The sequence below is a fragment of the Amborella trichopoda genome, chromosome 9 (genome assembly GCF_054954075.1).
Source record: "Amborella trichopoda isolate Santa Cruz 75 chromosome 9, AtrichopodaSantaCruz75HAP2 v2.0, whole genome shotgun sequence".
Lineage (NCBI taxonomy): Eukaryota > Viridiplantae > Streptophyta > Magnoliopsida > Amborellales > Amborellaceae > Amborella > Amborella trichopoda.
In genome coordinates this window covers 43,685,615-43,757,703 of record NC_142344.1, presented here as the reverse complement: position 1 = coordinate 43,757,703, position 72,089 = coordinate 43,685,615, and the positions used below count along the sequence as shown (strand labels likewise).

Here is a 72,089-nt window from a genome sequence, read left to right as displayed (position 1 = left end):
TTCCAAATTAGAGAACCAACGGGGCCTAGGCTCTAAACAAATCGCACCTTAAGAGCAATACCCTTAATTGCCCTTCTCCAAAACTTGATTATTCATGAAGAGATTGATTACGGATTGAAATTTCCGAAAAATAGTTTTCATCTAATAATAAAAAGAAGGTAAAAATAACATTCTAACGAAAATGATTCTCTCTTTCCATTTATATCATTAATCTCATGAGATTACTCTAAACACCAAACTAATACCTCATAGTTAAAAAAACTTAATAGAAACTAACAAAGTGTCAACTATGATCCTTTGGATATTGGCAAATTCCCACCAAATTATGTAATAAAAGTTCAAATTTAAGATTCAAATAAATTATAATCATCATGATTAACTATGTTGGACTCTTTCACTACTTTCCAATATAAACATCTCGTTCTAAATTCTTTGAAAAGTTTATACACTTGAAACCTATAGGTCACTGGTTTTCATCTTATATTCCTCACCGGTCAAAAGTTTTCTCATACACTACAGGGTTTTACCAGAATACCCTCATAAACCCTAAAACTTAGTCAAAACTATACCCCAGTCAAAATTTCACCCAAAATACCTGCAACTCATCTGATAGTTCTAAGTCCTGCACGAATTGTATTTGAAAATTATGACCAATTTATTTGTGCAAAAATTCTGAGGAATCTTCTAAAAGCTATGTCCATTGTCACAATATGGTAAATTTGATCATGAAATCATGGGTGTTCATTCCCACTTTCTTGACCTCAACCTAAAAATAACCCCTAGGACCCAAATTGAGGAGGCAGAACCTTTTTTTTAGTTCCAAAACTAAAATTTTTAAAAAAAACTATATCAAATTTTAGAAAAAGAAAGTATGTGAAAATTTTTAAAATGAGACACTATCTCGAATTTTAAGTTTTAAAGAGAGAAAGTATCTCAAATTTTAGAGGGGTCAGAGCCCTTGTTTTTAGTTCCAAAAGCTTTGACATGAAACCAAAGCCTTTCATTGTTCTTCCAGTATTTCTCATGAATATTTCATAGGCCTCTCCCACACATCAATGCATATGAGCCCTATGCCTCACATATAATGCCTATGTTTCACTTAAATTTAATCTACCCTAGATCCATTCAATCCCATCCAAATAGCCCATGATCAGATTCAATTTCATATCATATCATCATCTGCCCATTGTTTCTCTACCCTCCCCCTTCCAACTTTGTTTTGACCCCATGTTGCTGTCGAGAGCTACCTGTTCACCCCTTTCCCCATGATCCCATGTGTGGCTGGTGTGTCCACTCAAACAAACAAAAGGCAAAATTAGATAAAGCACCAGAAAAGAATTATACAGTTTTCAATTTTATCATTGTTATAGTATAGAAGTACTTTTAGATGGGGTGGCTTCGTGTGTTCCTTGAAACGAGTATAGTAGAATCCTCTTAGATCTCCCAGTTTATGCCGTCAATCCGAATGAGGATTGAACACTATCCCCTGCGAGGAATATAGCCTTGACTTGTTCATTTTAAGTAAGGAGAGATGGTGCACCTCAATGCTGTTGTTGGATAAACGAGTTCAATCTGCTTTAAGATGTCTTTTTTGAAGTTTCAATCTCTTTCACTTGCATCAATCTCCTTACATAAAGTTTTGGGGTATAGGGGTGTGCTAAGGTTAACCTAGGTAATTCATTTTTGGGGGGATTTTTGGGTATTTTTGGCTTTTTTTTGGGGGAATTTGGATATTTTTCTATTTTATGGGGGATAAGCTCAAAATTTCGAATTTTAGGTAGGGGCAATTTGGGTAGGAAGTTTTGATTCTCACTCTAGGTTTGGATTCCTAGGCAAGGTTTTCATTCTATAATCTATCACTAAAACTTCAAACTCCTTGAAAATGGGGTTCTTCCACAATTTGCAGAGCATCTTGCCCTGAACATTTTTCCATAAATTTGAATTAAAAAATCTCCAATGTTTGAAGCAGTTATTACCACTTTTGTTGATTTAGCATCAAAACTTGAAGAACTTCCATGCTCCTCTCAAATTCCTTCGAATTTCATGCCAAATTGGCTGTTATTCGACAGTTCGTCACCACAAAAGTGTGACGAATCATTCTTGTATATTTGAGAGGAAATTTAAATAACAAACACAATCAAGGAGCTATGATCGTTTTAATTGACTTTTGTTTAGAGAATTCATCATTCCCCATATTTCGAGCAACATCTCTCTATGATCCACAATTCAATGTAAAACCCCACATCAATTACATGGATGTTTAAAGGGTTGAGTGAAGATTATACATGTAAAATATCCACTTTTGTTGATTTAGCATCAAAACTTGAAGAACTTCCATGCTCCTCTCAAATTCCTTCGAATTTCATGCCATATTGGCTGTTATTCGACAGGTCATCACCACAAAAGTGTGACGAATCATTCTTGTATATTTGAGAGGAAATTTGAATAACAAACTACACAATCAAGGAGCTATGATCGTTTTAATTGACTTTTTTTTAGAGAATTCATCATTCTCCATATTTCGAGCAACATCTCTCTATGATCCACAATTCAATGTAAAACCCCACATCAAATTACATGGATGTTGAAAGGGATGAGTGAAGATCATACATGTAAAAATATCACCATTTTTGTTGATTTAGCATCAAAACATGAAGAACTTCCATGCTACTCTCAAATTCCTTTGAATTTCATGCCATATTGGCTGTTATTCGTCAGTTCATCACCACAAAAGTGTGACGAATCATTCTTATATATTTGAGAGGAAATTTGAATAACAAACTACACAATCAAGGAGCTATGATCGTTTTAATTGACTTTTTTTTAGAGAATTCATCATTTTCCATATTTTGAGCAACATCTCTCTATGATCCACAATTCAATTTAAAACCCCACATCAAATTACATGGATGTTTAGAGGGGTTGAGTGAAGATCATATATGTAAAATTTCAGCTTATTGTGAGATATGAGGCAAAAAGTGGATCAAGGTCATGGGGATTGCCACATATGACACCACTTTCAATCCCATAGTTATTTCTTTGATATGCTATGATCGGTGTTATTAAGGGTTGAGTGAAGATCTTATATGCAAATGGTAAGATATGAGGCAAAAAGTGGATCAAGGTCATGAGAACTGCTACACCACTTTCAATCCTATACTTATTTTTTTTTATCTACTATGATCTGTGTTATTAACCCCTTTGATATTTGTATGGATAGAAAGCGCTTATGACAAGGAGCACCATATCAAAATTTGAGCTCATTTGGTTTTGGGAATCAAGATATATGACCAAATCTTTAGGACTACTAAGGGACGCCCATAGTGTAGTCTTTTCTTCTAAAAACCTGGTTCGTTGATGGTTCTCTAAGGATCTCTTCAAAAATGGAACTTCCCAAAATCATAATGGGTTCAAATTTGAAAATTAAGCTTTTTAAAATAGTGTCTATCTTCTATAAAAATTCACGATCATTTGGCCACGGATTTCACAGGGTTCCTTTGTGAATTAGGGGCTGACATGGGCCCGAAATGCACTCCCTCTATGATCTTCAACTTTGTGGGCTTATATATCATTCGATTTCGGATTGACCTAATCTTTGGAGGACAGCGGCATCTTATATTAAGGTTTTGAACCCTTGGATGGTCATTAGAGTTTAGTTTGACCAGGCAGCTTCATTACAAATGACGCATTCAATAGTTCAGCCAAGCAACTAGCTCAAATTTTTGGAGTTTGATTTCCTCATCTTGTTGGGGTACATAAATTTTGAGCTCAATCTAAAACTGCTTTCACTCACTATATCTAGCTCCAGTAATTCCTAACCATATTCTGGTAGTTATCATGCCAATAGCTTGTTCGTTTGGTCGGAAATCTAGAGTTTCATCTCCCTAGGATCATAGTCTGGCTCTGTGCTCCACAGCAGCATGACTCCACCTTCATAATGTTGATTTGCATCAAAACACCCCCAAACAACAATGTGCCCCCCCACCCAAAAAACCAAAAAAATTAAAGCACCCATCAAATGGTGCACAATCGACAACCACGAACAGCAGTACATTCGGCATCAAATTGGGGTGTTTCTTTCGGCTTACCTAGAGGGTCAGGTACCTTACCGATTTGCTTCTGCTCACAACTTTATAATGTCTCAGGTATTTTATTGCAGTTTGCTTCTGCTCAACTTTATAATGTCTCAGGTATTTTATTGCAGTTTGCTTCTGCTCAAGATCCTAGGTGCATCAGGTGTCTTTTGTGTCTTGTTTTAGTGTCGTTGGACTTGGGGTATGTCGTGTTTCTCATTGAGACTTGGTCCCGGTATACCGAATTTGGTGTTTGCCCATTGTCTCATTGAGACATGCACTTAGATCATCGAGTGTCGAGTGTCTTCATGACTTGCTCCCGATTACTAGACTAAGGTACTCCAAGTCTCATTGATACTTACTCCTTAGGTGCTAATATTTGATATGCTACGTGTCTTCGTGACTTGCTCCCGATGACTGGACTAAAGTACTCTAGTGTCTTAATGTTAATCTAGGTAGCAATCTAAGGTGGTTGCTCATAGTCTTTCTGCCACTTACTCGAGTTTAGCTTCAGAGCGTTCACATAAACTTCAGAAGCCCTTCTTTTATATTTTATTTTTCTTTCAATTTGTTATTTATACTCAGCTTTAGGCAGATCAGGGGTTCAACCCTAATCGTTGATCGATTAGGCTCGTTCCCCTCAAACTCGGATCATGGTTTGCTCAGGGACTTCTAACACTGAATCAGGAGCCCTTTCATTTTCTTCCAAAATGACCTGATACAAGGAAGATGTTGCCAATATCTCATAGGCTCTTCCCTTATTGCGCCGGCCATGTGGTATCTTCAGTGTGGGTTCTGAAAGAATGCACACACGTTGTGCACTTAGCATGAGTGAAGGGTCTAGGTTCGTGCACCCATGCTATGGCCTTCAGCATGGGTAGGATCTGTTAGCATAGGCATCCGCACTAAGAGGGAGATTTCCTGCCTTTTTTAATATAGCTGCTATTATTGTGATTCACCTGCTATTTTTCATATCAGCCTGGTATTTTTCTGCTTACACACTTTAGTATATTTATTTGACATATCTAGTATCGTGTAATATTTGCTTGTAATATTTTTAGTCGCTTAATATATTTGATTGCCTTACCTATTGTGTGCTTGCCACTTTGCACTTCACTGAGTGTAATTTTCCACACCTCTTCCATACATCTAGCACGATATCAAGAAAACCATTTCAAAATTTTTGAAAACCCTAAACTAGCGTTAAAATCCCGAGGCACACTTAACTCCTAGGAGTCAGGATGGTTGACAGTAGCAGCAGCCTTAAGGTAAACATCCCTCTATAATTCTTGGCCTATGAACACCCACGACATAAGCTCTCTAATTAAGCGGTAAGCAGGGACTCATGGAGGTGCACTATGAAGTAGGCACATTTTAGTGAGTGTTTTCTTAGCAAGGAACCCTACCTGCAAACCCTCCACCTGTAGAAATTAGGTCAAATTTGTTCAAACTTTTTTATGTGGTGTTTTCTTTGCTAGTCTAGTCTAGGTTAGGTCTGACTAAGCCTTATGTCCCATGACCAAACCCAGGTGTTGATCGAACTCATAGACTTGAGTATATGGCTTCAATCCTGTCAAGGTCTAGGACACCAAGGCATCAATCCAGGGAGCATCGTGACCATTGGACCCACAACAGCATACTGGGTGAGTTAGACCTCCGCCCACATGGGATTAGACACCATGGTCTCCAAGTCGGGACTACCCTATGATACCACTTGAGAACCTTGGACCACCTTATTAACATGGTCTAAGATACTCTAAATAGTTAAGGAATGAGACTAGGAGCAATCCTTGGGGAGTTAGTAGAAACCCAACCCGAGGTCACACCCTCGAACAATATCCAACCAGCTGGTCACATCTGAGTTAACTCTGGCAGTCAAGCACAGTCATGTCACTCGAATCATAGGTCGCCTGCTAGGAGTGGAGCACCCAGTTGGCCACGTACTTCAAAGCACTAGCTTTCAAGCCAAATCAACCTGGACCCATCCAACCAAGATCCAATTTAAAGGTCTAGGTCCTCAAACTGAACCTTCGACCTACATGGTAGACATGGGAGCCAATCTCGTCGAACTCCTAGCCATCATAGTAGCCATGTGAATCAATATCGAACATCTAGTGAGTAACCTACCTCGAATGCCTTTCTCAATAGCCAATTACTCCAACCTAATAACTTCATTAGCGAACAACTATCATGACCAGTCCAGTCAGTTCCCCGAGACCAACCGATAAGGCAACTTTGCCAGCCGAGCTTTCAAGTATCATAAATAAGTTGCACACCTCAAGTTCAGCCACACCAAGCCCTTGTATGCCACCAGTCAGATCACTTCAATACTTGCAGACTAGTTAGTTAAGATGGATGAAAATAAGAAGGCCCTTCAGGGCGTATTAAAAAGAATGGGGATCCAAGACTTTCAAACCTCAAGGACTTTATAGAAGAAACCTTAAAAACTCACGAAGATCTATCAATAAGTTTTGTAGTACCAGAATTCAGGAACAAATTCTCCACAAAAGGAGATTGAGACGCACATGTCCATGCCTACCTGTTCTTATTGTTGGCACTATAGTACAAGCCTAACCACCTTAAGGTGATGTTTTGATACATCCTCTCATGTGGACCTCTTATGTGTATGGACAGATCATGAGCACTCACTCGAACTTGACCCCTGGTGAGATGTTTTAATGGTTCATTAAATACTATCACGAGAAGGACCAAGGCCAATGTCTCTTAATGAATTAATGGTCATAAACCGAACAAGTCCTTTACCAAATATGTTGTGGGAAAGAAGACGCTTTATGATTCACTTCGTGTCCGCTCTTTGATCCTATAAAGATTAATCTCTCCATTGAGATTGATGTACCATAATGCATCACCCTTTTCCAGCCAAGGTACATGCCCTCCTAGTTCAACTCTATGTTGGAAAGAATGATGTGCTATGAACGGGCAAAGAAGCATGCAACTAGAAACTAACCAGATGGAATCCAAAACTAGCTATGCTACAATTCGACAATGAAGAAGCCTCGCCTAACGAGGTGGTTAATCAGCTTGGAACTAATGATCCAACCCAAGCTCACTCATATACATGGCACGAACAAAGTAGAATTCTTAGAAAATTTATACCCCATTGATGAGCGTATAAGTAGCATTCTTAAGAAACTGCTAGAGCGTAACATTACAACCTAGATCCTTCTAATTCCCTTCGAGAATATCTCCAAATGGGGTTAATGGAATCAAAGTCATGCCTACAACACTGAGGAATACCTCGCTCTTAAGCATAAGGTTCATTGACAGGCCAACAAAAAAACCGACCATGTTAATAAGGAAATCAACGTGATGGGACTCAAGCAGCAGCCAAGGATTATCCAAAATTACCTCTATGGCTAGGTATCCTCAAGGCTACCATGAGGAGGATTGCATTAGTCCAGAGTCTCTTACATCATAAGAAGTTGGAGAACCAATCATCCCATGGGGAGTTCCAGTGGCACAGGCCAACAAGAAGAAAGCAATGTCAGAGAAGAGAAGGAAGAAGATGTAGAGGAGTCGAGTTCAATAGCCTCATGAAATCAACTCTTACATCCTCCCAAGAGCCGGAGACGAATCTCGTTTGACATCTTAAGAGGACAATTGGGACCACCATCCCCAGATTTTCTAGCAAACCCACCTAATTGGGACGAAGAAACGAAACCTAGAGAGACCCAAACCCACCTAATTGAGAAGAAGAAACGAAACATAGATTGACCTCTTAAGCTACCCTCCCAGTTCAACTCAGGGCATAACTCACTTAAGAAAAATGAATAATCAAAGTAAGAAGACCTCAACAAGTCATCTTCTCAATGGGATGACCCATCAAATGAAGAACCGAACCCAATGGGACTTCATGACGTCCATTCTTTAGCCGACTCAATGGACAACCCACTTGGAAAGGATAACCGAAATAAGATGAGCATCTAGAATATAATAAAGCCAAGGGCATGCCTCCATCAATAGAGCACCCCAAGACTGAGAAAGTCCACTTGGTGGGACACGAATTCCCATTCATGAAGAAAAACTAACTAGGGCAAACGAACTACTGGGGTCGCCCCTAAATCAAGTAAGGATATTCACAGTGTTCCCATATAATAACCTTCTAGAGCATCCCACGATCAAGAAAGTCGGCCCAAAGGAACTCAAGTCCCAATAATTGAAGAAACCCAACAATAGGCAACTCCTTCTAACCAATTGATGGGGACACACATAAACCAAGAAGAAACATTTGAAGGGACAACATGCCCCACCATTTATGAACACCTAACATGAATAAACACATCTAGCCATTTGATAGGTAGTTCCATCTATGGACAATGAGACAACATGGGTGTTAAATGAGATTGTCACCTCATCTGATTCACCCCAGCATGCCTAAAGTAATTAGATTGTATTCATTGTGCTCTCCTTGCCCAAAAGTACTGTCCGGGCTCGACGCAAATCAATTCCGAAATAACAACTAGAACCCTCGGTTCTTTCTTAAAAGGGCCATCAAAAGGGAGTAGGATGATCACTCATCCCTTTTAGTAGCCACATGAGTCATATCAATTAGGCTCAATGCTCCCACATCATTAAAGGCCATGAAAGCATTAAATCCACATGTTTTCCAAAATCCAATGTTTTAAAAGCATCTTGAGTATACTAGGACTGAATATCTCCTTCTAGTCCCTTGTCTATAGAGTCATTAGTCCAAAGTACCAATAGCTGCCATTTTCTCTGCCTAAACCTGGGTGAGAGAAGCACGAACTCTCGACCTCACGTTGTCTTGGAGGCCTTCAAATCGAGGCTGAACTCGTTCCGAGCAAATCAGGCCAGGATCTGAGACTTGCCCACAGCTGAGTCACTAAAAAGCACCATCTTGAACACGTAGTCGATCTTCTAGCTTGAATCCCTCACCATAGTTACACACCATCGAGATTCTCTCTCACTAGCTTCCCTCTCTCTAGAAAGAAGCCTGTAAATTCCTTGCTACTTGTATTCCATTAACACAATTTCGTTAAATTTTCCTATTCGTTGCTATTGTCATTGACAACCAAATACCTCCTCTTTCTGAAGACTTCACCAATGTCATCCCTAATGGAAACACTATGACCAATGGTAATAGCTTTTCTTCCTCTGTTATTGATTTCACTAGCCATTTTCATTTGACCAACAATGACAATCCTGACACTATTCTTGTCTCTCACATCCTTGAAGGTAAGCATTATCCACAATGGAGTCGAGCTATGACCACTGCTTTGAGTGCCAAAAACAAGCTCTCCTTTGTGAATGGTTCTTTAATCATACTTCCCATCTCTTCTTCTAATCATCTTCTATGGAAAAGATGCAATGGCATGGCCCGATCCTGGATCCAAAATTATGTCAATAAAGATATTGCTGATAGTATTTCCTATGAAACTACTGCTCAAGGCATGTGGGATGATTTGAAAGATAGTTTTTCTCAAAGCAATGCACCTCATCTCTTCAAGTTACGACAGGATCTTGCACTTTTTTTCAGGGTTCTTTGACGATATCATCTTATTAAACCAAACTTAAATCTCTTTAGAAAGAACATGCTTCTTATACCCCTCTTCCACCCTATTCTTGTGGGTCTTCTAAGGCCTTGCATTACTATCCATAACATGACAGATTAATTCAATTTCTCATAGGGATGCATGAGTCTTATCACCTAATTTGAGGCCAGGTCCTTCTCATGGACCCTCTTCGTAATGTCAATAGAGCTTATTCCCTTCTTCTTTTAGAAGAAAAGCTGCGGCAGGTGGCTATAAAAACTACTGCCTTTGTAGTCAACACTGCTATACCTACTACAAACGGCCAGCCCGGCGTCCTTTCAACAATATAGACAAAGCAAAAGGTCCTCGCAAGCAGCGACCAAATGTTATCATTGTGGCTGTGTAGGCCATACCATTGACACCTATTATGTTCTTCATGGTTATCGACCGGACCATCGATTGCACCAATTGAGCAAAAGGGCATCTTCTAATCCTACAATAAATGAGAAAAACATCATTGCTGCAAATTCAAGTCAAAGTAGCCAACAATTTACATAGGATTAATATCGTCACTTGCTTTCTATGCTTACTGAAGGTAATGCACAACCAATGGTCAACTTTGCAGGTTACTCCACATCCTCTCCATCTTCCATTCCTCTCCATACTTGGATTGTAGACACAGGTGCTTTAGATCACATGATTTTTGACACATCTTTGTTTCATTCATCTACACATGTTTCTCACATATCACCTCTCAAATTTCCAAATGTCTTCTTTGCTTCGGTAACTCATATTGGTTTTATATTTTTAACACCTACATTTTGCTTACATCAAGTATTATGTGTTCCTTCTTTTGGATTCAATTTACTTTTCAGCAACAAACTTACTGCATCTTATCCATGTTCAATGACAGTTTCTCGTGATATATGCATTTTTCAGGACCTGTACTAGAAGACGATGATTGGAATAGCTAAGCAGCTTGGTGGCCTCTACTATTTTGAAGCCCCTCCACTAACTTGTACTGTTCTTTCGTCCATTTCAATTGGTTTTGATTTATGGGATAGACGTTTAGGACATTTTTCTTCTACTCATTTGAATTTGTTAGCTAAGTCTATTGATGGGATCTCTGTTTTCAATCTTAGCCATTGTGATGTTTATCCTTTAACTAAACAAACAAGATTAACTTTCGTTTCGAGTTCTATTTCATCTATTGCGCCTCTTAATTTGATTCATTATGATATTTGTGAAAGAAATACCTATGTGATCTTTTACAGGGGAACACATTATTATTTTATTCTTTTTTTTTTTTTTTTTTACCCTTTTCTTTTGGCAAAATATCACTTACAGGAGGTCTTTATTATAATAAGATAAATTTCAAAATAAAATCAACACAAAAATAAAACCAAGATCTTAACAACTTGATGCCAATGAAACAATTATGCACTATGCTTGAGAATAAAAAATGAGATTGCAATAAACAAAAGAAAGAGTGTCGGATATTATCTCAACCGGGCTTATTATACCCCACACCGAGTCACCACCATCCGATGGCGTGGGATCAACGGTCTAGCTTCAATCTCGAACCGAGAAAGAAAATTTCGGCCAAGCCACACCAATGTAATATGAACCCCTTTGATCACAAACTCAAACCCTAGGTGAATTCTCTTAACAACTTAGTTTGAGAGATATGGATTCTCTTTTTGCTAAACTCTAAAACCCTTAGCCATAAATGCATATTTGAGAGATAGGAGAGAAAAACTTCATAACCTAGACCCTTAGGTTCTTTCATAATGTAGGAGTGAGAGAGATCAAACATGAGAGAGATAAACTTTTCTAAGAGAGAGAGATAGAAAGATAAGGTGTATAGAAATTTTTTGGTAGAGACAATCCCGTTTTATAAGCTTTGAATAAGATTAGGGTTTTCTTTGGCTTGCCTCTTCTTGTGAGATTGAACATAGACTGTCAATCAAGGGTGACTTGTGGGGTGAGAGATCTGGCCCATCCATTCCATAGATGGGTCATCAACATTATGGAAGGTGCATGAACCATTATCCCTTTTTTTTAAACCATTTTCTCATCAATAAAAATTAAATAAATTAAATCTAATCAAAATATTGTGCAAACTATAAAATAACACAAGTCCACTTAATCTTTCCACAAAATCTTTCAAAGATATATCAAGTCAATATTTAGTCAATATCTTCCAACCATATGGCCACATGTCATATCACTAAAAAATAGGAAAGAGAATAAGCATGGGGCGTGCCACCCAAGGGAGGCACTCATGGGCCCCACCTTCTAAAAATATGGCGGGCCCATGTGCATAATGGGCCCCATGATATTTTTATATATTTAAAATTAATAAAAGGATTTTAGAATATTATTTGAATATTTAAACAATTGTAAAATCAATATCTTTAGTTTTATAAATCCAAAAATTATAAATAAGATATTCAGGGGTCCATAAAAATTCAAATAATAATCTTAAAATAATTTTCATCATAAAAAAAATACACAATTAAATTAATTTGATGGGAAAAGAACCCATATTGTTTAGGAATCAACAATTATGGTGCACTCCACCTTCAACTGTAGACTACAGACCACACTAGCTTTATCAGACCAGCCATACAACCAGCACTAAACATTTGGGTTCCATTGGTGAACAACATCATAGTCTGTTGTTCCATTTGGCATGTCAAATACTAGCAGGTACTCCCACTGGAATATTTAATTTATCTGAATCTCGATCTTTCTCAATCTCACATCATTCCTCAAGTGATAAAAACATGGTTTTATATGCTTGGAGTTCTTATCGAATCGTGGCTCCTTTGACACACATATCGTCACCGTACTATCGCAGAAAATTCTGACTGCCTCACAATGCATGAGGTGAAAGTCAAGTCAATTAAGAAATTTCTTAATCCATACGGTCTCCTCGATCACCAAACAACACGCCACGGACTCTGTCTTCATGGTGGACAATTTTGTCATATCTTGTTTATTTGATTTTCAAGAAACTGCACCCCATCCAAGTATGAGCACATATCCAGATGTAGACCTCGCATCATCTGGATCTATGAGATAACTTGCACCTGTATATCTAAAATATTCAAACAGCTAAAAAAAGTGGGATTGTAGCAGCTCACACTCAATTATTACACATACAACATATACATTCTCAACATTCTTATGCATATATCATGAGGTAGTATATCAAGTCTCATGCAATATGTAATTCAATACCCGTTGGTTTCACAATATGCAAAAACCTTCATGAACAACAAAGGTTCAACCATACTAGACATCTTGGTAGTAAATTCATACAAACTAAGTTATCTAATCAACACAACATGTTTTAGGGAAGCCCATGATGATGGCATTCCTACAACATTTCATATGGTTCAAAGTCTTAGGTAATCGAAGATTCGAAACATCTAGAAACATGGGTCAAAGCATATAGGTATTTAAAAAAAATAGTGCATTATAGTTTTTCTCTCACTTTTATAAATACCTTTAAGATATAATGTTTTTCTTTTTAATAAAAAAAAAATGACTTGGTATATATATACATGTATTCACAAGCAATAGTTATATAATAAAATGATAGCTTAAAATGATTTTCATAAAGACTTAATGGACCTTGCAAGACTATGTGGTTTTCTCAAAACCATATTCATAAACTTAGGCTTTTCTCAAATCATCCAATTTAATTATAAAATACATGTTTAGCCTTCATAAATCATTTTACCACATTCACCTTTAATTTCCTACCAAGTCAAGTTCATGGCCATAAAAACAAATCATATATATTATCTTACAATTTTATCCAAAATAAAGCACGACTAAATAATTTCTATTAAAGCCTTGAAAAAATACTTCTTTTTTGATAATTATCGAGAATTTATCAAGAGATCATCATCAAATGCAACACAGCATATTATAGACATTATTGAGAGGATGGTCACCAAGACCAAGTTCCTTCAAAACACTTCCTTTGTGCTTACATATTTGAATGAGCAATACTCATCTCTCGTGTTTCATCATTTAGGGTTCAAAGCCATTGATCAAAACACATATCCATGTGTATCACTACCTTAAGTAGTTCATACTCAAGCATAAGGAGACACAAAAACACAAGGTATTCAAAACCGATACTTTCAAATTTGTTAGCAATTATCACTTAATGTCCATACACTTCACACATATTCATAAAACAATTAGCCAAAATATAACCAAAGCACATTAAACAAAGTTATAGAATCCTCTTTCCCTATATGACATTTCCCTATATGATCTTACCATATAATGTGGAATAGATTTCATACATCAAAATCATGTAGTGTGATACCTAAGCTTTCTTGATTCATCGCTTTTACTTGTTTGGCAAGCTTTTGTGATCTTGGAAGTGTACGCAACTGATGGAGAATATATTGGCCATTGGTTTCACATGTCACGAAGTGTCCATCTCTTCGACACTTGGATTCTCTTGTCTTATACCGTGAAGAAAATATCTTCTTCATCTCATTATTTCAAATATCACAATTTCGATTCTCCCATTGATCTTTAGCATTTCTATGCAACCATCAAGTCTCTCTATATATCTTTTTATTTTGAAGAAGCCAAGATATTTTTATAGGTATTGTGTTTCTTCTTCTTTCTGCTATATCCAGATCGAATACTCTTCACATAGAGTCTCTTATATTGCTAATTCTGTATTACATCTCTCTGAAGTTGTACTATAATAAACCATATTCATGCTACACTATAAAGCCTTTTAAAATGAGTCTTAAAGGTCTCCATAATTGGTAATTCAAGGATGTGCCTTAACATGCCACATCTTTTAATTTACTACAGCATAGAACATGAGCATCTCATGATAAAAATATGATATCTATCAACTCATAAAAAGTTTATCTCCGATTCCTTATAAGTATTCAAATAGACTCAAAAATATAAAATAATGTTCAATTCCACTCCTAAATCATATCCCACTCCTAAATCATATCATATAGTGAGTCTTCGTTTCAGTGACATTTAGGTCACAATGCAATTTTCTTAGCAGAAAATCAGATTGAGCACCTCCCAATAAAAAATTTATTTCTCTCAATCCTCAAAGAATTTCATCTTGAAATATTTTGTGTTGAAAATTAGACTCAAAACAAATCATAACATCATAGCTTGAATCCCAAATAATATTTTTCTTCAGAGAAATAAATAAGTGACATTCACGTTACAAAATAAATCATACTACAGAATTCCAGAATGACCCATATCTAGAAAAATTGTCTTTTTTCTCTACCATCATGGAGTTTCTCTTTCAAACTAATTTTTTTTAAATTAGACACATAATAGTAACACATATAATTTTACAAGCCTTATATCACTATGTTAAGTAAGCTTGATAAATATAGCTATTCATATCTTCAATGAAGAACATACCAAATTGTAGAAAATTCAGGATGACCTCTTTTCAATCTCAAATTTTTATTCCTCTCTTTCCGTAAATATTTCTCTTTAAAATAAATTTTATTAGAAAATACACTCAGAATGGAAGTTTAAAAATTTAGTGTGGACCATAAAACATTCTGTTAAGTATAGAAATAAAATCATGACTTCTAAGTTAGAAAATAGTTTTCGTTACAAAAAACAGCACTTGCGCAGCCTCAATAAATTGATCATATATTTAAAACCACAAGGAATTTCTTGATGAAACATTTTTTTCTTGAAAGTAGACTCAATTTTGTCAGTTACAGTAAAATTTTAGTACAAAATAAAATCATATGATTGATGGGAAAAATCACAGAACTCAATTGATAGTTCCTGAATTTTTCAGGGTCAAAACTAACACCCTTTATTGATGATTCCATAACTCTCAATTCCTTAAGGATCTCCCATTGGAATTTTACAGGTAAATCCTACTCTTCATAAAATATCACTGAAGTATGTAATAGAAAAATACCTCATTATATTCTTCATATCTTTACTCCAAAATAGCCTAGAATACTCATTATGCAGAGTGCCTTTTCGATGTTAGAATATTTCAATAATTCTTAACCGTAGGTATATTTCTTGGTCATAAAGGTTATTAGCTTTCTTATATCTCATTCCCAAGCTTGATCTCAACTTCAATAAAAAGAAAATATAACTAATAACATCAAGTATCAATAGCTCTGATTCCAATGAAAGAACGACCTATGTGATCATTTACAGGGGAATATATATATATATATATATATATATATATATATATATATATATATATATATATATATATATATATATATATATATATATATTACCCCTTTCTTTTAACAAAAGATCACTTACAGGTGGTCTTTATTATAATAAGATAAATTTCAAAATCAACATAACAATAAAACCAAGATCTTAACAACTTCATACCATTGAAACAATTATGCACTGTACTTGAGAATAAAATATAAGGTCGTAATAAACAAAAGGAAAAGTATCGGAGATTACCTCAACCGGGCTTATTATACCCCACACCTAGTAACCACCATCCGATGGCGTGGGATCAACGGTCTAACTTCAATCTCGAACCGGAAAAGTAAATTTCGGCCAAGCCACACCAATGGAACATGAACTTCTTTGATCACAAACTCAAACCCTAGGTGAATTCTCTTAGCAACCTAGTTTGCGAGAGATGAATTCTCTTTCTGCTAAGCCTTAAAACCCTTAGCCATAAATCCATATTTGAGAGATATGAGAGAAGAACTCCATAACCTAAACCTTTATATTCTTTCATAATATAAGAGAGAGAGAGATCAAACATGAGAGAGATAAACTTTTTTAAGAGAGAGATAGAAAGATAAGGTATGTAGAGATTTTTTGGTAGAGATAATCCCTTTTTATAAGCTTTGAATAAGATTGAACATAAATAGTCGACTAAAGGTGACTTGTGGGGTGAGAGATCATAGCCATCCATTCCATAGATGGGTCATCAACATTATGGAATGTGCATGAACCATTATCCCCCTTTCCTAAACCATTTTCTCATCAATAGAAGTTAAATATAATTAAAATATTGTGCATACCATAAAATAGCACAAGTCTACTCAATCTTTTCACAAAATCTTTCAAAGATATATCAAGTCAATATTTAGTTAATATCTTCCAACCATATGGCCACATGTCATATCACCAAAAAACATGAAAGATATTAAGGATGGGGTGTGCCACCCAAGGCAGGCTCTAATGGGCCCAACCTTCTAAAAATATGGAGGGCCGGCCCATGTGCACAATGAGCCCCCATGATATTTTTATATATTTAAAATTAATAAAAATATTTTATAACATTATTTGAATATTTAAACAATTGTAAAATCAATATCTTTAATTTTATAAATCCAAAAATTATAAATAAAATATTCAGGGGTTCATAAAAATTCTAATAATAATCTTAAAATAGTTTTCATCATAAAATAAATACAATTAAATTAATTTGATGGGAAAAAGATCCATATGGTATAGAAATCAACAATCATGGGGCACTCCACTTTCAACAGTGGATTACATACCACACTTACTTTATCAGATCGATCCAATATTTTTCATGACCCACAGTTTAAGCAAAGACTCATTAGCGGGTCACCAAAGTCCGGTCGATGAGCCAAGGGATCGCAATCCTAGTTTGTGGATTTCAGGTCCTCCCCTAGAGATAAGTCAAGGTCACCAAGACCTTATGCGACTACAGCTTTGTGGCGCATAGTGGTGTCTCTCGCATATGCATAAGCTTCACCCTAAAAGGTGGATTTTTAGCTTTTTCGAATAATCTATCAATATGCATGCCGTATAATGGTACATGGATGAGGTTTTGGCCCCTGTCTCTGTAGGCCACCATCACACACAAAGGTCATGGCTAACTCATCCGGGCATGTTCTCTAACCTCATCAAAGGCTAACCCATAAACCTTCATCGGTTTGTTCTTCATGCCCAGGTAAATGGGTTTTCCCCAACCGACTAGCCTATATCGTTAAGCACAGATCGGTATCAGCAAATCATCGTTTGCTTAGTATGGTCCACGAGGGACCACACTCCCACTGAGTTCATGTTCCACTATATCATTTCATTTTACAAGCACTCATAAAGGCCTTTAAAGGCCACATGAACCCAACAATTTGGGGAGGTTATTCTACTTCTTCCCATTGTGGAGCTTGTTATTTTTTAACTCTTGTTGATGATTTTTCTTGTTTCACGTGGGTATTTCTTATGCAAAACAAATTTTAGACTTCATCCTTATTAAAATATTTTTTTGCATTTGTAAATATTCATTTTCAATGCACTATTAAACACATAAGGACAAATAATGGATCCGAGTTCTTTTCTTGTACTATTCAACATTTTTGAAAAAAACATGGGGTCACCTATCAACATAGTTGCGTTTAGACACCACAACAAAACGGTGTTGCTGAACACAAACATCGCCACATACATGAAATGCCACGTGCTTTGCGTTTTCAAAGTAATTATCCTCTTACCTTTTAGGGAGATTGCATTCTTACTGCCACAGATTTAATAAACCGATTACCAACACCTTTATTATAGAATAAATATTCGTTTGAATTATTATTTAACAAACAGTCATCTTACTTCCATTTACAAGTTTTTGGTTGCCTTTGTTACGCTTCTACCATTGTTTCGAATCAGGATATGTTCAAGCCTCGCTCTCGCAAATGTATTTTCTTTTGTTATCCCCATGCTCAAAAAGGCTACCGTCTTTCCACCAATTCTATTTTCACTCCTCGTGATATAGTATTTCAGGAAGACATTTTCCCTTATCAAAATCTCCCTTCCATTGATTCCTCTGTCATTTTACCCTTACTTATACTTAATGACTCCCCACCCCTTGATTCACATGATGCCCCAAACACAATTGATCTCATCACTTCCCTACTCAATTCTCCTATTTCTCCTCATCAAGACCAATCCCATGACACCCCATCCACTTCTGTCTCAACACCAATCTCTATACCACCCATTTGACGTTCTCAACGAGCTTCTCAACCACCTTCCTATTTGAAAGACTTTCACCGCTCTCACGTAACGCTTGAAGCTGCTTCCACATCTTCTTCTAACATTGGTTCCACCAAAAGTACACATTATCCCCTGTCCCATTTCATTTCTTAACAAAACTTGTCTCCCTCTCATCAAAGTTTTGTTTTAGCCGTTTCTTTTATTCAAGAACCTATCTCCTATTCTCAAGATGTGCAAAACCCCAAATGGCAAGAGGCAATGCAATGTGAGCTTCAGACACTTGGGAAGAATCATACTTAGACCCTTACGACTTTACCGCCTAGAAAAAGTCTCATTGGATGCAAGTGGATATATGAAGTCAAGTCCCAATCTGATGGTATCGTTGAACGCTACAAGACCTGCCTTGTTGGCAAGGGCCAACGTGAAGAATTGGACTACTATGAGACCTTTGCACAAGTTGCAAAGTTGGTCACTGTTCGTTGTTTATTAGCCATTGCTTCAGTTCGTAACTGAACTTTGCACCAATTAGATGTGCAGAATGCATTTCTTCACGGTGACTTGGAAAAAGATGAATACATGAATCTTCCTTCGGGATTTTCTCGATAGGTGGAGACAAGGGTTTGCCAGTTACACAAAGCCATATATTGACTCAAGCAAGTATCCCGTCTGTGGTTTGCAAAGTTCTCCTCGGCCCTTATTGATGCTGGTTTTACCCAACCTAAAGCGGATTATTTCTTGTTTACTAGCAATCGCCATGATGGTTTTTTTATAATTTTGGTTTATGTCGATAATATCATTGTTACAGGCACCAATTCACAAGTCATACAGTATCTCAAATCCTTCTTACATCATCGCTTCCACCTGAAAGATCTTGGCCCTCTCAAATATTTCCTTGGTCTTGAAGTGACATGGTCTAAAAAAGGTTTATGTATCTTACAATACAAATATACTCTTGAGATAATTGAAGAAATGGGTCTCCTTGGTGCCCGACCTGTTCACCTCCCCATGGAGCAAAATCTTAAGCTGCGTCATGATCATGAAGAACTCCTTTTTTATCGCACCATGTATTGTCGCCTTGTGGGTCGTCTCATTTATCTGACTCACTAAACTAGATGTCGTTTATGTTGTTCATATCCTTAGTCAATATATGAGTCCACCATAGCGACCACTTTATGAAGCAGCCCTACACCTTGTTCGATACTTAAAACTTGCACCAGGACAAGATTTATTTTTTCCCTCAGACAACCCTCTTCAGCTTCGAGTTTTTTTATACTCACCTCTCTACTACTGGATATTGTGCTCTTCTTGATGATTCTCTTATATCTTGAAAAACCAAGGAGCAACATACTATTAGTTGATCTTCCGTTGAGACCGAATACCGAGCTTTGGCTACTACCAGCTATGAGATCACCTGGTTACGCTTCCTACTGCATGACTTAGGAGTTCCTCACTCACCACCTGTCGTTCTCTATTGTGACAATCAAGCTGTATTATACATTGTTGCCAATCATGTGTTTCATGAACGGACAAAATACATCGAGCTTAATTGTCACTACATTCGAGAAAAGATCCAAAATGGAGTTCTTCGGACCTCCTACATTCCAACAATACGGCAGCTTGCTGATGTATTCACTAAAGCTCTTGGCCGCGACCAATTAAATTCTTTAAATAGTAAGTTGGGTGTTCTCGATATTCATTGTCCAACTTGAGGGGGAGTGTTAGACAGTTTCATTATTTCAAATTGTAAATCCCTAGAATTCAGGCTTGGAATAGCATATATGCTGTAAAATTCCCATAATCAAGGGATTATATTTGACATGTAATTGTAATATATAATTATCTCCTTTGGGTCAATGAAAAAGATATATCGATTCTCCAAAAATTAACAAGTTAGTGCAATGATTCTTGAAGGACACCATGTACACCCAGTCCTATCAACCCCCTACATTGAGATAATTCAAATTTTAAAAAGTAGAATTTAAATTTTTTTTAATGACCCAAGCTTATTTAAAACACATTTAAAAAGATAAACCTTTTGGGGTAGGTTGACAAAACCGTGTTAAAAGGTAAAATCTTAATGAGCTATGCAACCCATGTCAGGGACCAAAGGATCAAGAAATAGACAGCAATCTCGAGTATGAAGAATCCAAAGTGGGTCTAATAAAAGTTCATCAACTACCATCAAAGAAATGTCAAATACCAACCGAAGTGAAAAGATGACCCAAAAGATACGAAAACTAGGGGCTCGGGTATCATCGGGAGAACAAGAAGTTGATCACAAATTTGCGAGGAAAGTGAGGGAGTCTTTGCCTGATCTTAGAGTGATGTGCCATACCACCGACCTCCAAGTAGGGGGAAAGTGTAAATCATCAAGGGTCACAAAAGAAACCACTAAGTTCCAAATATCAAATATCCAGTACCATTCCCATTATAAGAGGAGCTCATTAAAAATTTAAAGAAAAAATGAAGAAAAAATACCATCGGGATGAAATCCAAAAGGGTCCCAGGGTAATAGTCTCTCTCTCTCTCTCTCTCTCTGAAAGTCTTCTCTTTTAAAATGTCTCTCTTTGTAGTCAGCCTGTTGCCAAATCAATCTAGCCCAATTAACCACGGCTTTGTACTTCCTAGTAGATCTGAATGATGTTGATCATGCGAACTTCAATTGCCAGGTAATAGATAAACGATATTGAAATCCCCAGTAGATCTCAAACGCTAGGGGTTGTGTCTCACATCTTTCAAGACCACTATTCGTTCGAAAACTCGAGGAACATTTATTTGGATTGTGCCATGAAGACCAGGATATAAGGGTAAGAGAAAACATTATGATTCCTAGTCTCAAAAGTCCTAGCCAGGGCCAACTTAGCTCATAAGGATCAATTAACTCAAAATTCACAGCCTTCAAACAAATTACTAAGGCAAAATGTTTTCCCAAGAAAGAAAATTCCACCAAATGGTGAACAAATGGTTAAATTAATGGGTGCGGTTTGGTTTTTATGAAGTCGAGGCTCCAAACAATCAAATTATAGCCCACCTTCAAATAGTGTCGAGAAATGTAGTTTCAATATCTCAAATCTTAGACTAGCCTTAAAATATATTTTCATCCTTAATTATAAAACTTAAAGCTTCAAAAATAGTGTAGATCGAGCAGATCTATGAAAACTTGAATAACTTAAAAATTGACAGTCCACAAATACGTTACAAGATGCACTATTTTCAAAACTTGAAATCCATTTTTCTTCTCAAGTCCATGCATCTTGATGTTGAGATGATCGATTTGAGTATATTTGAGAATCAAAACAACCTCTTCTTGAAAAATTTTTGAGGTAGGCTCTAATTTGACTGTTTAGAGCCTAGACTCTAAATAAAACTTTTCCCTAAATTATAAGACTTGTCTTTTAAGAAAAAAAAATAAAAAATCTTTCATGAGGTTCTTTTTCACAATTTTTATAAAAATTTCAAATTTCAAAATTTATCAATTTTTTTTTTTTCAAAATTAAATCTCAATTTTCAAATATTTTTCAGAGATTTATTTGTTCTCCATGGTCACATGAGCCTAACTTGCTAACTTTAAAACCTTTGTTTTTTATCAATTTTTTTAAAATATTCTCTCGAGTTTAAATTTTCAAAATCCTCAATATACGCCACACGGTGGCAAGAATCCAAACTGGATGCCTTTTTCAACACTTCAAATTGTATTTTTTCTTTCTCACATAATTCTAATTGAAAATGTCCTCGGCATTATATTGAATTGCATGGTTCTATCCTCGATATGACGTTAATTTGTGTGATTACATTCTTGGCATGACGTTAAACTATGTGAATGCTTCTCAGCATGATGTTAAACTGTGTGATTCTATCCTTAGTATGACGTTAAAGTACATGCCGTAATTTAATTTCTTAATTTTGAAGTTGTTAATTTCTCATTTCTTAATATAACATTCTTTGATTTTTTATTTATTAATTGTCCCTTTCCTAATTTCTCACTTTTTGACTTTAAAACTCCAAATGCCAGGGTAACTCTTATTTGGATGTTTTCAAAATTATGTGTTTATCATTTCAAAATCTTTAATTTTATTTATTTAATTCGTAACCCAAAACCAGTATTTATTTATAAAACTTCTCCCTAGTTTTCAAATATTTCTAAAATATTTTCGAAAACAATGGAGTTGAATCAGGCCCCAAAAATGATGACATTGTCTTGTCATTTAAAGTTTAAATATGAGGTTTGAGATAATTATCTGATCTAAAGAATCAAGAGTACAATAGAGAAGAGAAAAACCTAAAAAAACCTTTCAAAATCATTTGGTTTCCTTTAACATTTTTAAACCTTCCCTGAGAAATTATAAACCTTCGTAAAGGTTCTAGGAAATCCTTATAACTTTTTAGTAAAACAATTCCCTCAACTTTCAAACCTTTGGGTCATTAGGAAGCCTCAGGCAAAACAGGAAAAAGAATTTTGAGATAAAGCTAAATTCAGAATCACTTCATTCATTTAATTTCATTTAAAATTTAAAACCTAAAATCGGTGGCATGGTGGACCCATGCAGTAATCTCGACATGTCCACTAGCAAAGACATCCTAGCCATCGGATGCAAATAACCTTGGTAACTGAGATAAGATGGCAATCAACATGGTCAATGAATCTGGTGGAACCACTATCCTCAAACCATTTGGTACTAGGCCTTTCATTTTTCTATCAGTCATAGGTGTCTGCTTCTTTGTTCCATCTTTTGAAGGAGAAAGAACGTCAAAGATAAGTAATTATAGACACCTCTTTTGAATTTAAATTTGTTTTTAAATTTTTAAAATCGTTGAAGTACACTATCCTAGTACACTATAGGATACTGAACCATTATCTATACCTATACGATTGTAAGACTTAGGAATATTCCATGAATATGTCATAAATCTCATTTTAGGAGACCACCACTCAAAATGATTGAAAAAGTAGAATGATCTGAATCAGATTTGTCATAATATATTCCAAAATAGGCAAGTATGCAATTTTTTATGTCAACGGGAGCCATATTGTTGTTAGAGATGCGGAGTGCGCTGCTGTAACTAGAAAGGCTTAACAGCCCGCCTCATGTCACTCAATCCAGTTGTAATCCAGATTGCTATTGACCTATTTTGGTGATTTTCTAACCATTTTAGACCACTCAGACATACAAAACCCTAGCCTTTAAACCTTAATCCTAACTCCAAATCTAAAACCCTAAACCTTTTTATTCAAATCAAAAAGCCTAGATGTAAATTCCTAGGCATCTCCCTCTTCCCTTGAGTAAAATCTGATATTTGGATTTGCAAATTCGAAGATCAAGGAGGGAGACTTATATCTCCATTGTCTGTTACGAGTCTAACTCTAGCTACTAGGCCTGAGGGGATGGCCTTTAGGTTCTTTTCTTCTTTCTTCCCATTTTTTTTAGTAGTTTTCTTTATTGGTTAATATTGTTTTCTTCTTTTTATTTTATTCTTCTATTTTCTTTTGATTTTTTCCTTTATTTCAGATTTTGCACAAACCTAGGCTGGCACTGCCTTTGGTTTGTTAAAAAAACCTTTTTTGGAGCTAATTTCTTCATAAATCAGAATTCGGTGGCACCCACCTTTTATCAACTTTCAAATATTAAGTTTGAACAAGATCTTAGACCCATCAGAGTTTAAATAGCCTGGTAAGTCTCAGAATCATGTAAGCACCAGCATCTTACTAATGGGGTATATAGATGTCTAGGATCTAGACAGCCTCTATCTCAGCAAACAATGTTTGGAAGAAAGGGCTCTTATAGGACAGCCATTCCCAAGGAACTTGGGAGCATGGTGCTGGGTCGACAATGGCGATGTACGAAGTACGAAGATATTGGTCATGACATACCAGAAATTCTAAAAGCAAGCAGATAATAGTGACCATGGAAGTATCAATGGCAGGGGTCATGAATAGCAATGGCCACAAATTGGAAGAGACAAAAAGAAAGCCGTTTGAAAACGAGACTCAAATGGTAAATAGGGGCTCTACTATAAGTGTGTCGATTTACTCCTGGCACACCACCTCAGCAGTAATTGCAACTCATTTAAAAAACTCAAATCTAGCTTCCAAAAGGGGTCCCTGTTTTAAGTAAAATGAAAGAACAAAAAGGAATGAACTTAACTAGAGTGAAGATCCATAGATCAAATTTGAAAGCAAGGTGCTGGTGGATTGGCGGTAGTCGAGGTAAGAAACGATTAGTTTATGGGCTAAGTTAAGGGCTTCAACTTTCAGAATAAGGATTATCAGGTTGCAGGTTAATAGAATTAGACCGATTGAAGTTCGAAAGGAATTCACACAAGATTACAAGAATTTGTTAGGACATGAATGTCGAGGCTCCTACGGGTTTGCTAATGCATACCATACCAGTCATGCTCCAAGAGCCCAAGTGGGGACTAATTATAGGCCCTTAGGGCACTGAAAGCAATGTGGCTGCACGTGGCTATATTGTGGCCATGTGCGGCTACATGTCGACTACCTTGAACTTAAAGTGATAGTCACTTTGTGAGTTATGGTCCGGCCACTTGCATAATAAGAGCCAGCCAACGGTTGACCGCATGTGTTGCGTACTAGCGCGATTTGCTGCTAAGAGATTGGATTTGTTTTTCTAGAAAAGGAATTGGTAAAGTAAGGGTATAGATTGTATTAGTGATAATGAAGAAATTGTATAATATGACACCATTTATTATTATTATAAAGAGGTCACAATCACTCCTAATGATTAAATGTAAAATTCAATAGTTGGGGATGTATCACAAAATGTCAGCTATTTCTTCTAACTTTGATTCTATTCAATGACACATTTACAACAACCCAATTTAAAATTTAAAAGGTAAAAGTAATTGAGACCTCCATGTCCTAAAACTAGGTATTCTTTTACATACTTTTTCCAATAATGAAATGATGATTCTTAACTATCAAGCAAGATAGGTCCTACGTAGCTTATTCGGATTCATAAAATTTCTTTACGTGGCATGAGATAAAAAATGTTATCAAAGGAAATTTGCACATATTAAGGGTGGCAATGGACCCCTACCAGGCCGGAGACCTGACAGTTAGACCCGGATCAGACGGATATAGGTCTAAATTTGGGACCCGAAAGGTGGATTGGGGTCTAAAACCTAGACCCGAATAGTATTTGGATCTTATAACAGCTCCGGGTCCAGGTCCGGGTTGCCCGGGTCCGGGTTCGGTTCGGGTTCGAGCCACGCAGTCATATGTAATGTCCATGTGTGCGAGTAGCGTGCAATGGGCAGACGGCCATGATAAAGTCTGAGAGGGGGTAAAGTAAGAAGAAAAATGAGCAGGGGAGTGAGGCTTTTCGATGCCCACTGTCACCTACATGACCCGAGGATCGCTCACGTCGCCCCTCAACTCATCAACACCGCTACTCAATCTGGTGTCCTTCGCTTTGCCGTCAATGGAGTCTGCGAGGCACTCTCTTTCTCTCTCTCTCTCTCTCTACATTTTCACAAATAGAACAGAAAACCTCGCTTGGGGTGTTTGATTCTTAGGCAATTTGTCATTGGGTGTTTTTTTTAATCCATTTCCTAACATATTTATATGCGTATTGTTGTCATGTAGGGAGATTGGGGCCTCGTGAAACAGATGGGAGAGCAATACCCTTCTGTTATTCCATGCTTTGGCCTTCATCCATGGTGTGTAAATTGTGTTACTTTTTAATATTTTTGCTTACAAATTCAAGTGTGCTGGCATTCCTCGTATATAATTTTTATGCCTTAAGTTGAATTTGTGTAGCAATTCAAGTATAATGGCGATCCTCTTATATTAGAATTTGATGTAAATTATTATATTTTTGATACTTCAAGAAATTTCAGTAGCAATTTTAGTAACTTCTTAAAATCTCCTTTGCTGAAATTAGATCGATTGTTTTCATCTTTTAATTTTCGTCTAAGTGTTTAAAGTGCGTATTGTCCCTTGATGATTCAATATCAGGTACGTTACGGAACGAACACCAGATTGGCTTAAAGTGATGAAAGAATTCTTTTCATCAACGCCTTCGGCTGCAGTTGGAGAAGTAAGTGCATCCATGGATTCGGCATTTGTTAAGCTTACTCCTTTCCCTTTCGTTATATGTTAACCATGAACCTGTTAAATTATGTGATTTCAATTCTGAATTCCTAATTGATACGACAAAGCTAGTTTTTGGGTTGATATCCATTAAAGTTGATAGCTTCCACCTGTCTTTGTATAATCCCTGATGCTCAAATCGTATGTGATATGCTTGTGGTATTTAATGATGCACACTCCGTGATAGTGTGAAGCCTTCATGTTCTAGTTCTGTGCTAACTTCTTCAAAATCTCTTATACGGCGTACAGAAAATGGACTCGGCCAAGGTACTTCGCTCTTGGCCGAGCCAAGTAACTCGGCGAGTCATGAGGACTCAGCAGAGACATGCACAAGGCTGAAAAGCCCTCAATAAATTGAAAAACATTGAATCTTTGCCAAAAACATAAATCATACACATCATAGATAAATCCCACATTTTTAATTACTTTTTTTAGAATACCCAAGCTGTACACAAAACAGGGGGGTATTCGACTCGGCAGAGTCCTGATATGCTGATCTCATGCAGTATAGATCCTTTCATTGAGTTAGTTATGTCTAATATAAATTGATAGAGCATATCCTTTTCAGATTGGTTTGGACAAAGGTTCGCATGGGAAGACTATTGATTTTCAATTGCAGGTACCCCTTCTAATTGCCTCAGTTATTACTGATTTCATGCTCTAAATTCCATTATCCATACTAAACCAAAAAAGCTGAACTTTTCAACTAACTAAGAAGTTCCAGCTCATGGTCTTGTACGTAATCAATTATTTCTGCTTTAGGAGTTTTCTAGATACATATTTCACCAATCAGTTAAAGATGGAAAGAGACATTTTCTTTTGTAAAAGTATAATTCAATGGACCATGGAGAAACCAAGTCTTGGGGGTCATCATCTTTCATCATTTCAATAGAAAGTGATGATCCAATGGGCTATGGTTCTTTCAGTAAACTGGATTATGGGATACTTCCTTTTTAATTTTCAGCATGTTCCAATGCTTACATCCGTGTAATTCAGGTCCAATGTTTCAGGCAGCAACTTGAGCTAGCCAAAGAGTTAGATAGACCTGTTTCCATCCACTGTATACGTGCTTATGGTGATCTGCTAGAAATCATGCAGTATGACTCTTGATGCCATTTTTGGGGTTCTTAAGTTTACTATGTAACTCAAGTCTGGGTTCATAAATGTGAGAAAATTATATTTTATTATTTGCCCCCATTTCAATAAAGGGATAGAATATCATAATTCAATGGATCATGGTACTCCAAGCTACATCCACAGGTAATGGTGCCTGGCTAAATGTCACTGTGGGCCCTGCTACGGTTAATCTCCAGTCATCTGTTGGTAGGGACAGATGGTTGATGTAGCCTTCGAGTGCCATGTATGATGACCCATTGAACTACGGTATTAATCCCCTTACGTAAACAATTGCATGAACAATTTAACTTGCAAATCTGGCTAGTGTTACCCTCACAAGTTCTATGTAATCAATCAATGTGTTAGCTTTGATGACTAGGTCTATTGGGCCATTCCCTGCTGGTGCTATTCTTCACTCTTATCTGGGGTCGGCTGAGATGGCTGCTGGGTTAGCCAAGCTTGGGGCATATTTTTCTTTTTCTGGGTACCTTATGTCTATGAAACAACAGAAGGCAAAGAAAATGCTAAAAGCAGTGAGTGTTTACAGTTTCTAGCTAAACTAGATGTTACGTTCGCATACCTTCAGTTGCCACTTTTGTGTATCGTGCTTAAATTGTTTCCCATTGTTATATGGAAAAGTATACCATATTCAAAATGGACTATGAAAAACTATGGCCCATGAGACTCATGACACCATTTGATGAAATGATGGAAGGTGATCGAGAGGGAGCAGGGACTTGCCATAAAGGCAATGTCCTGTTCTGGTTGGTACGTCTATTTTTCCTTTGCTGCCCTCCATTTCATTAAAAGGTCATGATTCCAGTGGATAGTTTCAAGTGGCTCATTGGACAAATATACACATGGGCGCTATATTACATCCGAGTTCTCTTTCTGTTTTTTCCTTTGTGTAGGTACCCACAGAACGGATTTTATTAGAGTCAGATGCACCTGATGGGCTGCCAACATTGAATACGAGTTCACTAGTGTGGGTACCTGGGGATCCTTCTGTTCCACAGGAGGGGGGGTCAACCTTACCAAAAGAGACTCTTAATCATCCTGCCAATATACGCACTGTAAATACTTTGGATGCCACATAACAATAAAATAAAGAGTACTCTGAATGCCATTTATTGAATGCTTTCAAAACATTTCTTCATTAATACCAATATGAACAATATGTAAGAGCCACGACCGTAGCAGTTCATGTTTCTATCAATATATTGAAGACCTTGATACCTGTTGTGTGAGCATTCCATGAGTGTTCGTTCTGGGTATTTCATAAGCTTCCCATGAAATACTTGACTTATTTCCTTCCATTACATGGATCATCATATTCTTGGTTCTTCACATATTTTGTTAGTCATTTAAAAGACAAAGGTACCTTTGAATATGTAATTTTGTGCTGATAGTAGCAAGTATATGTGATTTGGATTTGCCTGTTCAAATATTGTGGCCATGTTTCACTTTATCTATGATATTTACATCATAATTCTGCGAACGGATTTATTATTCTTTCTAACTGGAACTGCAATGCATCTTATGCAGGATATTTAATGAAATATTTCTAGTGATTATCCTGTAATCTAAAACATGACCTTTTTTAAACATGCTCCATGCTTAGAGTGCATAATGGTTAAGCCCCTTGGAAAAGTTAGAAGCACCAAGATTCCCAATACCCTTTTCTCAAGGCATAAACGTTTTCTATTTTGATCTAATTCTATTATGCCCAAAAGATGTGGTAAACTACACTCACATATTAAAAATGCACTTTGTTGGACATTAAAGCTTTAAGAGAAATACGGAGAGTGGAGAATCTAAGATACAGAAACTACCAATTGTCCACCAAGACCATGTGCTCAGGTCAAGGCTAGGGTGCACACAAAAATACACCTACTTAATACGAATCTTACGGTCTTAATTATTAGTCTCAGGCATGGATCTTCACATCAGCAGTCACCCTGGGGATTGGTTGACAAATTATATAACCGCTTTAGCACAATAGATATATTTAATATGCTTTTTAATCAATGATCTGGATACGTGGATTGTTCCTTACAGGGTGCAAATGCATTAGTTCAATTTTAGTTGGCGTACAATGTAGTTTCCCTAGATTCATTGCTATCTTTGATGCTCATCTTATTTTGGCATGGGAGGAATTTGAACCCCCTATCTGATGTACAAGAATAAGAGCTCCAAAACACAATATTGTGATGGCATTCATGCATCAACTTTAGCTGTTGGCTGATCCTATATTGATTACAATGTGACTCTTTAGTTTTCATAATCCTTTCTATCCCCAGGAATCAGGCTGGTGCATGAATAGTTAGTAGTTGACGTTAGCAATGCTACATCTCAAGTTCAATTCCTACCACTGAACAGAAGTATAACTTTTAAAAAAAATCATTTCTGTCCCTTGTTTTGTGACTGCAGACTTGTAAAGTGTTAGTGCAGGGCATGAATTTCTGTCTTCTTTTAGGAACCATGGAATGAAGAAACTAGAGTGGATTCTGTGTAGCAAATCTGCAGACTATTTTCAATATTTCATGATAAACATTAAATGATTCAAAGTTTGATGTCTAAACTCAATTAATTTATTTATTTTTATTACTTATGTCATGAATCTATTAACTAGGATCACAGGAAAATAGTGTACATTTATTCAGTATTTGTGTATTTGATTTGTTTAGCACATTCTACATTCAGTAGAATGTTTTTTGTTTTTAACATAACAATACCTAGCCAATATCTTGTGATGTTTAGTTGATGGTGATCTAAATGGCATCAGGAATAGCTTGGGACTAATAATGAGCAAGTACTGACTTGAAATTTTCTTTTTTAGGTCCTTAATTATGTGGCATCACTGATCGAGATGCCTGAAGAAGAAGTAGCTGAAATTGGCTACAAGAATGCAATGCGCGTGTTCTCTTATCCAGCTTCCAAGGTTTGTGAATAAGTTAAACTGCCACATTTTCCCATTTTTGTGAATGGGAAAATGTAAAACCCCATCATATTCGGGATCAAATGTTTACTTTCACAGTTACTGTAATTTCAGTATTGCAATTTAGTTTGTCTATAAAACTGATGTTCTTTCATATGACAATCAAATTTGTGCAATGTTGATATGTGCACCTCGTGTTCTATGCAAGCCCTGAGTTGCAGAGTGATTGTTCTCCACAAAAATTGTCCATTCAAATGCCAAACACATTCGTGAAATGATAATTGACTAATTGAGTCGTTGTGTCGGTCTCCTTTAGGGATTTTTAAGTTAGTATACCACATTTGATTTCTATTGTTGGATTAATTCCAACTTTATTGTTAATGTTCCGATTTATCCAAGTTGCAAATCGTAGTAATCTGAATGAAAAATCTAAGCACTATTTGGATGGACCAAATTTTGGAAACGTGTTTTTCTTTCACTGCTCATTTAGGAGCATTGTTCGCAAAATCGTCCGATCTAACGGCCGGTTCCGGTTTTGGGCAATTAGGGTAATCAACCGGTATTTTAAAAAAAATAAAATTAAAAAATGTATATAAATTTTTAAAAATAAGAAAATTAATTTGTAATGTATTTTTAAATATTCTTTACATTGTGGTAAAGATTAAAAATTGCTTTGGTCATTAATATTCACTTTTATATTTTCTCATCTTTTTTAAAAAAAATTAAAAATGGCGTTGATAAAATATAAAATGGGTTAAAATCTAATTTTTTATTAATTTTCAACTTCATTTGAATGTGTTTTATTTTAATCATTTTTTATATGTTTTTCATATTTTAGTAGATTTTTTTTTTGTATTTTTATTTTATTTTTTTTACCATTAAGGATTTATCTATTTGTTAGGGCGGTTGAATCGGCCGGTTTATCAATTAGGTCGGTTAAACCGCTTCCAGACCCTTTACCGGTTGACTGTTTAGGTTCGATTTTGCGAACACTTATTTAAGAGGAAGAAAGGGTTTATTGATTTTTAAAGGACGGGCGGGCAGCACTTTCATGTTTGATAATAAGGAAATTTTACAGTAAAGTGAATACCGCCGATTCTATGGGAACCATGAAACTTTGAGCATCTCTTTCCCCAGAAGAGGGGGTGCGTGTTTCATAAATCAAGCAAGCCCTCAAAAACGACCCCAAGATATCCATTATCCTGCGGGTAAACATGCCTTTCATTCCTAATGACTTCCGCATTTTTTTTTAAGTTGATCTACCGCCCAAAATGGTCCCTGTGCATGGGAAATGTGCGTGAGAATTTTCCGGATCATCCGATCCAGATCCGGATGCAAATAGTATATATTTGACTAGGATTTAGATCGGGATCTGATCGGATCCTGAACATTCAGAATTGAACGAATCCAAAATTATTTGCAAGAGCCGGATCTGGATTTACTTCTGATTATGATAGCGGAAGGGTAAAAAATTTAAAAGCTTTTTTTTTGGCTTCACGACCTGGCAAGCGTCCCATGTGAACGCCACGTGTGCATCTATGAATCCGGGATGGGTGACATGTGTCCTTTTGGGTTGAGGCCAGCCTGTCGTCCTGTGCCCACCACGCTTCTCTCTCTCTCTCTCTATTTCTTTCGTCCTGTTTCTCTCTAGCTCTTTACACTTCTCTCCATTCGTCACTCTCTCTAAACATCTTACTAAATTTCTCCCTATTTTCTTTGGGTTTTCTATGTGTTTTAGAGAGAAAGGAGAGAGAACCTACGGATATTTGAATCCACAAGATGGGCTCATATTCCCATTATCCGGTCAAAAATGGCAAGAGATTCGATCTTCCAGCCAAAAACTGGGGAAGAAAAAATTTCCCGTCCAAAACCAGCTGGAGAAAAAAAGCCTGGTTCGTTTTAGAAGTTTTGGGGATCAAGCAAGAATAAGAACGAGAAATTAAAATGCAGTAATGAATTTGTTCAGCTTTCCTAGATCCAAGTCGATGGGGTTTAGAGGTTTCTGTTGACTTCTCCAGTGGTTTTCTGGGCGACTCAAGAAACCAAAAATAGGACAATAATACATAAAAGAACTTGCCCATACAATTTCTGCTTCTTCGCACCATCCTGCCTTTTGATGCTCTCGAGTTTGTGAATGCAAATCTCTATTGTCTCACAGTCAACCTTGCGAAGACATACCTTCACGATATCGCGGGGCATCAAGAAACCCCAAGTGTGTGTTTTGTTTAGAGGGAGAAAGGATGATTCAATTCCCATCATTCATCTTCAATTAATATACGGTGAGGATTAGGTCTTCTAAAATTTAAAATTATTATATATATTATAATATAAATTACATTATTTTTAAAAATCAGCTAAAATTCGGATAGGATCAATCCAAATTTCGTATCCATACCTGGATCCAAATTCCGGGTTTTGGATCCGAATTGGGTGAATTCTCAGTTCTATTGGGAAGTGCATTGCATGCTTCTGCATTTGGCATCCGGATTAGAGCATTTCACAGGAAGGAAAACTGCTTGTTACAAATCATTGCCCATTGTAAAACTTCTTTAATTGGATATCAATGTATGCAATGAGGAAATAATTGTTGTTGCAAATTACAAAAAAAAATTGTACTCAGTTCAATTTGAAAGGTTTACACAAGAAAGCAAAATGTAATATTCTACCCCATATTTGACATTTTTTTAAAACAATGTTAAAAGATATTATCGTATCCGCATTAATCAAATAAAATGGACACCGGAGATTACTTCCCCCTTCTACAAATAAAGTTAAAACTTCATATAAACTTTTTCCTAATTTAAATTGTGTTTAGCAATTCGTATTCATTGAATGACCACATTCTCTCGGCTGTGATAGACCCCGCCCCAATCCTTAAGCGAGCAAAAAGGACCCGACCTCTCCAAATCTGTCCTGTCTGACACAGATTTAACCCTTAAACAAGCCAGACTCAATGCTGAAATTTGGTGTTAACACCAAAATATGATTAAAAGTTTAGTCAGCCAAAATCTGGAGAAGTTCAGTCTCTTTTCGTCCTCATAGTACTTCATATGATTAAAATAAACCAGCAATCCATGCCAACTCCAGAAGGGAAAAAAGAAACAGAAAATTACCTCTAGTCCAATGGACCATGGCAGGCTAGGTCCCTTGGGAGGACAACAGACGTCAGAACCCGAGAGCAGTAGTGACAGGAGGACTCACCATACCAGGACACGGCTAGAACTTGTGGATATCACTCTTTTCATCACTGTTCATTGTTTCAACAGATGGTCAACCATAACGGACCATAATTATCTCCCATGATCATTTCGACCATAGCAATACTTTCAGATGAGAAATTCAAAAGTTGCATAACATCAAATACCCTGGAAACTGACCATATCTTTCATATGATGCTATAACAGAACAAAAAAAATGGTCTCAATGTATTATATTCATTTCCGAAAATGAATATTCATAACAGAATGGATATTTATGACAGATGGTTGCAGCGTCTGCTGAATCGAAATGGCAAATGGCAATACAGGGTGAAAGAGGAAGCAGGACAATCTCTTGGAACGACCATCTACACCACCTGCCTCAGGGCCTGTTTCCCATAACGTTAAGGAGTCAGCAAAATTGAGATCCCATATTCAACTATTTCTGTAATACGTTTTTTTTTAAAAGAGAAACTATTTCTAAAATATTTGGAAGGTGAGGTCATACACCATTAGGTTTATTTTATATAGAAGGCATTTAGGATATGGAGAGAAAACATAAATTAGTGTTTAAAAAGTCAGACTAGGGTTCCAACCTGCCAGGGTCCCAAGCCTCCATCCTCTCAGTCACGGGCCAGCCCGAGTTGGAAGGATTTTTCAATACTAAAGTTGTAAAGTTCTAAAACTTATAAGAAAAAAGGAAGACTGATGCGAATCCAGGGGAATTGCCTAGTTCCCAATCTGATTCGACTCGAGCGAATCCCAAACTGGAGCAAATTTTTAAACATTGAATTTAATAATCACTTTGACTGCTGTGTTAGACAAACAATGTGATGGTATATAAAGAATAGGGCAAGCTTTATACAGGAAAATGTTGCTTGTGTGTACTGAGATTATTGTGTAAGTCTACCTGGTTTTATCTTGAACTTGAGGGAGTAAGGGTGCCTCTTCGAAATAAACTTGATAGGATGTTCAGTTGAGGGCCTATGTCTTTCTGTTGAGGATATCAGCTGCAAGGTCATCATAGAGATCCCAGAATTAATCCACAACTTCAGTGAATCATACAGGCTTCAGAGTAGCCACAAGAAAGAGAAACAAAAGGAAAATGTTAATAACAATATGTTTGTGGACCATTAAGACCCTAAAAGACTAAAGCAACAAGGGAAATTTACAATAATCCAATATGGACAATGGAAAAAATAGTGCATTGGTGTGACTATTGTCTAATGAAATGATGACAGACACATATGAAGAGCAGGACGCAACATTGGAGTCATGTCATGAACTGGTGGGTCCCACAATGCATCAATCATTCGCATTATCAGACGGAGGTGATGCCATTGGAGTCCGAATTTTCATAGTCTTTTGGATTATAGTAGATTTACCAGATTTGTTTGTATAATATCTAACCAGTTTGGTTACAAAAATCATAAAAGGGACTAGCAATGGAAAAACGGACCCCATGCAAAGATAAACGTACAAAATGAGAAATAGACCAAGTTTTCTCCCCAGTACTCATGGCATGAAGGAGCTACCTTTGGTGGATTCCAACCCCTTCCAAGCTCGGGGCACAGGAGAGAAAAGAAAATGGACCAGCATCAAACCCCAAGTTTACTAGCCTGAAGCAACTGAAGCCCCTTGAAATGTTGGCTTTGATATATAGTAGGAAAGATTCAGCTTTAAAACCAAATAAATAGATAAAATTCAGACTAACCTTCTCATCAAAGCGGAAAAGTGACTGATCAAAATATGGCGAAGGGCTCTGAGACTGGCAGTGGAAAGGCAGAAATGCCAACGTCTTCTTAACAAGCTGCACAAATGTAAAAGAAAAGAGCAACCAAAGATGAAGATATGGGGTGCAATTATAAATATAAGGTATGTAGAAGATTCTGACGTTTTAAAGACAAAAGGATTGGATATGTGAGTAGAATTTATTTGTTTTCTGCATTGGTTGGACGTATCAGTGAAAATTTCAACACTTGAATTTGGCATTATGTACTATTTAGTAGATAATTGCAAAAAACGTCAAGAAAGGACATCTAGGTAAAAGGTCCTCTCTCTCTCTCAATGAGAACGATATGTTTTTGTGTTATCTGGAATTCGCAACAGAATCCCACCAAAATTAGTGATACCAAGATTGCCAAAGCTATCAGAACTAAATTGCTGCTTTTCAATTTTTATCGTTCCAATTGGACCAGAAAGGCACAGAGCATTACATTATTGATAAGATTTGTAAGGACATTAAGGATGGAATGGAGTAACAAAAGGGGAGCAAAGTTGGGGAGGTTGACCATGTCTTTCTTTCGTTTCTCCCATTCTGTGCAATTTGTATCTAGTCATTTCCTCAATTGTAAGTTACAACCATTCTTTCTAATAAATGAGCTGTCATTTACAAATGGAAAAAGTTTATATAAGGTACAAACCTTATGGTGTAGAAGTAAGGTGCACATCAAAAATCCACTCGAAAATGTTGTTCCGACGTCAAAAAAATCTACAATAGATCATGCCAACCTCGAGATGTATGGATATGAATATATATATATATATATATATATATATATATATATATATATATATATATATTTCAAGCCCTAAAAATAGTGCATCTTGTAAAACATTATCTAGACCGTCCATTTTCAAAACTTTGAAAATTTTTAAGTATCTATAGATGTACTCGATTGGTCTAAGAAGGGTGAGGACCTTAAACTTTCCCTAATCCATGCCAAGCCCGCGTAAAGGAGGTAGGTTATGTTAGATAGGTAGCTAACGCGTAAAGGAGGTGGGTTATGTTAGGTAGACAGCCAATAAAAACTTCGCCATAACTTTCCATAAATCCTGAATCTACATTATTTGCTTACGCTGGTGCATTCCCCCGTAAGCGACGCGCTATACTGCAAAAAGATGTGGGGACTTACGGCCTCACTGAGGGTATAACCTTTGATAGAGCAGAATGGCAGATCAGGATTCATGTAGCCAACCCCAAATGGTTTGGGAAAAGGTTCTAATGATGATGATGATAATGAGATCTACTCAATCTACACCATTTGGGAGCATCCAATTTTCATTATTAGGGGTGAAATTAGATTTTTAAGCTATTGTAAGGGTTTTTGGTACTGGGAGTCTGGAACTGCATCTTTTAGTAAGATTTGGAGGTCCACCTTATTTTGATTGTTTAAGGCTATCACCTTATACAAACTGCACCCCAAATTTTTTAGACATTATTTTACATAGCTGTATAAGAACCCGCCCTTTGACTTTGTACCATCAGCCCTGTCCATGTCTATGCACCCGCATGAGATTATCCGAAACAAGTACAAAGAGATTATTTATTCATTAAAAAAAATAATAAGATAATGCAATTATATTACAACAGGTTATTACAATTTTTACAATATATAGGCATGTGTTATTGTAATTGCCATAATGCATATATATATATGTGCATGGCTTATATGTCGTACATATTTTGTAGGAAAGGTCAAACGCCTCAATTCTAGCAAATACCAAATGGTGCCTCCCACAAGCCCCAGCTCCTGAATCACAGAATGGAGGCTTTGTTTTAGAAGTTTCACTCATATAGGAAGGTTGAGCTCAGTAAACTTTCCTATTCTGTCATGTTTCACCTGATGATTTTTCTTTTTTGGTTAAATCAATGTTTGACCCATGAATTTTTTTCAATCGATCGTTAAACCCACAATTATAACTAATTTTACATATATCCTCATTGTTCCTTTGTTATATAAGTTAGCACATTACATTTCCTTGCTGTGCCTATGATCTAACCAACTAGACTTCATGGGAGATAAACAAGGTAAGCACAAAATCTGCAGGTCAACAAAATACCTGAGAAAAATTAGTGGCTTTGTTTTTCAGACATGCATCCTTTTGCTTCCTTAGTTGTTCAAGAGCATGGATATTATTTGAGTGGGACGATATGAAATTCATATATAATGGACTTCTGGATGGCGCACGGAAGTGATCACAATACTGCTCAAACAAATGGAAAAGTTCTTCTGCAGAATTCTGTATATAAAAGTAAATTACAATATAAATTGTTCCAAGGAAATTAAAGGAAAAAAAAACCATATCTTAATAATGGAAAGGGCTCCCAATTCGCAGCAGGTGAAGAGAAACATTACCTGGTAAAATGCAAGTATCTCAGTCGTCTCCATGTTATACACAGCAAAAAAAGCACGATATTGATCGGTATTCCGAGACATCTGGAAATTTGTCACGTAATGAGATAATGTAACATGGTTGTTGCTTATAAGAAAGGGAGTCTATATTATAAACCAACAGACTACGGAAAACTACACTTCATCGGGGCCATCAACATCCAATAAATGATGGATAGTGAAAGAAATTGAGAGGTAAAGACTGAGAGAGTGGCACCCACAAGACAGTCGACCCTGTGGGGTCCATTCTCTCTCCAATATATATTTTACTGGAGGGCGACCAGCCAATGGACTGTAGTCATCCAAATTCCACTAGACTCTAATATGCATTCCCTAAATATCGTAATTTAGTTCATCCTGAAGAAACACTATATCAATATCAAAATTTGTCATTCTAGGAATCAAGAAGGCTTACCCCTCCATCTACACTACAAAACCTGATTAGAAGATGATGGTGGTCGAGGAACTGTACCTGTTTGGGAAGATCAAATAGAAAGTCAGTTTATGCCCACTCAAGGACATCAAAGAAGAAAAGGAGGTCGGATTTTTGCAATTTTTTTTCGTTTTGGTAAAGAATGAAACAAAGTTATTGCACCTAAACTTCATCCCTGCTAGCACATTTTAGACATCTGAACCAAGCAAAGAGACCAAAAACCATGTGAGACTAGGCTAGGAAAAGCCAAATAATAATTTGAAGCTAAGGGGTGAATAGGCCACCAATTACTACTTTCCAAAGCATAGGTGAAGAGCAAATGCTTAAAAATGGCTTATGATAAATCATGTTCCAAACCCACCTTCCACATAACCAGGTCAACATAATCTTGGAAATGGAAATAAAACCTCTTCTTAAGCCGTTGAACCCTCTGAAACACAAATATATCAAATGATTATAATTAAGCATATCTTTATTAAGAGAACATATATATATATATATATATATATATGCACAAGGAGTGGGGTTTATGCATCAAGAGGATTAACTATTCAGAGATTCCTAACATGAACACTCAACCATAAATTACAGTATCATGTCACAATCATTGAACCAAAAGATGAGATGCATTTAAGGAAGATCATTAGCATTTGGAGTTGAGCACACCCATGATCTAGAAGTAAAGAAAGGAATCATTCTGTTGTTTGGTTGATGAAGATATTTCACTGAATAAACTAACTCTTCTCTGATAATAGTAATACTAATAAAAATTAAAAAAAAAATTTGTGCATGTTTGTATGGGATATGCTAATACACCACTTAATTGTTCCTTTACTGTTCCATACAGTATTGCCCTTTGAATGCAGAGAATCATTACTACCAAAATATTCAAGCTTCAGCAAGCCTAACTGAAGCTAATATGTTTCTAATTCGTGCTAATTATATAGGGATTGTCTATAAAAATATCATTTATCTTTTGTACATGGAGGTCACAATCCTTCCCACTCACTAGATGTCAAATTGGATGGCTTGGCTTGATTAGCAAAATCCGATAATTTTGTTTTGGACCTTTGTGTCTATTCAATGACACTCTCTATGTCTATTCAATGACACTCTTACAACCAGCCATTTTGAAATTTAAGGAACAAGAATGATTTTGACCTCCATGTACAAAAGATAAATGGTTTCTTGTATACAATCTCATTAATTTATCAGTCATGAGTATAAAACCAACCATTTAAAAACGTAGTCAAAACAAAGAATCCTTAGAAACCAATGATAAAATGTGGCTTGTCTCTATATGAATTGTCTCTTAAGCTTCGGCTTAGTGGTAGACATATCAGTTTGGTTGAGGGAGGCAATGGTTCAAATCCTTGAAGTTTATCCCAAAAATACCAAAGAAAGCTGAACTAGCCTTTTTTCTGGCTCCATGTGAATACATGAGAGAAGCACAAGTAGGTGAGTTGAAGTTCTGACTAATCTGGATAAATGCCAGCAAGCTCGCTTTCACACAAGTACCCAAGAAAGCATTAATGAAGTCTTCTCCATAACATTATCAAGGGCACTCATATGAGTAGTGGATTTATGATAAATCTTTCCTAGCTTCTCATTTACCAATTGGACATTGAGCAAAAAAAATTTTTTTTTGCATTGGGCGAGGGAACTTTTATCTTGCACACTCAAATTAGTAAAGATCGAACATATGAAAATGGTACAGATTCAAATGGATCTTTGACATGAATTGCTGAAGCGTAACTCATTTGCCATGTCAAATTCAATATTAAATCCAGAAAAAATTGGATCTTCAATTTCAGTTTCACAGAACAAAGTACTTCTTGAAGATTTCTGAAATTCTGACCAACAAATTAATTTGATTACAGATAGAGATCTCAACAACCAACCAGAGAATGATCTGTTTCTTCATTCCATATTCCTCGAAAAATAAATGAAAGCAAGCGCTGTTTGATACCACTCAAGAAAGCACCCCCTTGCGTAGGCTGATCAAGTTGCATAGAACTATTATCCTGACAAATGGAAGACTCTTCTTGTTTACCTTTGTCTAAGGGTACAAATCCCTGCATGATACAACACAGTTAGCACATGATGACAACAGATACAAAGACAAACTTCCATTATAAAAAGTTGATTGCCAAACACAAGTTTTCCTAAATTGAAGCCCATTTCTCTTTCATATATTTCATATACATTCAGAAGAAATGTCCAAAACAAACAAGTATGGTGAAATAAATTATAAATAAATGCACAAACTTCATTAACCCAGCAAGCATTCAACTGGCTAAGTAACAGCCAAGCAACTTTTCAACCCGCCAGAACAGACTTCCACTTAAGAGAATCAAAACTGCTTAAATTTTATCACAAAAGGAGAAGTCCGGGTCCACACCCACTTGGCATATCATATTAGTGACCCACATGGCATCTACTTATGAATAACTAACTATAAAATACAAAAACTCCCACACCCAGCCCACTTCAACTTTGCAGCTTATGGGTGTAATTTTTGGATGCCTGAGTCCAAAGTAGAGTTGCTTGGCATAGACAACAACCTGCCTGAAGAGCCAGGTAAAGAAGTGGAACACATCGTTTTTCTTTACATGTATGTTCCCACAGATATAGGTGCAAGAACTCTGTTAACAGAGAGACAGAAAAAAGTATGGGAGGTGGTACTGCTTTCATAACATGACACTACCGATATTTTTAGGACATACCCCTCATGATAAGCAACACACATAACAAACCAATGAATTATAGACCACACAGACAAATTACTATTCTTCGCTTAAACACTGACTATGTAACATTCCCCCTTGAGTGGGTGACACTGGTAAATAAGAATCTCGCACTTCCCGAACTTAAGTGGAATATAGACCAACTAATCTTCAGCCTTTACATAGGCAGTGCATGTCCATCGCATTAGAGCTCACTATCACTACAACAGCTCAGCCCAATGGCTCGTGTTTTGACTGCTTGATTTTCTCTGTGCAGGCTCATAGGGTATTCAAGTTTCACACCAATTTACTCCGTAAAAGCCTTTAGCCAATTTCACAAGCTGTAGACCCCCTTGTTGTGCTCTGTCATGTATTGCACCAGCACTAGACCTGTCAACTAATTATTGTTCTTCCAACTTACTAAATTTCCATGAAGGAGACAATGAGAACCAGCAGTAGATCACTTACATCAGGGAGATCCAATGTAATACGCATCAGGATAGCCCAAGAGATTACAAATTTATTGAACAAATATTTTCCCTAAACAGAAAGGTCTTCAAGTGCATCGTTAGTAGTTTCATGGCATTCATATGAGATGAACATAGGCCATTTACACTAACCAACTAAGAGCATAAGTGATGTCTACACGTGTCATATTAACTATACTAGGCTTTGACAACTCCCTAGGTACTCAATGTTAGTAGTTTCATGGCATTCATATGCGATGTACATAGGTCATTTACACTAACAAACTAAGAGCATAAGTGATGTCTACGCGTGTCATAGCTAGGTAAATGAGTTGGTAATCATATTAACTACACTAGGTTTTGACAACTCTCTAGGTACTCAATAGCATCCCTTGTGCCAAGCTGAAGTTTGCAATTCACTTAAGTAGGAAACTGATGGGTTTAGAACGAGTCTTCTCAGTTTCCACTAGGAGTTCCAAAGTATTTCATTTGAGAAATGAGTATACCATGATCAGACATGGCCACCTCTATACCAAAAGCTCAATCCACCAAGGCCATTTATGCTGAAGACATTTCTAAGTGCATCTTTTATTCTTCCATATAGGAATGGTCGTCCCTTAGAATATCAACGGAGAACAACACAGTTTTGGGCCCTTCCATCTTGAGGAACAATGAGTAATTACATATTCCAAAGCTGAGAGATGTCCAAGCTGAATGTGTCAAACCAAACCATTGATAACCACTTCAAACTATGTACAAAGCCCATTCCACATGCTTGTGCTAGACTGCTATCCAGAGAATCAACACATGTAGACTTGTTCCTCCACATTTCCGTGTAAAAATGCAACCTTCACATTGAATAGTACTATCCAAATGAGTAGTGTCGAGGTTCTGTCCTCAAAAATAATTACGTAGACTACCTAAAAGGTGACTGTAAAAGAAGGGGACAGTAACTTGTTAAAGGAGACAACATTTCCAAGAGAAGGAAAATACTCTAATGGTATGGGACAACCCAAGACAAGTGAATTGAATTTTGAAAACCAGGAACCTAAACAATCTTTGATGGAAGGAGTTAGTAGAAGATGCAAACCCACTTACTGAAATGCTAGTTAACATAGTCAGGTTGGAAGATTCAACCTATGTTTTTAAAGAAATGGCATTATGCCATGGTAATGGCCAAAAATGGGTCACCATTATATCAACCACTATCCCAAATTTTTTGAACTGTGACAAACAATAAAATTTAATAAATGGGGTCACGTTCATACCATGGCCAAGGGGGAGTTACTGGCATATTGAGCATCATATCAGGTATTCTGAGGTTTTTTAAAAGTTGGGTTCAGCAAGAGCAGAGAGCTTGACAAATTCATTTCATCCTTGAACCCTGAGTTAATTGAAGGAATTGTCACATAGTTGGAGGCAGAAGCAGGAGTGGGAGCAGTGGATCATTGCTTGCTAGGAGTTCCCAAGTTTGGGAGCACCATAAGGGCAACCCTACAATAAATATATAAAAACAGAGAAATCTAAAAAAAATTGAATTGCATTTTTTTTAAAAGTATTGAGATGCAAAATTAATATATTAAAAATATCTTTAGCTATACTTAAATTACTTTTCCTTAAATAAAATTTGAGAGTAATAACTAATTTAATTCATCATTATCATATATAAACCCTTCACAATAATACACTAAACATATTTATTTGATGTTAAATTGTAAACAGTAATAGAGGCTATTATTTCGGTGATATCATAAGAAAGCCATTCCTTTTTCTTCATATATGCTCCTCCATTTTATTTTAAAAGAAAAAAGAAAGTGTGATCAATAATTATTGCTTTCTTTTTTATCGAAATACAATAATTGGTTTCATTTTTTATGGATATGTATTTATTGCTTTCTTTTTTTATATTAGCATGCATTTTATTGTTTCTTTGAAGACTATAGATGTGTTAGCATGTTGACTGACTCTTAGTGGGTTGGGATCGCGCACCCCCAAAATGGTATCCTTGTCAAAGGTGTGTAAAACATGTTAAACCAACTCCTATTGGCTTGGGATTGCACTCCCCTAAAATAGGATCACAGCCAGATTACGATCCCACTCCATGAGAATGGGATAGCATTCCTGGCCAGGATCACGACCCAGGTTAGGAGATCCCAGTATCTAAGGATCCTAGTTGGACTCAACATTTGAGCTCTTCCCTTTAATGTTTGTTTGACAGCTTCTGTGACATCTCAGCCGTCATCCTGTTTTCAGTAATCAATGAAAAATACACTGTTACGCTATGAACCCAACTTGCAACTCATCTACCCCACCTCTTATAGATCCTCACCATGCATCTGTTTCAGTTACATAACCTGAACATGAGGATTTGTTGTACATAACCTGAACATGAGGATTCGTTTTATACTTTCGTGTCCTAACAAATTTGTTGTGGCCTTTTCATAACATATCTTGATTCATATAGAATGAAGAACCAAAAAGGGGCAAACGATCCATTATAAAAAACAGTCAATATTAACTAAACTATTATAAACCTACTAGCAATAGCATGTATTATTCTTTTCCTCTATATAATCATGAATTTTTTAAGTCAAGTAATAAGTTAGTTGTTCCATGCCTTTTACTACTCCAAACTTTCCTTCTTGAATGTTTTGTCAAACAATCCAGAATTATCAGCTAAAGAAAACCAGCTGAGGAGAAAATCACATCTCCGTCTTTGCAAAAAAAGTCCTCAGAAATTAATAACATGATTGGCAACTAGCCTCACAAATCCATGAGTCTTAAAGAGATGTTTTCCCTATGCCTGATGTCCAATACCACTAATGTGAAGATCGGTGAATGTTCTTACGACTCAAACTCTAAATAGAATATGAAAATTTCCTACATAGTTCTAATAATTAGTTAAGGATTAGATTTCTGTGAAAGAGAATGGGCACTTTAAAATTGCATGGCTATTTTGCATTGGGTGCTGTTTGTATAGAGCAGATGCTCTAAACAATCAAATTACAGCCCACCTTCAAATAATGTCGAGAAATGTGGTTTCAATACTGGGAGTCTTTGTGGCAGCGTTAAAATATATTTTCATCTTTAATTATAAAATTTAAAGCTTCAAAAATAGTGTAGATCGAGCGGATCTATGAAAATCTTGAAAATTCACAGTCCAAAAATGCATTACAAGATGCACTATTTCCAAAACTTGAAATCCATTTTTTCTCATGTCCATGCATCTTGATGTCGAGATTATCAACCTCTTCTAGTGAAATTTTTGAGGTGAGCTCTAATTTGATTGTTTAGAGCCTCGGCTCTATATAAACGTTTTCATTTTGCATTTCCAAAGCCAAAAATTTTACACAAGATTGTATATTGAGAGGAAGGGCACAAAATGCATTAAATAGAGTTCATTCCAAATATTCGTCATATTGATGCTCCATGAATCAAGTAAAACAAATTCATAGTTCAACTTGGGCTAAAGAAACATAGCAGGTTTCTGTTAAGAAAAGGAAATCATCCCCACAAACAGAAAAACTACTTCACTTGCCTGAGTATGAGAGTTCAGGAAAAGTTCATCATCCTCTTGACAAAACTGTCCAATTGCCCGCACATCCACAAGATGGCCAGATGCTCGAATTTGGAGAATATATATCATTTGGTAACGGATAGACATGATCGACAACAAATCATCATACAGAAAAACCCCAGAGTTATGGGCCAAATTGACAAAGTCATTGCGGAAAGTCCTCTCATCCATGATGACACCATCTTCCATTCTGGCATTTTCCACAAATATTTTTAAGAGAAAGATCTCACATTAATATAAGTGGTTCGATGTCTTACATATTTCAGTTTTGCTCAATATTTTTCTTAAAATGTTAAAACCATATCAGTGTTCAAAAAGTCAACGATCTAGAACAGGAACCGCCAATCTGGATCAGATGCAACCGTACCGATTCTTTAAATTTGTATAAAATAACATGTACAAAACATATAACAAGCAGGTGAAATGGTTCATTCGGCAGATCAATGGACACTCGTTTTTAGGGGATAATGGACTGTCAAGATAATGTGTTACAATATACACTATTTTTAGGGCTTAAAATCTTTTTTTTTTTTCACAACCATAATGGTCAAGTAGAAATGATCGATTTGAAGGTTTTCCGACGCCAAAACTACAATTTTCAGTGAGTTATAAGGTGAAGCTTTATTCATTTTGGTAGGGATGCAGCCCCATCAAACCATTTTCCTTTACTTTATTCACACTTCATAGCATTATTTACACATGTAATTTATAACAATTGCCCCGTACTTTTCATAGATATAGCAAATAATATGAATAATTGAATTTAGTATCATGTTACAATTATACCTTATGACCTCAGTAATGGTAACCTTAAAAGTTGGATATTTGCTATCCTATTAATTTTTAAATGTTATTATTCACTATTTGTAATCAATTTTACTAGTAAAAAAATTGCATAATTGATAGTAAATATAAAAAGGTGCAGTTTGTATAGAGCTGAGGCTCTAAACAATCAAATTAGAGCCCACCTTCAAATAGTATCGAGAAATATGGTTTCAATACTGGAAAGTTTTGTGATAGCCTTAAATTATATTTTCATCGTTAGTTATAAAATTTAAAGCTTCAAAAATAGTGTAGATCGAGCAGATCTATGAAAACTTGAAAATCTTGAAAATTGACAATCCAAAAATGCTTTACAAGATGCACGATTTCCAAAACTTGAAATCCACTTTTTTCTCATGTCCATGCATCTTGATGTCGAGATGATCAATTTGATGATATTTGGGCATCAAAACAACCTCTTCTAGTGAAAATTTTGAGGTAGGCTCTAATTTAATTGTTTAGAGACTAGGCTCTATATAAACTTTTCCCAATATAAAAATACTAGATAAAATAATAATTAATTAATGATATTCTAATACTATCCAGGCATAATCTTCTTTTTTATTAATATTTATTTATTAATAACAAAAATTTCAATTGTTGTTGTTTTTGTTGTTTTTTTTTTTTTTTTTTTGTTATTATTTATTAGTATTATCAAATTCGTGTTTGTTTCATTAATTATCTTTTAATGAAATATATCATTGCAATATTAAAAACTTCTTGATGACATATTTATTTTAACTGCGCTTAATATATATGGAAAAGTTTATATAAGAATGGAACCTTAAAATGTAGAATTAAGGTGCACCTCAAAAATCTATTGGAAAAGGCTGTTTTAATGTTGAATAACCCTCTAATAGATAATCTCAACATCAAGATGTATGATTACGAAAAAAAAAAGATTTCAAGTCCCAAAAATAATGCATCTCACAACACATTATCTAGACCATCCATTTTCAAGATTTTTATATGTTTATAGATCTACTTGATTTGAAGCATTTTTGGAGTTTAAAATTTTATAATTAGAGATGAAAATTGATTTCCATGGCCATCCTAAGAATTTATGACAACAAAATTACATGCTATGATAAAATTTGGAGGTGCCTTAATTTGATTGTCTAAGATTGCAAGTATATATATATATATATATATATATATATATATATATATATATATATATATATAGAGAGAGAGAGAGAGAGAGAGAGAGAGGCGAAGTGAATAGTGTTGTTGCCCCACAACGGCTCTCGTAGATCCGTTCTGGTTTAGCGTGAAAAATTGACTGCAAACAATCGATTTTCCCCGCTATCCAAAAATCCAATGCAATCAATTTTTTCCCACTGTCCAAAACAATCGGACGGTGGTGAGCCTATTGGCGAAAACAATGTTCGTTTTTGCCTATAGGATGGGAATATCATAGGATTTTATGCAATGCATGGCCACTCACCAGTATGTGTGTGTATATATATGTGTGTGTGTGTTTTTTTGTGTGTGTGTAGAAAGAGAGAGAGAGAGAGAGAGCAAGAATGGTGATGAAACATGGAAAAAACATGATAGAGAGAAAGAGATAAGAAGTGCAAGAAAGACAAGACTTAATAAATTTTGAGAGGCAGATGGGGGGAGTGATGGATGTTCAAAATTTTAAATTTTCCTCATTATCTTGAATTAGAGTAAAAAATACCCTTTTGTTTAAAACTCCAACATAAAAAAATATAAGGGAAATAAAGAAAAGAAGAGGCATTCACAAAGGGTTCTTACTTTATCATATGTTATTTTTGGCATTGCTAAGCCTTAAAAATGCTTGTGTGTGTGAGTGTGTCTGAGCACATATATATTGATGCAGGACAAAATTATTCTTATTATTTAATTTTTATTCAATTTCTAAGGATCTATATTTTAATTTTAGTATTTAGGATTTATTTTTAGGTTTTTAAGTGCTCTATGGATTTTGGGATTTTTTCATATTTTTTCTTTACTATTCATTGGGTACTATTCACAATTTACTATTCACAAGGTTAATTTTCATTAATGAATTTTGTGATTGATTTCGATCATTAATGAATTTTGTGATTGATTTAGGACTTTTGGGTCATTTTATTCTTTGTATGGACATTTGATGTCCTTGAACAATTGAATGAACATTAGTTAACAGGTATGTGGGGCCCTTGAGTGGTTACTCCACATCATTTTTCAGAATTAAAAAAAAAAAAAAAAAACCTAGGCTTCTGAAACCCTAGCTTGAGGTGTGTGTTTGGCTTGTTTTCTAGCTGATTTTACTATTTTTATCAACCTTCCTGCATCAAATTGGTATCAAAGCTCATAGTTTCTTCAACAACATAGCTGGGAAACTACAGTTAAGCCTGGGGTTCACTGATCTTGGCCAAGTTTTGCCAAATCAGCCTAGATCTTGTTGTTTTTAGCTAGTTTTTGTTGAATATCTGCCTAGAGGAGTCGTGGAAGGGGGATTTTCGCACATCCAGTCCGTGATACCAGAAAGGAAGAAATTGAGGAACTTAAAAGGCAGGTTCAGCAGCTGGCACAGCAGTTTGTGAGCATCATTCATGAGCAAGAAAATGATCTTCCCCCCAAGAAGATGTCGAGTACACCTCCGTGCCTCACGTGAAAAGTCGACTGCAGAGAAAAGTGATATAAGACCCAGACGTGGGGAACATGACTCTAGGGTTTTCGATTTGAAGGAGGACATCCTTGATTTCGACATAGTTTTTATCCAAAATCATCAAGTTGCATATTGGGATTTGCCACCAATCTTCGATATATGGTTAAATGAACAACATGATCTCTTAAAGATCCAATCTATTATAACGATCAAGGTGAAGATGAAGATGTTTTGAAAGAGGATCTTGCTCGTGAAGAATATGAAGAGAAGGAAATTGGGGGACAGCTCAAAATCATGGCCACTGAAGATCTCAAGGGTATCAAAGAGGTGGAGCATTCAAGAGATTTAGGGCATTGGAATCAGAATAGCATAGCAGAAGCGTGGACGACTAATAAACCCAAATTGTGGCCCAGGCTTCAAAGAGTAATTGAATAGATGTTACGAGAGCCTCTAAAGGCTAGAAAATTGAGTTTGAAGTTTCCTATGCAATTTTCAATGCAAGTTTAGGGATAGCCAAATTTTGATAAGTTTGTTTCTTCAATTCTTTACGATCCATTCGGGAGAATTTAGGTGTGGCACCAATAGGCAATGAGATGAGAAAGAGTAGACTTAGGTGGGCTAGCCATGTGTGGTGCAGACCAAGTACATCACCTGTTAGGAGGTGCGAGTTAGTTCAAGTGGAAGGACTGAAAAGGGTAAGGGGTGGGCCCAAAAGGATGGGATTGGACCTAGTTCGAAAAGATATGGGAACTTGACCTCACCAAGGGTATGGCCTTTAATAGACAGAATGGCGGACCAGGATTCATGTAGCCGACCCTAATTAATTGAGAAAAGGCTATGATGATGATGATGTTCCAATTCCTTACTATACATTACCAGAATCCATTTCTTAAAGATTACTTTCTTACCACAAATAAGATTTGAGCCAACAAAGAAAAAGAAGGTTGACGAAGGTGGTTTTGATGCTAAATTCATCTTAACACTAGGGGAGAATGATGTAGGACAAATTTATTCTTATTTCTATTTTTTATTCAATTTCTGAGGATGTATATTATAATTATAGTTGTAAGATTTCTTTCTAGGGTTCTTTATATATTTACCATTCACTGAGTATTGTTCACTAGCTACTATTCATAGGGGTAAAATTATAATTATGAATTTTGTGATTAATTAAGGACGTCTAGGTCATTTTATTCTTTGTATGGGTATTTAATGTCCTTGAACAATTGAATTAATATTATTTAAGAGGTACAAGGGGCCCTTGAGTGGTCATTCCACTGATTTTTCAAAATTAAAAAAGAAAGAAAACCTTAGGCTGTGGAACATGTGTGTTTGGCTTGTTTTCTTCCTGATTTTAATATTTCTATCAAGTTTCCTGCATCATATATGTATCTACAATACATTGAAATCATTGAATCGCTTATTACAATTGTAATAACTCAATAAATCTAAGATCAAACCAACCACAAAGAGCAAAGGAAACTAGTAATAACAAATCCAAAATTAAATGTCAACGCCATATGACTAAATTTACTAACTAACGGCTCAATGCTGGGTCCGATGCCACTATCCTCTTATAGCCTCTCTTGATAGTTCACAGTGAATCCAATTAAAAAAAATTAGATTGAGGGCCTACCTTGGACAACATATCAAAGATCCCTATAAAACTCAGGCATCACCCCAACTCCTAACCTCTGAAAACAACCAATCACAAGGGAATTGAGGTTGCTAGCAATATCTCAATGATGCCAGATATCTAAGAGAAATTGTCTGACAAAGATTGACTGTGGAGATTGGCAGCCCATTTTATGTTGTCTGCTAGGAAGAAAGAGTGGAACAGGATGACGACTTTGAGGCCCAACTCGAGCATGCAAGAAGGGCAATGGAATATGAACCGCTAACAGAGTTGTATGGGGGGATCGGGGGAAGAGGTCCCAAAGGTCCAGCACTAGTGGGACCAGGGTCCTCGGGGTCAAGGGCCACATCAAGGCACGTCGTAGAGTATACTAGATCATGTGCTCCTAGTTTGTTTAGAAGCACAAGTTTCATGGAGAAGGGTGTTGGACTACGAGCACAGGCTATGGGGGGCAGGGATCACAGGCATATTCCACTATTATATTCACTGGCCTTCACTGCTTTCTCAGGGTCCAATCGACCCATACCTTTCTAAGCCCCCGGCTAGTAGTAAACCTCAATAATGCTGAAATCTAGGAGAACATTCTAGGCAGAGATGGTCCAAGGAATGGGTGCCACAACTTGACGGTTCCATTCTCACAACTTCTAGATTAAACACTCAAAAAAAAATGACAGATATCTAGTCCCCAGAGTAGTATTTATATCCTGTCAAAATGTATGCGCTCTCCATTACTATCCATATATCTAATGCATCAAGAAAAGTCATAGCTCACTGAGCAAATAACCTGTCAAATCACTTAAACTCTAGGATGCCTACATTGAATCTCATCCCAATCCAACTCAGATAAACTATACTTGCAGCAAATAACCTCCCTCCATAATACTCCACTCTCCTCTCCCACTAAAGGCAAAATTGCCAAAGAAGGCAAAATTGCCAAAGATATGGAATTCGCCTCCCAAATCTTCTGAATACCTTGTATATGTGACTTGAGTCATCGTCATTTACTGTTTATGCCTTAGACTTCATATCTCTATATAAATTGGGTAATACGTAATAGACATATACATTCTTCCTACTTGCTATTTTAATCCTAAATTTATTAATTGTTTATATGACAATATACAAAGACATTCCATAGGGCATATAAATATATAATTCATTCAAAAAATGCAAAATTAATTTCTAAACTTTTGTGATTCATATCCTGCATGGAATCTCAAGCACCAATCTGATGCTACAAGTTAGGCAGACCTCAAAACAAGTGACCTATGTAACATTTTTCAGCAATAGCATTGTTCACTTATCACTTGAGAAATCGTCATTTACCATGTAGTATTAATGCATCAGATTTCAGGTCTCCAATTCTCCATATAAATTGGGCAAAGAGTAATCGAGTACTAAGTACATTCTCGCTACTTTTGATTCTAATCACGTAAGGATATTAATTCCTCAGTTTTTTTACAAAACTAGTTTACTATGACTTATCAAAAGTTTATACAACAATACAAAAGACAAACCATATAGCATATAAATATATATTCCTCCATAATATTTTCTTAATATTTTTCTAAACTTCTTAATTTATTTCCTGCTTGAAATCTCAAGCACCCACCCGATGCTTACAAGCTAGTCAGAAACCCCAAAACAAGTGGCCCATGTAACATTTTTTTTTTTTTTAATTAACTTGACATATATGTCTATGCAAAATCACATGAGTGCACACAAGAAGTCATCACGTAATAAAACAAACCTCACAAGGTGAAGTGTTATCTTCTCTATTACGGGGACTCCATGAATTGCTCCTTCAGTGACAGGTGCATCAAGAATCTGGGAAGTTGAAGTGGCAAATACACCAAAGTGGTTGCTTTCCATATATAGAAAAAAGTCTTTGCTAATCGACTCATTTCCAGATGCAAGGTTGATGCAATAGAGCTGGGTGAAATAGCTCTCAAACCTCTTTGCTTCAGGGGGCAGACCATGTGATTCACAATCATCTCCCTTGCATGAATATGACAACCATGTTGGTCGATAAACTATCAATTCCTGATTATTCCTACTGAAACTTATCAAATACTGGCCATCATCAGTGAATTTACGGAAGGAATAGTCTGGACAATCAACATCATAGATGGTATAACTTGGGACCAAGTTCTCATAAAATTGTCTGGACCTGTGTACCTGTCATCCACAGTAATCTGGTTAAGTTCTGAAATTTTACTGAACAACACCACCAGTTAATAACAATAAGGACTCTTGAAATCTATCAAAACACAATCAGAAAAATGTGAGCTAATGGTTAATGATATACCATATTATTGATGCTTCGTAGTTTGCAAGTTTTCATGCGTAAATCTCAACAGAATAAAAAACAAACGGCCCTCTATGCATCCATCATTTTTAGGGAAACAACACCTAGAAATATCAGTATAATGATTGGATGAAAACAGTATGCAGGATTTATTTTTCGAATGATGTAATATACTAGAATTGTCTTGCTAAAAAAGAAACTCCTACTAGTTGGATCTTCTATGCCAAACTGTCCTTCTAAAATAGTGAGGAGCATCATATTTGAAGCAACTAATTCTACGATTAAACTTCCTTATGCAATGCATTTGTCACAGTAACATCCTATTTAGTAATCAGTAAAAGTTTTCAAAGTGCTATATTGCTTTCTGATAAGAAAGTTATTAATTTATTATACCGATAGAAGAAATAGAAATGCCAAAGCATGTCACAAAGGAAAGGAACTCTACAGCATGGACTGAAGTAAGGGTTAGGGCACATATGAATTTGTCAAACAATTAGACATATCAGTAGCTCCCCCATGGAGACGAGAAACCTCCAACCAACTAAAACAGTAACTGCATCCTTGAATTTCTCAAGCTATCCAATTAATCCTAAATTTATTAGAGAAAAAAGGAAAGAGGAAAATATCATATTTCATCTCTCAAGTATGTTATCCAAAATATGAAACTCAGTCTCAATATTTCTTTTCTTCTTTCGGGCTACAACTTAATAGAACACCATGTAGGAGAGGGGAGGTGGCAGATTGCAAATATTCAAAGGGTTCATGGCACCTAGAAACCACAATTGCGGCGTCATCCCCAAGGGAAATCCAAATGTAAAAACAATCATGGAGTTAAAACACCATAACATAGATTGAGAAAATATAGTTTAGACTGTGTGCAACCGAAAACATCTACACTTTGCACATCCCTCCCTCATCAGCACTCTGTGCACTTCCACCTCATTCTTCCATACTATATTAGAACAAGTGCCAAACCCCGACTTCCCCAGAGATATAATGCATGTGATAATACCCATAAACACTTAAAAGTCATATATCCTTCACTAAACCTACGCACATTAAATTTAATGGAAAATTCCAATATGGTACATATCAGTTGCCGTAAGATAACCATTTCATAATTCATCAAACAGAGAGTAATCTCAACTCAACGCTTAACATAACCACCAAAAGAATGAGGACCTAATACAAATTTATTAAACATCAAACTATTTCTGCTTTTAGTTTTATAGTCAACCTATATCTGTCGTTAAGGGTAAAAGTAATGCAAATTTAATTTTTCTCAGAGCCGATGAAATCATGAAATAACTTAAGTGCAATTAATTACCACTAACCAACAACAACCCACAAAAATAAATAAATAAATAATCCAATAAATTCTTCTTCTGAGGGGTTGGGGGGATAAATAGATAATCAGACTAATAGATAATTGCATTCTTCAGCCAGCGCAATTCTAGCTAGGATCTGCATAGATAAATAAATATGTATAATGAAAAGAGAACCATCTAGGCATGCTATAAAACAACACAGAATCCATTCTGAATACTATACTCGTATACTAACATTCAGGACATAGATTAACTACAAGGAAGAAAAGTACAAATAAAGATGAAGCACAAAAGAAATTCCCAACAATGTGAAGCGCCATCATAAATCTGGATTTCTTCCAAAAAGCAAAGAAAGCGAAATCAACCAATTACAAAAGAAAAACAACAAAAAGTACCCAAGTAAAGAGAGAGCAAAATCAATATGATAAAAACAGTGACAAACAAAAACAACAGAAGGACCCAAATAGAGAGAGAGAGAGAGAGAGAGAGAGAGAGCATACGCTTGTGCCTGAGCGGGGAGACGAAATCTGACGAGAAAAAATCCTAGCAACAATATTGTTGCTAGCGTGGAACATCAGTACTGTAACAGAATGTTAAACCTTGAAACCAAAATCCTACCCTACTAACAAAATGGAAATGCATCTGCAACATCACCACTCTATTTCCATGGCTACAACAATGTGTCGAACCGAATTTCATAAGAAATCAGCCAAATGTCTGTTACGAAAGAGAGAGAAAGCAACACAAATACAAAGAGTTAGAGAGAGAGCAGCACACAAACTAGAGAGAGAGAGTGCGACAGAGCAAAAGACGGCCCCCTCTGCTGTGCACCGATGACTATGGGACTTATTATGGTATTTATCCGAATTTCAGAGGGAGAGTTCAGGAGAGAGAATTAGAGAGAGAGAGAGAGAGAGAGAGTGGGGAAAGGAGAGGGCAGAAAACTGCCAGCACCCTCTTCGTAGAGAGAGAGGGAAAAAAGGAGAGGGCACAAAACGCCCAGCACCCTCCCCCCTTTGCAGTGAAGGATATTTTTTGGGCGTTTTTATGAATTTAACGTTTAAGAAGTAGAATTGCGACAATAAGATACCGCCCCCCCTGATTTTATTGGAGAAAAGACAAACCTTATCCAAATCGCCTGCTACCCTAGTGATTTTTGTTCTATGACTATAAAAATTTTTCCCAACAATTTTTTTTTTTTTTTTTTTTTTTTTTTTTTTTTTTTTTTTTTTGACTTATACCTAACTATAATTGAGGGTCCCAATTTAATTATTAATTTTTTTTTTTTTTTTACTTCTTGACAAGGTTACATCGCAATGGAACTTGGGACTCGGCTACAGAAATCCAACCTCTACCATCTTGACCCAAGCCAGACACCTAGGTAAGTTACACCAGTCCCAAGCTTGGAAAAGGAAAATGCAGGCTTGTGTAAAGTAGGTTTGTCAAATCTTATCGTGAATTTTTAGCCTAAAAATAGTATATCAGGATTCATGTAATGACCCTAGATAGTTGAAATAAGATTCAGATATTGATACCTATCTAAACATTTTGAAATAAAATTCAACAAAATTGTTCTTTAGGATCAAAACCAATTAGCATGCAGGTTTAGGTCCGGTCATATTAGACCAATTAGGTCTAGTCAAAATTTGCTATTGACCCTAATCGATAGGACTTTGAAATTAAAAAGAAATAAAAATATTTTAAAAATATAAAATATAATATAAAAGAATTGTCCAATTTTGTTAACATGTCCATTAGCTCAAAACTAAATAGCATCACTAGCCAAAACCCTAAATTTGATAAAATATTAGTAATTCACTTCACTAAATTTCATTTTTGCATTGGATTAGACTAGTCAATGCATTAATTATTGCTCTAATCGATCACATTGTCCGTCGCATCTGGTTTCAAAACTTAATAATAATGGTAGTTCTCGCTAGATTTAAATAACCTCATTTGGAAAATACTTTACGCATGGGAAATTTCTTTGATGTCTCTAAAATCAATTTCCTCTACTAATTATGAAATTTGTAGTTCAAAAAATGGACGATCTAAATAATGTGTTACAATCAACACTATTTTGACGGTTTGAAATTCTTCTCTTTTTTTTCTACAACTATTATAGTCAAGTTAAATGATTGATTTGAAGGTTTTTTGACACTAATATTGCAATTTTTCATGAGTGCGGAGATGAAGCTTTACTTATTTTGATAGGTTGCAGTCCTATCAAAACAGTTGCCTTTATAATCAAAATGATATGTATGGTGGCAATTTACGTCTGAAATTTCCTTTCAGAAAGCAAGCCAAGTTCAAGGTTCCCATAAAATCGCCTTTGAATATTTTAAAATGTCTTGTATGTGTGTCTTCACAATTCTCACTAGTCAAAACTACAAAATTGGCCCATAAGTTTAGATCATTTTTTGAAATTTGTAAAGGTTCTTTAATATTTTCACACATTGGAACCGGTCGATCCTAAAAGAAGGTGAAGAACATGAACCGGCAGCATCCATGTCCCCCCCATTGAAATCATAAGTCTAGATGTTCAGCTTCTCAAGCTGATACTTCCAAGAAACAAACATACCATTCGAAGATTAACGAACCCTAATTTCAGCATTTCTTTTTTCTATGCCTCTAATCATCATAATTTTGTAATTTCCAAGGATTGAGTGTTGAAATGTAGGTGAAACAGGGCAATAAAAGGAGAATTATCAAACTTTTTCTTGTAGTTCAAGGAGAGAAATTTCCTATTTCCTGGCACGAATAGATCACTATCACATGACAATACTTTCCTTTAACTGATATAAATCAATCTGCATCTAAATTGCTACGCAAATTTTTCCTAAGCATACAAGAAAATAGAAGATGACTCAACTATCTTCCCAACACAAATGCACAAGTATTATATGATCCAAAGTGCCATAGTTGCCTCTTTTCTAGAAAGAAAAAATTGGTAATGGTTTTAAAACAGTAGTGACTTTTTATACAAAGGAAGAAAAGGAGTCTTATTTATAGATAGAGGACAAGTCTTTTTACCTTCATCTAATCGAATTGTTCAATGCTTGTTAATGAAGAGTTGCGACTCTTTGATCCTTAATTACAATCATAAAAAAGGATTCAGCAATTGCAATCGACATGGAATCGAATACCCACCAGTCATAAGGTTCCAGGGTGGCTCTTTGGGTTCCAAAAAAACTACCACCACACTTAATACAATGTGTTACAATCTTCAGCAGTAGAAGTTGGGGCATGCTTGCAATATTCAAAATCTTTCTCCATTAGATTTACAGCGCTACTAAATAGTGTTGTGGGCCCAACAGTGAGGCTAGTGGTGGGCAAAAACTTATCGAGACTACACCTCATCCCATCGTTGGAATTACCTGTAATGGTGTAAAGTAAGCAAGGCTTGAGCCCGAGCCACACATGTGTGCGCTAGTTCGTCTCAAGCACCCTTGCGCCCATACACATATGTACCGCACTTTTCTCATGATCCACATAGGCATTTTCCTTCATTGGTCCTTAGAGTATAAGTGAAGAGGATATTGCAATTATTTTAAGCATGAATTTTCTTATTTCATCCTTCAATATGTGATAACTAATTCACTGCTTCTTTATCTACAAATAAGACCAAATACACTTTTCAAAATACTATAATTCAAAAGGGAATATTTTGAAATAAAAGGTAGCATTTTTTCATGAAAAAATATAACTCCTCTACCTTTTACAAAATAGTATGAAAGCATTAGAAGAATATAAGTTATTCGCATTGCCATAAAAATATTTTTCTATTTGAACCTTTACTCAATGTATGCACTACAATGTACATCAAACTCCATGATAGGATATAGCTTTGAATCAAGTATATTATCTATTATGCTGGTAGCACAACACACAAATCACAATAAAAAATCTGGTGCATTTTTTTATGTCAGCTTATTATCCGCCTTGAGCATATATCTTAATTTTACAAGTACTCTAAAGACAAGTGTAATCTCATAGGAAGCCGCTTCACTTCCATACTCATCTAGGTGAATCTATCAAGGGTGTCTTTATATATAAAATATGCCAACAAATACTAGTACTAGACGTCATTAAGAGTATAATTCAGCCTCCCCTCATATAGATCATCACTAAATTTATCAATCGTATGAATCTTAGGAGAATGGGTTCTTATAAATTATGTCATCTAATTAACCATATGTATAGCTTGTTATTACCACATTGAATCTAGACCTTTTGAGGTAACAAAGGACTAGATTGGGTTCATGCCATTAACAATTACTATATGGACTCTAATCCCATTCTATTGACATATTACTAATACCTTCCGGTTGTATGACTTTTTATGAAAGGCTAGGCCAAATTTTCCTTCAGTTTTACAAATGCTAGAGTTACCACTCCATCTCTTATCAATATTTGGATGGAGTTATTTGGTGTACAATATGTTTAGATTTGTCATTATAAATATCACTACTTGCTTGAGCAAGCCACGATTATCACATTCAATTATGATTGTTGGTATTGGGTTGGGTCAAATTGGGATATCATGAAGCAAGTTTATTTGCCATTTCACTTCTTCATAAGCAAATTCCAATATGATAAACTCGAACTCCAAAAAGAAATGCATGCTCGCTTCTTTGATCTCTATGATAATTCTCCACCTCTCAAGGTGAAAACTCATACAAAAGCAGATGGTGAATCTTTTAGTTCCATGCTCCAACTTGTATTATCGTGTCCTTCTAATACTATGAGATAACCAATAAAGTGTATGCTAAATGAGAGTTCCTTTGAGATACCTCTGAACTCGAGGATTTCATCTGAATACTCTCTACTTAGGCAACTAGTAAATCTACTAAGTTTATCTACCGCATATAAAATATTCGATATTGGTTTGAGTCAAATTGGGATATCATGAAGCAAGTCTATTAGCCATTTCACTTCTTCTTAAGCAAAATCTAATACGATAAACTCTAACTCCATAAAAAAATGCATGGTTTCTTCTTTGATCTCTATGATAATGCTTTACCTCTCAAGGTGAAAACTCACACAAATGCGGATGGTGAATCTTCTAGTTCTAACCTCCAACTTAGTATCATCATATCCTTCTAATACTATGGGATAATCAATAAAGTGTATACTAAATGATAGTTCCTTTGAGATACCTCTAAACTTGAGAGATTGCATCTCAATACTCTCTACTTGGGCAACTAGTAAATTTACTAAGTTTATCATATAAAAAAACTGACAATATTTAAAAAATAAATGTTCAGAAGTGGGATTCGAACCCAGAGCACACTAAGGTTTTCGTGCCTCTACTGACCACAAAGTCCTTCAAACATGAATTAGTTACGTTTGTCGAATTAACATACATGAAGTTTACCAACATGTTGTACAGTTTGCTTGCCCAAAACTCGCCTCGCCTATATGGCGAGGCCGAGTTACTCGGTCGAATCCCAGTGGCCTCGGTCAAGTTTTAGAAAACTGACAGTAGTATTGTTAAGCCCCATAATAAGATGTCTAACTCCATTCTCACTAAAGGGTAGGCACCCAAATCTCCGCTGACTTACCACTTTTACTCACCCAAAAAATTCCACAAATACATCTCCCTTTATTTTTCATTAACTTTGTATGAGGATATGTTGGGCGTGTTTACTGGCGTACAATCACTATGCTTAAAATTATTGAGGACTTTTTCGATGTACCGAGGTTAGGTTAAAACTAAAGCATCATCTTTACTCACTATATTGATAACAAGTATTATTCAACCATTCCTAGATCCTTCAGATCAAAATTAAATCCAATAAACCTTTTAGTTTCCTCTACTATTTCTAAGTTAGAGCCAAATATAAACATATAATCAACATAAAAACATATTATGACATACATCGAGTTAATTTCCTTATTAGAAACACTTGTCTACTTTATTTCTCTTAAAATTATTCGTTGATATTGCATTATCAAATAAAAATTTTCAATCAAAACCTTGGTTAAATTAGTTCGAATCCTTGAATGTGATGATATATCTGATGGACGATGTGAAATGTGTGTACAAGTCAATAAAAAAAGAGAGTGATCTATGTGTGGACCCTAAAATTTTAGGTAAAATACGAAATGTTCCACTTATATGCATAAATTACAAAGAAGGTTACTCAACTCATTTTTTTCCAAAATTGCCCCTCAAGCAACTGTTTTGATATATTTTTAGTTGTTTTAGTTTTTTTCGTCAGTAGGGTAGTGCCTTAAAGCTTGGGGCACTGCTTTAATAACGAAAAAGCTAAAAAAAATTAAATCAAAATTTGTGTTGACTGAGGGGAAGTTTTGAAAAAATAAAAAAATGGTCGTATATCATCACATTCAAGGAGTTTAATTTCAAGTTATAATTAAATTAGGACCTTTTGGTCAAAATTTAATTATATGGACTAATATTTCCAAAATATTGCTATCGCAATTATCATCCAGTTTCTTCCACTCATTGTTTGTCATACCTTCAGGCTTATGTTCTACCCCTTCAATGACTGTGTACGAGTCCTTACAGTAGAACAAATTGTTCATATTTGACTTTCAGATGATCTAATTATTCTCGTTGAGCGATATCATCCTGCTTCCGGTACTAGAATCCATCTTAAATCAAGCACATTATCTATCAGCCCTCTATTACAGTTAGTTATCGCATGTATGTTACGATTAACTATCACATGTGCTTTACGGCTAGCTATCGCCCGTACGTTGTGGTTAGCTATCACCTGTACATTGCGGTTAGCTATCGACCATACATTACGGTTGGCTATCACCCGTGCATTGCGGTTAGCTATCGTTCGTGCGTTACGGTTAGCTATCGGCCGTGCGTTACAGTTAGCTATCAGTCGTGTGTTACAATTAATTATCGGCTGTGTGTTACAGTTAGCTATCGCCTGTGTTTTGTGCTTATAGCCCCGTGCATTAAGCTTATACTTCGTAAATTAGGCTAATACTCCTTACGTTAGCTTATGCTCCGTGCGTTAGGGTATCCACCATCAGTTAAGCCTTCGCAAAATTTTTCACAAATTTTTAGCAAAGCTTCTACATAAGAGTTTGAGCCCCAAAAAAATCTCATAAGCCCAATTTATCGAAAGTCAAGTTAGGGCAAAGCCCAGGAGTAGTGATTATGATTAAAGGAGCGGGATTTGTTTTCTTTCTTACTCGTCCTATGACCGCTAGGTTCGTTATACCGAAAGACGGTTATAGGGAGGACCAATGGCGATGGAAATGTGCTCTGATACCACTTGTTGGGCTCACCCAGTCGAGCCCTCTCACAATGCGGATATGCGCTGCGGAACCAGGATATATGAGATACAAAAATATGCCAAAGTCGATATGTGTATGTATGAGTGGAAAAATGTGTAATAAAACAAATAAAAAAATAAATCTTACTGTCATTGAATTTATATGGTTCACCTTTTCAATCTATGTCCATGGGAGAAAGAGATCAATTCCACTATTAACTCAACAGTTGCAATGGTCTTCTAAGAAACAACTTTTCTTAGAGATTCTCTCTTGGGTTTTCTTCTTTAAGGTTCTTCTCTCTCGGATGCTTTTTTTCTTTTACAGAGGTTTTCTCTTCTTCTTCTCTCTAGAAGAATGATAACTTTCTCTCTTCTTTTTCTCTGCAAAAGAACGCTCCCTGTATTTTTTTTAATACACTAAGTCAACTACCACCAATGTCCCACATTATTCCCATACTAAAACTATACGTGAGTTTGTGACTTGGTCATCAGGTCACCCTTTTCTACTTTTTCAAATTGCCCCTTTAACTAGGACAAATTCCATTGGTGCCCTCCCACCATGTGAGAGGACCCCCAACTGGATGCTGACCACCTTGCGAATGTTATTATGCATTGTATAACAAAGTGGGCGAAGGCGACAGTTTTAAAAACTCCGGGGTGAAGATTTCCTCAATAACTTTGGCAGGATGAAGATATTTAACATCACAAAGTCAGCACTTTGGAAGCCTCCTCCGACGGGTTGGTTTAAACTTAATTTTTATGGGTTTGCTAAAAGTAATTGGTTGAGAGCTGGATATGGAGGTGTTCTGCGATATGAAAGAGGCAACATTATTTGGACGTTACAAAGGAAGCTTCCCATGTGCCAGGTGATTGAACCGAAATTCTTGGGCCTCAAGCGCTAAATGTTGATAGCGGGGTCCTGATTATAGATGGTGACTCCTCCCATGTGATCAAATAGTGCCTGGATCCACCTCTATCCCCTGTAAATGGGTAGGTGATTTGGTAAAAATTATGGCCCATCTTAGGGGAAAACAGGTGCTTTTCTCTCTAGTCAATAAAGAGGAATTTTATGGCCGATAGATTTGCCAAAAATGCTACTTCTTTGTAGCCCATCCTGGTTTTACTCCCTTTCTTGTTCTTTCTCTTCTTGCTTTTTCATTTTTTCAATGAAATCTCAATAAACAGTTCAAAAAAAAATTGTTCAGAAAAAAAAGAAAAGAAAAAGCTTTGAAATTTCATTTAAACTATTTCCTAACTGAAAACACAAGAGTGGCGTTTATGTTGTTGATTATATTCACCTCGTGCACCCAAAGACATCGCACTTTGGCAGAAATGTCTAGGGGTGCAAACTACTCACGCTTTGAAGAACATTTGTTGAAAACACTGTTGACACGCTTCCTAAAGAAAGTGCATGAATACTTTATTTGTTTTCTATTCATCCCTGACTTCCAAAGATTTCAGATAAAACTGTTTTAAGTGGGATTTGTACCAGAATGTAGGATTTGAACTGAGAGCAACCAAAGAATCCCCTCACGTTTGGGTTGGTTGGTCGTGGTTTCCTTTGTTGATGCCGTTACAACACAAGGCCCAGGTTTATATAAGCAAAGCTCCATCTCAAGACTCCATTGAAATCGGCTTCAATGCCTAAAAATCTATTTTTCCCCTATTATGAAATGAGATTGTCTACAAAAAAAACCATTTACCTTTTGTATAAGAAAGTTACAATCAATCTTATATTTTAAATTTCAAAATAAATGGTTGTAAGAAGATCAGTAAAAAGAATAGACCCAGCTCCAGAAACAAAAAAATAAAAATCTCTTTGTAAATAATCTCTTGTGAAATTTATAGTTTCGATAGTGAACCAGATTTGGTGAATTGGTAAAAACTTAAAAATAAAGCATAAAAAATAATGTGTTAAAAGACATTTTTTTGGGGACATGATATACATCATACTTTTAATTCCATGATTGTCAAAATTATTATAATCAATCCGAGGGTTTCCCAACAAGGAACCACATTTTCCAATAGTCAATAGTACAACCATTGTATAGCCTAACCTCGAATAAACTTTTTCCCCGTTATCCTCACAATTCCATAATCTTGTCATTAAAAATGCTGTTATCTAAGACGAATTTTGCAAATCTGAAGTTAAAATGTTTACTTGCTTATAATGCATGCAACTCAAAAGTTCGTACTGTGTCGTGTTAATCAAATCCCTTTTCCATATTCCAGAAGCATGCTACAACACAGTCCCTTGAGCAATGAACAAAGACTGGCGAAAGAACCTGTGGGGTTCAGCATCTTTGTCTAATGGCCATTTGAGCTAAAGCTTTCCCATTATGTCTCCTCATATCACCCATGTCCTACATTCCTGTAGGAGAACACAGACACACATGTACGCACACGACACAGACTTGAGATAGATGACGAGAGAGAGCACAACAAACAGTTCGAATTATCCAAATTACACCAAGAATGAACGACTGCTTTGCCATTCGTGTTCCCACTCCCCCACTTTGCGCTAGGGCGCACAACCTCTTTAGCGAACCCAATCACACCATGAACCTATCAAACATCTAACACTACTATACACAAAGACCCCCACTCGACCACACGCGACCCTGGACCCTCACTCACAAGCCAGCTTCGTATCGAAACTACTCAGGCAAATGGCAAATGCCTGAAAAGCCGACAAAGGATAACGATAGTCCATAGTGAAGAGGTCCTTTCCAATTTTCCCAAATTGCAATAATATCTTATCATGATCAGATGAGCCAGTAGTTGCTGGTGGTGGGGCCGGTTCAGAGGTGGTCGGTGGCTCCACAGCTGCAATCAACTGAAAGTTTTTCACAGAGGCCACTGTGACTCTCCCCCGAAAGTTGAGGCACCAGCACTGCAATTGCTCATGCCACCTAGGCGCCTTATTCTTAAGAACAAGTGGGCCCCTCTCCCACTCTTTCCCTTCTAAAGGACCCGACATGGCCCTAAATGATGTTATGTCTGAGAACCTCGCACTCCCTGAGAAGGAGTCAGTCCTCTTCGAAAGGAGGCGTAAGTCTCGGTCCATTGAGTGAGAGAAAGAGAGTGTCGAGAAAGACTCGTCCAGTGAGGACAAAGATGCAATTTCGGGTGCAGGGGCAGGGCCCACAGAAGGGTCGAGGGCAGATGCAGGGATGGAGTGCATGGTGCAACGCATGCGGCGGGGGCCACGGGAGCCAAGCATGTTAAGCTCATATGCAACATGGGCCACCCCATAGCTGCCTGATGTTGGCATTTTCGGGGAAACCCGTCGGGAGTAGAAACGGCGGCTCGAGCGCGAGCTTGATGATGACATGATGGCACCAGCATAGGGGGGTTGGCTATCATAGACGGCAAACTTGGTCCCGAGGAAGTTCGACCTGCCAAAACCAGGGAGGGCAGAGAGGGGGAAGAGGTGACCAAGGGCTCAGGCGTTGCACTAGCATCAGACTAAAAAAAATTCCGCATATGAATACATGATACATATGCTATGGCATAAGGTCTTTATCTAAGGAATTTATTGTATGTTGTTAGTTTGTTACTTATTAACATACACAGATTCTGAAATGGCAAGCAGTGGAGATGCCCCATGATTCCGTTTAATCACAACACTTTCGTCTAACGAAACCTGGTTCATCTCCACTGTCTTTAGATAAGGATTGATCATGGACACCCACATGCATATATCCTTGACCCAACACAGAAATGAGGTGCAGTCGATGTTTTTCTGTTGGCATGAGGTGCAGTTGGTGGATAATCATTCCTGGCAATTTCTCTGCGAGGTAAAATCGCTTTGAAGATTTTCAAGATTTTGATTTTCTTGGAGAAACCACACAAAAAATTCTACACAAAATAGGATTTCAACAAAGTTCCGAAATTGAAAAGAACAAATAATGTTTCCCCTTTAAAAAAAAGGTAATATTTATCATAGCTTTGTATTTTTTAAGCAAACCCATATTTGACTTCAATTATAAACTTATCATTTCAGCAGGGGAAATTTTTGGAATGCTGAAGGAAAATGTGCTGTCTCGAAAAATCACAATACAGTTCACAATTTGAAAACAATAGAGTTGATTCTTAAATACTGAAGGCAAAATAGAAAGTTTGCATAGTGCAAAAGAATTCCGAAGGACATTTGCTTGAATGAGGTGACATAAGTTTGCATAACGCAAAAGAATATGGGAAATTAACTACAACACCCATGAGAAATGAGTTATTTAACAATCTATCCATATTGTTCGATTTTATTTCAAAATGCCCATGCACAGACACATGATCATGAGTTGGAATAGTTGCAAAAGTTTACAATGTACAATGTTAAACACTTCAATTCCTACGAGTACTTTGATAAATTGCCCAAAAAAACACCTACAGAAGGATATTTGCTTGAATTGGTTGAGTAAAACGTTAGGATGGTAACAAACCTTAATTTCCCAATGTAGCTGCCAGTAGTTCGTGACATATCTTCTGGATCCAAAGATATAACATATTCTGCATGTGTAGGGCGCCTTATCTTTCTGGCAGCAAGGAGAAATTTTCCATTTTCTGAAAAAGAAAAAAGGCAACCAGATTAGCTAGAAGAAAAAGCATATTGAAAATCATATACCAGTGAATGCTACATGATACATAACAGGGGCACCCCCTTACACTGCACCCAGGTGAATGTCTGTGGTCTGGACCCATGGTTAATCCCCACCATATGTAGTCAGGAATGGATGGTGGATTCCCCATAGCATACCACAAATTATACACTACTGCTGCATAGCATGATTTCCATTAATACATGATTATAAGACAAAATGCAAGCACACCCAAGAGCAAGATCAAAAGGTGAAAAAATCTCGTGAGAGACTTGTTCCTAGTGGAAAAAGTAAGTGTAACAGAATTACCATAAGAAGTTAGCCAAGATATGAACTGCCCGAGGCAGTCACTTCCTAAGGCAGTAGGGATATGTTGTGAGGCCATTGGCATATTGGTCTTTTCCCCCATTAACCGCAGGGAAGACCTTTGGCAGGGTATTGCAACCCCCATGTCTACCTAACTTCTTTTTTTGATGAATACCAAATGGAACCAACTTGGCCAAACTTAAATTTCAGCCATTATGAACTGATTCCAAGAATCTATTCTTTGCACTGAAAATAGATGAAGTGGAGGCCTTCTACTAAAAAATTAAATCCATGATTGGGTTGAATTCCATTAGTTTTGTTTTCCATTTTGAACCTCTCCTATGGTTTGATGAGTTTGGCAGTGTTTTTGGTCTTCTTGCTAGTTACCTATCTCAAAAATTTCGGGCACATTCCAGAAGAGATTAGCAACTAGGTCACTAACCAAAAATTTAGCCCAATTTCCTTTCCCGTGTTCTGTGCTGAGTTTCATATTTTGCAATCATCTAAATTTGTATCCCAAGTGCTCCAAAACATTTTTCGGTGGTCACAACATACTTTATTTTCTGTGAAAGCATTTGAGTTTCTGTGTATTAATGCTTATAAAACGTATTGAGAGTGTGGATCCCTTCATCCCAAACTTAGAATAGGTTGAAAACATCAAAATTTTTGGAAAAATTGGTAGCCAAGATCTTTTCAAAAGTTCCACACAAGGAAAAAAAAAAGAAGGCAACCATTAAACTAGAAAACCAAAAAAGATGAGGCTATGAAGACACGGTGTCCAATCCTACTAGGAAGAAATAACTACGGAAGTGAAAAGATGAGGAACTAGGGTGCTGCAATGGCCTCCATTGACAGTCTCCCTGGTTTCGGGAGTGACATCGATGCGCATCGCTTGCTCTCGCACCAGTTCTCACCAGATAGTTTATTGCTTAATAAAACAACCTAACATATTGACCCTCATTCACAAAATCCTTCAACTTCAACCATTTGACATAACCATCCATTGCAATATCTCAAGTTCAGTATTAACTATGAAACAAAGAACTGAAAGAAAATATTTGAAAGCAATTTGAGTACATATCCTTAGAATAAATGATCTCTAAAATGACAAGAAGGCCACAAAACAATCAAAGATCTAGTTTCAACCCAAATGCACTCAATTTGAGCCCAAGCTTCAGATTTATAAAACCACTTCAAGCTATGGATTTAACATGAATATGGAAAAACTTTGGGATTTTTCAAGGTCATGGGCAGTTCTATACTACTTAATTAATGTCCTCATGGCTTTGGAACCTTCTCACCACCTCCTGCATGACAACCAAGCGTTCTGTGTATTAAAATGTACCCATGCCAGGGGGCCAAGTTGGCCCCTCAAGGTGGGGTGGGTGTCTAGGCTTCAGACCAAAGGAAGAGCCTTGCACCTCAGCTGAGGCAGCCACCTTGGGATGCCCATGCAAATGCCCTCAGGCCATCAGCATTTTGGTCTTTCCCCACTCCCTAACATATTTTCTATTGGAAAATATACATTCCAATTCCCTAACTTTTCTTTGACTAAAAACAAACATAAAATATCCATATTCTTGAAAATTTTGAACAACACAAAAAGCTTAAAAACTTCAACGAATCATATCTAATCAAAATCTTTTGGATAAGATTCTTTGTAGAATATCAAGAGAGGTTACAAAGGGAGTGTTTGGGTGATTTAAAGCTTGATATTATGCAATATGACATCAGAAATGCTATTATCTTTTACTCTTAGTGGTTTTGCTTCATGTGTGAAGAACGAGTCAAACATTTACCCCGGGCTTGGCTTACGTTATTGAGTAATTTAATGGTCTTGAACAAGGAGCTATCAGCTATATGGCGTAGGGAAGGGCATTGCCTTTGACTCTGTGGTTGTGTTACATGTGTGATATGTGATTCAACATTAACTTAGTTACTTTGAAACTGTAAATTTTCCTATCATTCAAATTCTCAATAGTCAATCCATTATGCATATAACTAATAATATAACAAGAAACACCAGCCTGGCCTGATGGCCACCTTAGTGTTGCCTAGCACTTTCTTAAACCTTGTACAAGTGTCTTCACCATCCCATTCTCTCTATACAAGCTTTTTTGTTTTTCAGCTATACCTCATTGGCATGGCTATATACTTCAGGTACCATATATTAGGATCCATATTTCAAGAGCTAGTGTCTCAGGAGTACCACGTGCCCTAAGTAGCAACATTCATCATTTCATATTTCTTAATGCAATTTACTAATTATTCGGGCATCTTGAGTAGTTAGTATATATTAAGCATATATCAAATATTAGGCAGTACCAAGTGATCCTACTCTTGTGTTCATTTGGTAATCAATTTCAATTTGCTTGAGATCTTAGTTATGTAGATTGTTTTCAATTCAATCTCTCCATTTAACCTAGTTGAATTGTATTTGCAAGATAGAGCAAAAACTAATTCTTCACCTAAGGAAGTGTGATTTTCTATGAAATAGTAAAGATCCAAAAGGCATCACTTTTTTTTAATTGCGGGGTCAACATCCTATACATAAATTGATTCCTTCTACAAACTCAACCACTAAAGTAATGAACCCCTCATAAAAAAATAATGGCAACCATAAAATTGATCAAAGTCAACCCCAACCAAATTTATCCAAAGATATAAACAATATTTCCTAATCAAAAGATTAGAACTACTCTCTAAATTAAAAGTAGGAATATGCCAGAACTACCATCACCACAGATCAAGCCCATCACTGCTATACAATAAGTCAAATTCATACAGGCCAAAATGTTGCTCACCAGTGTTAAGACCCAAGTACAAGTGGTAAGTTGAGGATGCTTTATTCCGCTTTATATAACACTGTATAGGACTTGTTCGTGGCCCAGGCTGCCAAATATTGGGAAAACAAAAACAAAAATGGAAATTGTTAAATCATCTCTTTTCAATATATAGCTCTGATGTCCAAAAAAAATGTAAGCATATCCACGATGAATAACATCATAAGAATGAAAAAATAAAAGGTATATAATAAAAACAAAGAAGACTAAAAAGGAAAATTGGAAAGATAAAGGAAATGCGATTTTTATTTTTTGTTGCGAAAGGAGAAATGACAACAAGGACCATGGAGTAGAAAGGGAGACAATTTCATTTCATCTCGACAACAGTACACTTAAAACAGAAGGGAAAACATATTTCGCCTTGCGAAACACAAAAGAAGAAAATCGATACAATCCAACAAAAGCATCTGAGAGTTTGAAAGAATGGCAAATGCTAAAATGAAAAAAATGTAAGATAATCGAACCCATCAACCAGAACCAACCCCAAAAAATTCCCATCTCTTTGTAATAAGTGTTTCATTTGTAATACGTAAAACATGTGAATGAAAATAACAATCCAAACAAAATGAGATCCATGTCTCATCCATAACAAGTAACAGTGTAGACAATCCAAACTATAAAACATGTTTCCCATATCAGTCCCAGCCACAAAGAGCAATAAATATTCAAGTTTATCATCCAGCCAAAACTGAAACTAAGAATCCAAAACAAATCCTATCTTCCTGTCAATCTGAAAGAAGAAGAAAACAAAACAAAGACCGGCAACGAGAAAAAATGGGTCACAAAACTCAAGCGCCTCTTCACACAATAACATGAACAAAAAATCCGATTTTTTGGGGCCATTTCTGCGCCAGTAACAAATAAAAAAAATGGAAACAGGCCAGAGAGAGACCCCAACAAGAATCTATCGGGAACTCAGCCAGAGAAGAAAGAACCCCTCATCATAACAAGAACACAAACTGAGAGAGGAGGGGCAACAGGACAGTGAGATTGAGAAAACCCCCTGAAACAACAACCATAACCAAATTAAGAGAGGGAAGGAGCGGTTGCTAGCGACCAGCTAGAGATATAAAACCCCTGAAATCACCACAACAACAAGAACCAGCCAAGAGAGAGGGCCCAAAACTGCTGAGAGTCCAAAAAGAGAGAGAGGGTATCCCAGTTAGAGAGAGAAAGCCCCTTAAATCACCACTATAACAACATCAACAAATATAAAAAAAGATGGACACCCCAAAGGTATTATGACGAGATCCAGAGAGGGATAAAACCCTCAAATGCTTCAAATCACTACTACAACAGTGAATCAAGAGATAGAAAGAGGGGATCCCAGTTAGAGAGGGAAAACCCCTTTAAATCACCACAATAACAACATTAACAAAGTCAGAGAGCCACAAGAAAAGGTGCTATAAGGAGATCCAGCTAGAGAGAAAATAGTCAACGATTCAAATCACTACAACAACAAATCGAGGGTAGCGCAGAAGATGCGAGAACCTTGACACCAATGCGAAATCCAGAAGGAGAGAGACAGAAAGTCAGGAGAGAGAATGACGACTTAGAGATAGAAAACCCCAAAAAAACAGTAAAGCTCACCTGCTTGAGCGACCCCGGAAAAGTGAGCTTGGCGCACATCTCAGGCGTGCCAACGATCTCCCTGCACATGAGCCGCCACGCTCTACAAACCGCGGCACAAGCCACCACGCTGCGCCTAGCTGGCCACGCCCCCTCGCTCGCCTCCACCCTCTTCATCACGTCCCTCAACAGCTCAGGTGGCAAGCTCGCCCAGCAACCCGGCTCATGCTGGGCCTGCTCTACTTCCTCCGCGTTGGGCTCCGCTCGCTGCCGCGAGCCGAGCCTAGCTTCAAAGCCGCGCCTGGACAGGCTCCCAAGCCCATCACGCACATCCTTCACTATGCTGCGAAACGACATGACCACCGATTCTAGGGTTTATTTTCTCTCTCTAACTCCTCCCTCTTTCACCTCTCTCTCTCTCTGCACTTGGGTATTGGGGGGTTTGGTTCTGGGAACTTGTGGTGGACTTTTTTCTGGATGCAGTTTCTCTCTCTTGAGCTGGGTGTACTCTATTTCTAGGGTTTTCACTCTCTAGACTTAGTCTGAGTTTTCTCTCTCTAGAGTTACTGTATGCGCTGTGTAAAAGAGGATAAAGAGAGTGGGAAATAATGTAACCGTTGAGACAGAGAGAGGAGAGTTTCTCTTTTTTCTGTCTCTCGGAATCTTACGTGCCTGATTTTCTTTTTTTTTCACAAACTTTGGGGCTCCGTGGGAGCATACTATTTATTACTCTCTCAGGAGACTCCGAGCTTTTCTAGCTTGAGGTTGTAACCTGTTTGGCTTATGACTTAACATCAAAAACAAACTTTCAAATTCATCTAAATCAAATATCAAAACACCATGTATGAGAGTATGTTTATCTTTATTGATATACATCATTATGAATACATAATGAGATATGTATATGAATGGTATATATATAATCGGTGTCTCTTGTTATTGGCAATATATTTATACGAGTCTTGTATATTCGTGATCAATCACTGAAGAGATAGTTCTATGGGGGCCTAAGGCCCAAATATACAAAAATGCAGTCTCTTAACTGGATAAAAAAGCAAGGTTCTCTGCCATCTTTGTGGTAAAGTTTAGGTTTCTTTATTATTTCTTCAGCCGCTACGCTTTGCAAGCAAAGCCTTTTTTATTTCTTCCTGGTATTCAAAGTTGGTATTCAAAGTTGGAGTGTGTTTTCACATGCAAATCCCCTTCAAAATTTTAAAGCAAATCTCCTTGCTAGAAATTCAAAGCTGCTGGTGCCTAATTTTTTAGAGCAAATCTCCATCGAAATTTTTTTGCAAGCAAATCCTGCAAAAGCTTCTCCATAAATCTTTGCATCAAAAGACCGCAATTGCACCTATTGTTTTGCAAACAAATCTTACAAAAGCTTCTTCAAGGTGCTTTGCATCATAAGACCTTTTTCGTTAAAAGGTGTTGACGCCAAGCAAAGATCTTCGCCTTACATCAGTAGGCCTGCTTTAAAATTT

The 72,089-nt window shown here is 36.5% G+C and overlaps 3 protein-coding genes and 1 long non-coding RNA gene across 20 annotated transcripts; 2 read left to right on the top strand and 2 right to left on the bottom strand.

Annotated features, from left to right (window-relative positions):
- The first annotated feature begins 912 nt into the window (after positions 1-912).
- On the top strand, positions 913-10,785 carry LOC148780542 (uncharacterized). Its single transcript, XR_016040597.1, has 2 exons — positions 913-3,095; positions 10,526-10,785. It is a non-coding gene; the product is annotated as an uncharacterized LOC148780542 (long non-coding RNA).
- A 14,859-nt stretch (positions 10,786-25,644) lies between these two features.
- On the top strand, positions 25,645-30,954 carry LOC18439011 (TatD related DNase). Of its 9 annotated transcripts, none has more exons than XR_016040596.1 (8): positions 25,645-26,036; positions 26,187-26,260; positions 26,559-26,640; positions 27,262-27,312; positions 27,704-27,790; positions 28,176-28,342; positions 28,721-28,882; positions 30,649-30,954. XR_016040596.1 is itself a non-coding variant. In XM_011626879.3 (8 exons), exons 1-8 carry the CDS (start codon positions 25,902-25,904, stop codon positions 30,760-30,762), a joined length of 873 nt encoding a protein of 290 aa, XP_011625181.1. In that variant the 5' UTR covers positions 25,645-25,901; the 3' UTR covers positions 30,763-30,954. The 9 variants fall into 9 exon arrangements, 6 of the variants coding, with proteins under 6 accessions (XP_011625181.1, XP_088702701.1, XP_088702699.1 ...); XR_016040594.1 differs by having other exon boundaries at positions 27,690-27,790; XM_011626879.3 differs by having other exon boundaries at positions 27,690-27,790; positions 28,189-28,342.
- A 3,016-nt stretch (positions 30,955-33,970) lies between these two features.
- Positions 33,971-54,884, bottom strand: DET1 (light-mediated development protein 1 / deetiolated1 (DET1)). Of its 9 annotated transcripts, none has more exons than XR_016040591.1 (11): positions 54,534-54,884; positions 52,148-52,575; positions 45,284-45,512; positions 40,454-40,627; positions 38,914-38,982; positions 38,535-38,591; positions 38,084-38,164; positions 37,788-37,967; positions 35,480-35,754; positions 34,855-34,954; positions 33,971-34,333 (listed from the first exon to the last, which is right to left on the bottom strand). XR_016040591.1 is itself a non-coding variant. In XM_088846570.1 (11 exons), the coding sequence occupies exons 1-11, from the start codon at positions 54,606-54,608 to the stop codon at positions 34,182-34,184; spliced, it is 1,878 nt and encodes a 625-aa protein (XP_088702696.1). In that variant the 5' UTR covers positions 54,609-54,884; the 3' UTR covers positions 33,971-34,181. The 9 variants fall into 9 exon arrangements, 5 of the variants coding, with proteins under 5 accessions (XP_088702696.1, XP_011625180.1, XP_020525852.1 ...); XR_966830.3 differs by having other exon boundaries at positions 34,855-35,012; positions 35,659-35,754; XR_016040592.1 differs by having other exon boundaries at positions 37,788-37,931.
- Positions 54,885-63,491: 8,607 nt separating this feature from the next.
- On the bottom strand, positions 63,492-71,105 carry LOC18439008 (tubby-like F-box protein 8). The gene is made up of 4 exons (XM_006849182.4): positions 70,630-71,105; positions 69,001-69,088; positions 65,735-65,855; positions 63,492-64,690 (listed from the first exon to the last, which is right to left on the bottom strand). Exons 1-4 carry the CDS (start codon positions 70,963-70,965, stop codon positions 63,922-63,924), a joined length of 1,314 nt encoding a protein of 437 aa, XP_006849245.1. The 5' UTR covers positions 70,966-71,105; the 3' UTR covers positions 63,492-63,921.
- Positions 71,106-72,089: the final 984 nt, after the last annotated feature.

Excerpts from the sequence above, each read along its gene's own strand:
- LOC18439011 (XM_011626879.3), top strand. The coding sequence starts at position 25,902 with ATGAGCAGGGGAGTGAGGCTTTTCGATGCCCACTGTCACCTACATGAC. Across the intron at positions 26,641-27,261 it reads CTTCGGCTGCAGTTGGAGAA|ATTGGTTTGGACAAAGGTTC; the intron begins GTAAGTGCATCC and ends TATCCTTTTCAG. Across the intron at positions 28,343-28,720 it reads CAAAGAAAATGCTAAAAGCA|GTACCCACAGAACGGATTTT; the intron begins GTGAGTGTTTAC and ends TCCTTTGTGTAG.
- DET1 (XM_088846570.1), bottom strand. The coding sequence starts at position 54,608 with ATGTTCCACGCTAGCAACAATATTGTTGCTAGGATTTTTTCTCGTCAG. Across the intron at positions 37,968-38,083 it reads AGATACTTGCATTTTACCAG|AATTCTGCAGAAGAACTTTT; the intron begins GTAATGTTTCTC and ends TTTTATATACAG. Across the intron at positions 34,334-34,854 it reads CAAGTTCAAGATAAAACCAG|GCCCTGAGGCAGGTGGTGTA; the intron begins GTAGACTTACAC and ends TATGGGAAACAG.
- LOC18439008 (XM_006849182.4), bottom strand. The coding sequence starts at position 70,965 with ATGTCGTTTCGCAGCATAGTGAAGGATGTGCGTGATGGGCTTGGGAGC. Across the intron at positions 65,856-69,000 it reads GTACTTGGGTCTTAACACTG|AAAATGGAAAATTTCTCCTT; the intron begins GTGAGCAACATT and ends TTTCTTTTTCAG. Across the intron at positions 64,691-65,734 it reads AGCTACATTGGGAAATTAAG|GTCGAACTTCCTCGGGACCA; the intron begins GTTTGTTACCAT and ends TGGTTTTGGCAG.